The sequence below is a fragment of the Halichondria panicea genome, chromosome 14 (genome assembly GCF_963675165.1).
Source record: "Halichondria panicea chromosome 14, odHalPani1.1, whole genome shotgun sequence".
Lineage (NCBI taxonomy): Eukaryota > Metazoa > Porifera > Demospongiae > Suberitida > Halichondriidae > Halichondria > Halichondria panicea.
The window spans coordinates 1747688-1819776 of record NC_087390.1 but is presented as its reverse complement, the minus strand read 5'-3'; the positions used below and the strand labels follow the sequence as shown (position 1 = coordinate 1819776).

At 39.1% G+C, this 72089-nt stretch overlaps 5 protein-coding genes and 2 long non-coding RNA genes across 7 annotated transcripts in view; 3 read left to right on the top strand and 4 right to left on the bottom strand.

The window, feature by feature from the left end:
* LOC135347428 (ubiquitin carboxyl-terminal hydrolase 40-like) overlaps positions 1–5622 on the bottom strand; it is a 51622-nt gene extending 46000 nt beyond the window's left edge. The window contains exons 1-4 of the mRNA XM_064545430.1: positions 5490–5622; positions 5002–5072; positions 4635–4748; positions 4207–4332 (exon numbers count right to left, since the gene is read on the bottom strand). Coding sequence (XP_064401500.1) covers positions 4207–4332; positions 4635–4748; positions 5002–5072; positions 5490–5571 — 393 coding nt within the window. The 5' untranslated portion in view covers positions 5572–5622. The remainder of the gene's footprint in view (positions 1–4206; positions 4333–4634; positions 4749–5001; positions 5073–5489) is intronic.
* Positions 5623–15461: 9839 nt separating this feature from the next.
* On the bottom strand, positions 15462–18967 carry LOC135347436 (ubiquitin carboxyl-terminal hydrolase 40-like). Its single transcript, XM_064545439.1, has 4 exons — positions 17429–18967; positions 16479–16630; positions 16342–16423; positions 15462–15944 (listed from the first exon to the last, which is right to left on the bottom strand). Exons 1-4 carry the CDS (start codon positions 17551–17553, stop codon positions 15746–15748), a joined length of 558 nt encoding a protein of 185 aa, XP_064401509.1. The 5' UTR covers positions 17554–18967; the 3' UTR covers positions 15462–15745.
* Positions 18968–24273: 5306 nt separating this feature from the next.
* Positions 24274–25811, top strand: LOC135347433 (TNF receptor-associated factor 5-like). Its single transcript, XM_064545435.1, has one exon. The coding sequence runs from the start codon at positions 24424–24426 to the stop codon at positions 25744–25746; it is 1323 nt and encodes a 440-aa protein (XP_064401505.1). The 5' UTR covers positions 24274–24423; the 3' UTR covers positions 25747–25811.
* Positions 25812–31789: 5978 nt separating this feature from the next.
* On the bottom strand, positions 31790–54752 carry LOC135347438 (uncharacterized). The gene is made up of 4 exons (XR_010398378.1): positions 54479–54752; positions 47888–47959; positions 47466–47526; positions 31790–35863 (listed from the first exon to the last, which is right to left on the bottom strand). It is a non-coding gene; the product is annotated as an uncharacterized LOC135347438 (long non-coding RNA).
* LOC135347429 (TNF receptor-associated factor 5-like) lies at positions 52056–53633 on the top strand. The gene has a single exon (XM_064545431.1). The coding sequence runs from the start codon at positions 52060–52062 to the stop codon at positions 53515–53517; it is 1458 nt and encodes a 485-aa protein (XP_064401501.1). The 5' UTR covers positions 52056–52059; the 3' UTR covers positions 53518–53633.
* A 4501-nt stretch (positions 54753–59253) lies between the features above and the next one.
* Positions 59254–61581, bottom strand: LOC135347423 (solute carrier family 15 member 4-like). Its single transcript, XM_064545419.1, has one exon. The coding sequence runs from the start codon at positions 61200–61202 to the stop codon at positions 60099–60101; it is 1104 nt and encodes a 367-aa protein (XP_064401489.1). The 5' UTR covers positions 61203–61581; the 3' UTR covers positions 59254–60098.
* A 1275-nt stretch (positions 61582–62856) lies between these two features.
* Positions 62857–63288, top strand: LOC135347424 (uncharacterized). The gene is made up of 4 exons (XR_010398372.1): positions 62857–62920; positions 62969–63026; positions 63075–63121; positions 63182–63288. It is a non-coding gene; the product is annotated as an uncharacterized LOC135347424 (long non-coding RNA).
* The last annotated feature ends 8801 nt before the right edge of the window (positions 63289–72089 follow it).

Genomic DNA, 72089 nt, shown 5'->3' with positions numbered 1-72089 from the left:
AAGTAGACTCGCAAGCCACTCCCTTTTCTCTGATTGGACGGGGGCGGGAGAAAAGGGACTGGTGACTCTGGGCTACAGCTTATGTAAATCAGGAATGCTATTAAATATTAATGTCACGTGCAAATTATCCAATTTATTCTGATGCGTTAAAAGCTAAAGACACAGAAGACAAGTATACAGATCTATCTAGCCAGCCTTTTGATTTTATAGATCCTTGTACCAGTGTCTGTTGTGCCACAACTTGTGGATTAGCATGGAACAGCTGATGAACGTAGAAATCTTGGCAGTCCTTCTTTAAACCGAGGAGTGGCAGCGATTTAAGACAGCTTGTACAAGTCTGACTACTCTCAATTCAACTGCTGCCGTCTGCCATTATCTGTCTTGTATTGTACAGGTTATTAAAAGCTTTAGGCAACCAATGACTTTCGGCTGCCAGTTCTCATCACGTAAAACTAAAACAAGCTAATCTCTGCTGGTGTCTTAGATGACTATATCCTAGCTGAATGCCTGATGATGTTATTACTCCATCATCTTCTCTTTTCTAGCACTAGCATCCATTCTTAAACTGTAGCTAAGAAGCCCGCGATCACTTTTGCAGGCTACGCAATTCTACTTAACCTCACGCAATTTTTGGATCACGTGGAAAAATCAATGAATAATCTCTACCCAAATTCTGGTAGAGACACAAAATGTGTCCCAGAGTCACCAGTCCCTTTTCTCCCGCCCCCGTCCAATCAGAGAAAAGGGAGTGGCTTGCGAGTCTACATAACAAGAGGGTGGGGCTGGCTACTGCAGCCACATTGATTTGCACTGTGGTCAAGCGATTATTATATCTAGCCATGAATCCTTGACTCCTGGTGTAAGAAGAGGAAAGTTTCAGGTAAGGGAGAGTGCATGACACTGCATACTTACATGTATAATTGCTATAAAATCAATAATATATTGATGGTCAAGTTCTACAAGTCTATATATAGCCAAGTCTCCTCTTCACCAGCCACCACCGGCTGTCTTTCCACTGGGGACCACTACTATCTCTCCTCCAGTCACAACCATCTCTCCTGTGTTTATAAATCATGAGGGAGAACATGAGGGTTAATTAGTGGGCGTGGTACTTTAAAAGGGGCGTGGTCACAAAAATTTCGGCGCTGCGCACCGAGTGAACTTTTTGCGCGGACAAGAATTACTATAAGAACCCCCCTTCCTTAAATCCTGGATCCGCCCCTGGATTCCCTTTCTTTTTCAGTACAGTTTACGTATCATGACATGCATAAAAGTGGAAAGTCAAGAGGCAGTACAGAAGTTCAAGAAGAGAAGACAGGACTAATCAGATATCTTCTCGAATATCTCTGGACTAATAATTAGCTATACTAATTATAGTAATGAGTAATATTGCTTGATATGTTGAATTTGTGAATCAGTATTAAATGACAGCCATTAAGAGCATGATATCTAGCCAGTGCATATAGCATGCCTGTCAGAGAAAGGGAGCTAGAGCTGAACAGTGTGAAGAAAAGCAACACCTCAGGCTCTGGAAAAGCACTGCACTGATTTTAGGCACGGTTTATTAGCCACGCCTATCTATTATTAATTATTGGCCACAACGCAATTGCTGAGTCATTAAAGATGGCGGAATTGTCTAGGTAAGAGAAATAGAGACTGAGAGGTCATCTGCCTTGTGGAAGCAATCGCAAATCTAAAGAAGCGCTTTTTAATCCAGGTTGTAGTCGTTTGGAAATCCTGTGTAGAATGTCCTGGAGATGGCTGTACTTGGAGCAAATGCTGGGCAAGAAACTTACTTACTCACTTACTTACTTGCTTAGTCAGTCAGACAAAGAGCGGTGAAACGTAGAAATAGTACAATTTTTAAAATGACAATATTCATTCATTAAAATGTTCATGGATTATGAAATGAGAGATACAAAGAGAGAAAAGGCTAAATAAACTATCTGTCTAGCAAGTTTCTTGATGTGGCCTTTCCCTGCAGAGATAGAACAGTTTGAACATGAGTCAAAATAATTGAAATATTGCTAAACACGGGTAAACCCACTGCCAATCCTATGTAAAACCTACTGGTTTTACTAATAACTAATCACTGTAATAAGTGTGTAATGGGTGTAATCACTGTAATGGGTGTAATCACCATAATGTATGTAATTACAGTAATGGGTGTAATCATCGTAATGCATGTAATCACCGTAATGCATGTAATCACCGTAATGTATTTTGTTGCATTAATGATCTTTACCAATCACTTGATTCATACCCCACCCCACACCTTGTCTTGTTGGCTCCACCCAGTGACACTAGGTTAGATTCATTGACTGAGAACAAGTCGGGACAGCTACCCAGGAACTGTGCGTGTGTGGGGGAGTAGTTAATAGTTCTATATCACAAAATGGCAATTTGATAACACATTTTAAATCACACATATTTGGCAACCAAATGCACAATAATACTTTGATCAGCTTAGGTATCGAAGTAAGTTAAGTTTACAGTCATACTGTAGCTACCCTGGAGAAGTGACCTCACCTTTGTAATGGGGCCAAACTGCTTCTTGAACCTCTTGTTCCACGTCACTCCAGTCTTGTCCTGTAGAGCCTGCAAACAGATAATTTCCATCAAAACAGTGCATGTGCTATAAAGCTCCCTAACAATTATATACATTACACACTACGATTGTTCAGTAAATTAACCCACCACACACCGTTGTGACCCCCCACACACCTTAGTGAGCTTGGAGATGGTGGCAGACCCTCCACAATGTTTGAGTAGCTCCAACATGAGGTCGGCAGGGTTATCAAAGTCAATGAGGTCCACACTACCAGAGGCCGGGTCCCGTGGCAACTGGACCACTTCCTCGTCCTGGGAGGGGAGGGGGTGGAGTAATATGTGTAGCTACAATTAATGTAACTCTTCCACCACTGAAGAGGGGTCAACTAGCTGTGATATAAAAGCCAGGTATCCAGGTCTCAAATGAGTAAGTACAAAACAACTCTTCAACTCAGTATAATAATGGCCAAAACGTTGTGCCCCTTTATATAGGCATTCCCTGTACAATTATACTCTTACTGTACCAACAGGTACTCCCTAACATTGTCAAGAATATGAAACCACCGAATGAGAATGTAGAAGTACTAAAGGCATAATATAATAAAGTACATGTATGGACAGTCTACAGAGATAAGGTTGACTCACGGGGGAAGCCCAAGTTCCAAGTCCATCAATGTCCCGAATGTAGGCAGTGTAGTGTCCGGAGTGAGTGCTGCCACTGTGAATGACCACCGAGAACAGCTCGTACACACTGCTACCCCCCACAGAGCCATCCTCACAGTAGAGGGCCATTTCCAACTCAAGTGGGAACTTGAATTTGCTAGTGTCCTGGAGGTTATAGTTTGGAATACTTGAAATGTGTCTATTGTACGGTCAGCCAAGTTATAAGCACACGTAAAACGTTTCTTTTCCCATACATAGCAACTACGCAATTTGCGGTCTTAAGTAAGTAGCTCAAACATTGTACTACTACCAGTTTCTTACCTTGTATCTCTCACCCTTCTCGTAGTCATAGAGAAACCTTAGGAGGGCTATCGTGAGGATCTGTGGCAGCTGCCGAATCTTGCAGCCCTGAGGCATATATAGCAATGTTGTAATATTCTTCACAATTTCTTCTAACAGACTACAGTGATGTGCCTACACTGGTCGGTGGTGGTTGGTACTAACCACCTTCTAGGCCTATAGTATATAGTTTACCACAGGTTAGGCAAAAAATGATAATAGCCACCACTTCAAAATTCTGGGCACATCACTATGGCAACAGTGAACGAGTAGTTTGTCATTTAAGAGTGCAACTCTCACCCTCTTAGCGTCGACGAGCTTGCCACACTTCTCACAACGATATTGGTTGGCTCCCTCCAGCAACTCCTGTTCGATGTACGACTCCTGGAGCACCCCCTCCAAAGTGGGGCTAGTGGAGAGGGCTACGGCCAGGTCTAGGTATTCTTGTTCCCTTTCACTCACACGGCCACACACCTGACAGATTATCTGACGGAAGGAGAGGGTAATTGAAGTTAGGAAAATAGATTGCTGTACCTTCAGAAAGGGAGTAGGGGGTAGTGGGGAAGAAAGGGAAAGTGTGGAGGATAGAGGATTCTGTTACTTAGCCAGTTCTAATTGTGTACATTGCAATATCTATAACACTCACTTACTTACCTGTTGCACAAAGACACCATGATAGAGCTTAGAGATGAGCTGCTCTCCTGAGGTGCCCAGTAAAGAGGACTCGATGGCACTGAACAGTATCCGATTCAACTCCTGCACATCGTGCTGCTGGAACTCCTGAGAATGGAGGGAGAGACAGTGGGGAAGCGAGTGGTGAGTGGCTCGATTGAGAGTGGGAGAAATTACTATACATTACCAAAGCTAGGGCATACACCTTCTGTTTATAATACGTACGTTAACAACTAATAATTATAATGCACTAATAATATTATTGTGAAAGCAAGATTTAGAGTGTTATAAGGCTGTACCACTTGTAACCCTCGGTGATGTATAGTTGTACAGTGGATCAGCACTGCTCTACAAACAATGCTCCCTACTTCATATTCAATATTCATGCTGTTATTGCATTAACCACATACCTCACTGTTGCTCCAACCAAAGCTGTTTGTGAGAGCGTCCACACTGCAACTCTGCTGGTTGAGCAGAAGGAGATTGGCAAACAACTTCTGCAGCTGGACAGGAATCACTCGCACCTGAGCACAGACAGACAGAGATGTGCTAAACAGCCAGAGGGCAGCCATGACAATAATCAAACTACAATGGAACCTCTCTTAACGACCACCCTCTGAACAAAAGCCCACAGGTCCCAAATGAATAGTTCGTGTAGAACTTCTCAACAAAGGCCACATCCGTAAAACACTGTATAAAGTGTGTGTTCCACTATATAGGGCGTTAATTTTTCCTAGACAACTGCAAATAGTTAATAATTATAGTGCTCCTGGTTACCGTGGAGTTGTCTGCTCCCTCCTGAGTGGAGAAGATGCCCAACTCTGTCTCAGTCAGTTTGAATAGTTCCTCTGCAGTACAGTGGGTAGATTCATTAATGGTGGTGTTCATTGAGAGCACATTACTTGTTGAGCTAACAGATACTGACACATGAGGTGAGAACCAATAACACTGAAATCTGCCCACTTGCCAACCAACACACACCACCTTGACACAATTTTATAGAGCTGCTGTATGACTAAACACAGTTAACTTTTAGGAATCACAAAACAAGCATCAACTTCCATTCCCCTAGCCGTGGCTCTTCAACCACTCGCCCACTCAGTCACATCATGACCTTCACTTGCATTCAGTCGTGTTCATTCACTCTCAACAGTAAACTGGATACTACCATCCATAGAGTTATGTACACAAGTCACCTAGCTAATTCCCATTGCTTCAGTACTTATAAAACTCAACTTTTATGAACAGGATAAAAACTGGCTCACCTCTCAACTCTGGAGTGAAATGCAGAGTCTGTAACAATGAGTTGAGGTAGCAGGTGGCACCAAGGTTACTGAGACCACACATGCAGCCTCGTGTTGTTCCGGGGGGTGGGTGGGCGGGGCACTCGTGAGCTCTCGTTACCCCCTGCCGTGGCAGACTTTGCATCATACTCGACAGTCTCCTCGTCAAACAGACCCTCAAGCATTGTGTGTGTGTGGGGTGAGATCAGGTGGGTAGTCGACTATCGGTCGGCAATGGACACAACCCTGTAGGAATTGTACAATAGTAGATCAATGATCCACATCAGACTTACTGAGCTGCCCTCTGCTTATATTATATTATACTTGTCTTATGTCTTTATAGTTTCTTTAATATAGCTGGAGCCAATGAATAGCTGGTCAGTTTAATAGTACGGCAGCATGGCTATAGCTAGCTAGCTAGCGGTAGCTAATTTAGAGTCTCTCTCATGCATAATAATGGTGCAGAGGTTAACAAAATTCATCTTTGTGGCTACTGTTTATAGTCAGTCGCCCCCTCATCTCAGATAAGTAACTATGACAACAAGCCATTACACCCACGTACAAAGGTCCGAGAAACGTTGCTAGATAAACTTCAAGTCTTTTCACTAAAAATTATTGCTGACTCTACCTGCTAGCCTGCTAAACTATACAACTGTTTGCACAAAATAAATTGTTCCTTAGACTATTATAAAATCTGTTCTTATAATTATAGAGTAGAGATCCTTCAGACTGCTATAGATCCAGATTGAGAGGGGCAGAAGCAACCTTGAGTGATAGTGGTGGTGATGGAGCCTTGTGGGGAGGGACTGGAGTTGCCTTGGGAGTAGGGGAAGGGCTGGGCTTGCTGCAGCATGGCAGTATAATTATTGGGTAGATAATTTGATCCACATTTGCTTAAATAAATTATGATGAAAAATATACATAATCTATCTAAATTAAAGCCAATGCTGAGCTGTCAAATATCAATCATAAGTGATCACGCAATACCAGAAGTCTTTGCAACTTTTCTATTTGGTGATCCTCACCTGATTCGCATTTTTCGGCAAATATAATAATGCACCACTATAATAATAAATGGTAAAATGTAGGTCTCACAAAGTATGTGTACGCACGCAGTGAATGTCGATATGGACATGTTTGTTGACAGTGGTCTCCTACATAATTTAAAAGTTTAATTTCTATATGCTTCTATTGAGTTGGGACTTGGTTGAGTGTCCTGATTATGCCTCGAGGCTGTTGCAGTCTCTTCAGAATCGTTCGTATAATTATAGCAAGTACCATCTGTTCGCACAAAATGTATGTAATGAGTTTGCCTTGCACTAAAGCGCTACCTATTGGTTTAGCTACCATTAGAGTGAAAAGAGCTGTAAATGTAGCAGTCATTGTAAATTCTGACCTCTATGCAGATCCGTTCCTTTTTATTATTATTCATTGACAGGAAAAGCACTATGTTATCACAATGACATATATATATATACATGTACATGTACAGTACATGTACATGCATAACACTAAAGTTCTATGATCATAGCTATAGCTCTATACTTTTACCTTGAAGATCATCTTTACTTCTTCTCTTATCTACTTTTTGACCAAAGCAAACTTGCCTCGAGGCATTATGCACTGGGGTGCTCGTAAGATTTTTACTAGAGGTGCCTCTATTTAAAGATTCACTTAGGGTTTCCACTGTACAACTACATAATTATATATTTCCGTAACATAACAAACCACACCTACCTCGTCAATTCTCTGCAGTGCTCCGTTGGCCAGCACAAACTCCAGTGAGAAATGAATGATAAGTTGAAGTGTGTTGATGGCGATATCATACTCATATCTGCAAAGTTCAATACATATTACAAAAATTTATGATCACAAACTCTATAGACTAATCACTGAATAATTCGTTTACTTTTTTTTTACATATCCCCTTCAAATACAGGGTACATACGGTAAATATAGACTGAGCACAAACTAGCTTGCATGCACTTAACTGCATTGAGCTTGGCACTACAAAACACCAATTAATCACAGTTACAAATAGGTCTACTATATATAGATACTGTAAATCAATACGTATATACATAAATGTCACAAAAACAATACACTAAAGCGCACTACACATATAATTATACATTGATATTTAAACAGCCAGATGCATGTATGCAATTAAAAACTGAAATCAATGCTGAGCTGACAAGTATCGATCATAGACCTCCTCCACCACTCTGTGTGCATTGTAGTCCTCGTTTCTAACTCTCCTCTTGTATCCGCGAGCCAGGAGGCAGTACAGGATGAATCCAAGCAGACTGATGCCTACTCTAACTCCATATATTGTTGATATGATGTTTGAAGGAATATAGAAGCCAATAATAGCAGATGATAACAACACCAACACCATACACCCTCCAAACCATCCTCTCATGTTGTATGGGGCTTGAGCACAAACTAACTCTAACATGGCGCTAAAAAGCAACATTGTGAGCAAACCTTTAGAAATTGAAATAAAGACAATTGTAACATACTTGATTGCAACTAAATCACCGTATTTGCTAGTAGTTCCAGAATCAGAAACACAATACTAAGAGCCGTGATGAAGAAAGAAATTATCCCAATTCTTCTAAGGATGCTGGGAAGTTTGTTACGTATCACTGGGTATAGCACAAACTCATGGCTACAAATAATTATAGTTACATGCATGGGTACATAATTATAAACCAAAAGAGACAGTCAGTAATAAACTGACAAGTATCGATCATAGATCTCCTACCACTCTGTGTGCATTGTAGTCCTCATTTTAACTCTCCTCTTGTACCAGCGAGCCAGGAGGCAGTACAGGATGAATCCAAGCAGACTGATGCCTACTCTAACTCTGTTAATGTGATGTTAATAAAGTAAGAAATCAACACAAGTGTCATACACCATCCAAACAATTGTCTCATCAACCAATATTGCGAGCAAACGCCGAAAAACTGAACAAGTGGCATCAGGCGTGAACACACGAGAAACTGATATACAGGTAATAAGTATAGTCAACAGCCTAATCCAGACAAGAATGAGAAAGGCTCCCTTGGACTTGCAGCCATTCCTTAATACCAGAGGGCTGCGTAGATTTATTGTCTCATAATTAACAGATATATTATACATACAATTATAGGGATGGTTGTTAAACACTATATATACTGTAACTATTTATAGGCAGTACAAAGCAGAGAGCAATATCTATTGACAACAGTTCCATAATTATAATAATATTGCCGGTATTGCATTCCTGAGTGAAACTATATTAATCTTTGAAGTGGGCGCAGACACATACACACTCGTACAATTAAGTGGTGCATATAATCAGGAATATAAATTAGTGGAGCGTCAACACTTTTCCTAAATGGTCACGAGTCACGTTGCTATTAGAGTGAGAGTGGGTTTCAATTTTTATTCCGTCTATTGTTAATACAAGCTCAAAAATCAATTTGCATGTTCACTGTATGGATGTGGTATATAGGAGGGTTTTTTTTGACAATTAAACAGAGGTTTAATGTACTAACAAATTTTGTTTCCATTATTTGAACATGTAATTATCATTATTCGCTATTGCAAACAGATTTCAATGGACACTTAAAACAGCCGCAGAAAGAATAATTATACCGTATATATATAGCGAGTGTGCTTGACAAGCATCATAATTATGAGGCAATTAACTAACGTACACAATTGTTCTGAAAACATGATAGACAAAAACATACAAACTATGATGAAAAATACGTATCTATAACTGTACAGATCAATTAATGCAGAGCTGACAAGTATCGATCATAAACCTCCTCCACCACTCTGTGTACATTGTATTCCTCATCTCTAACTCTCCTTTTGTACTAGCGAGCCAGGAGGCAGTACAGGATGAATCCAAGCAGACTGATGCCTACTCTAACCCCATATGTTTTTAATGTGATGTTTGATGGGAAAACCTTGCTAATATTATAACATGACACCAACACCAACACCATACACCCTCCAAACAATCCTCTCGTGTTGTATAGAGCTTGAGCACAAAGTAACTCCATCATGGTACTAGCAAGCAACATTGTGAGCACACCTCTAGAAACCGAATTTATGACGATTGAAACAACATGCATGATAGCCACTAAATCACCGTAATTGTTTTGTAGTACTTTCAGAATTAGAAACACAATACTGAGAGTTGTGATAAAGAGAGAAATTATCCCAATTCTTCTAAGGATACTGGGAAACCTGTTACGTATCACTGGGAATAGCACAAACTCATAAAAGATACTCCAAACCATACCACACCACCAAGAGTTGTACGTGAATAAGGCTAGAAGCTTTGAAACATAACAATTCAAATCTTGGGGATATACATTAGCATAAATCAGTGGATGGGATATTGCAAGTGAGCACCCAAGAAGCCATAGCGCTAGGCAGAGGGGTAACAAACGTAGGTAGGATGGTCTTCACATCTTCAACTTGCTCTGTAGTGAATGGACCACCATATCTCGACTTTCCCAGGTCCATTCTTGAAGGTACGTCTTCCTCCCAGTATGTGAGAGCACTGCGATTGAGGGGAGCTTTGTGCTTGGCAGCAAACTTGAGAACACAGTAGATGGTTTTGAGAGCCTGAGGTGACTTTGGTTCAATTATCAGCCATTTTTTAGCTAAGAGTAAGTCAAGAATAAGAACAACACTCATACACAAAGGTGGCAGCAAACTGTACAGTTGGACAACCCAGTACGATAATTGACTACTACAATCAAATCTAATGGGCAAATCAGAAACATAAGGGATCCAAAAACCAGCATAGATACTGAATACAAACCAGGCAATAAAACTAGTGATATTGGAAGATGAAGCATCAGGCATCTGATCCAGGCCTAGTTGTAGTGAGGTAACAAAGCATGCTACCACAACTACTATAAAGAGAATCCCACCTATATGCAATACAAGACACTCACAACATACACGTAATGTCCAATGTCAGGAACTAGGGTGAAAACACTAGAAAGCAAACTTATGAAGAACAACAGTACAAAATTGTATGTCATCACTCTGTAGTTCCCCAGCTTAGCGTCGGCTAGCCATCCTGAGAAAACAGCTCCCAACAAACCAAATACAACTGGGATAGCGAGTAGCCATCTGGAAATTACAAAATTGACAAGTTGTTGATTGAATACATGAAACACTGATGAACAAGCTATAGTTGACAACATAATCCAAACCAGAACGAGAACGGCTCCCTTGGAATAGAACCACCTCACTCTGTACTTGCACTTGCAGCCATTCTTTGATACCAGAGGGCTGCCTCCGTTCGTAGAGCTAGTTTGTCTCATAACATGCACACACATGTATATAGGGATGATTGCTAACACTATACACTGATATTATACATAGGTATACTAGCAGAGAGCAATATGTATTGGCAACAGTGATTGAAATCTTGTCAGTGTGAGACTATTCTTGCACATGCAGACACATGCACACCTGTACAATCTACATGTACCTATATAAAGAACTGGGTGCATGTATTACTGTATAATTATTGTACATACCATCAATTGTTAATACAAGCTCAAAGATAATGAAAGGACTGGTGTCCATTGAGAAATTGCATGTATACAATAATACTGCATGAGAAAGAATAATTGACTGTATACCACACTTACATCACCACTAATTAATCTCATTGGTCAACAGCTGTATATGATACATAGAAAAATAACATACAGTCCCAGGTATGCATAATTTTTCAAGGTGTTTTTTATTTGAAAGCAAAGAGAAAGAAGTCATGATTGACGGTACTAAGACTCCAAAGCGATGGCAGAAACATGGAAGCTGCTCTCTAACAAGATGTCTAAGCCTCGATGGGTCCATGGGCGTAGTTTAGATACATTTTATGCCAAGAAGAGCTGGCAACTCCAGTAAAGGGGACGTCTAATGGTCAATGCTTGTACCAAGGAGGCTCTTAAGCATCTGTAGGAGTCGACGTGTTGCTCAACTAGCTCTTTGACTGTTGAAAAATCCGGCATAATCTTGCTCTTTATGCAGTCTGCATCGTGGATTGAATTTGCTATAGGGGAGGTCCTTTTATAGTTCTTCGGTCACGTGGTATAAGTCAGACATACCACAACTAACCCCATATATTGTTAATGTGATGTTTGACAGAGCAAAATCGCTGATAATAAAAGAAGAGATAACCACGAGTGTCATCCAACCTCCTCATGTTGTATGGAGCTTGAGCACAAACTAACTGCAACATGTTGCTAGTATTATATAAGCAACATTGCGAGCAAACCCTGAGAAACTGAATGTATAATGTCCTGACATAATCGATTGCCACTAAATCACTGTGATAGTAGTATACTAGTTCAGAATCAGAAACACAATATACTGAGAGCCATGATGAGTAGAAATGATTCCGGTTTTTCTAAGGATGCTGGGAAGCTTGTTACGTATCACTGGGTATAGCACAAATTGCGCATTTTTCAAGCGCAGAGCAGTTAACGCGAAAAATAAGACTGGAATGATAGCTGCATGAGCGGTTCGTATATTTAACCAGCAACATATAGTGGACCTTCCCCTAAATGATCATGAGTCAGTCTCAGTATAAAATTATTTGTGCTATCAATAATAATATTAGTTACAGATACAATTATATTGGTGCAAACAAACTTATACAAACTATACAAACTTAAACAATGAGTGTCTATTGACAAACTGTTTGCATAATTATACTGCATACCGAAGAATAATGGAATCAAAAATTATGTGTGTGTGTGTGTGAATAAGGGGAAAAAAGTTACTGGTACATCAGCATGGTAGAAAATATCCCCTTGTCAAAACAAACCCACATCCATACAGTATGGAAAAATGAAACTGAAACGGCCACACAGAAAAAAAGTACAATTTACCGTGTATTTCACTTTGGCAAGTATTATAATTATTAGGCATAAATGACTATATTTCTAGAATACAAATTAATGCATGGTTACATCAACGTATAGCTAAAACATGTATAAAACCAACACATAATTGTTCTGAACATTCATGATCAACAAAAAATGACAGATACAGAAAAATCTATAATTAAACTAAATTTAGTCAGTGCTCACTGACAAGTATCGATCATAGACCTCCTCCACCACTCTGTGTACATTGTAGTCCTCGTCTCTAACTCTCCTCTTGTACCATCGAGCCAGGAGACAGTACAGGATGAATCCAAGAAGACTGATGCCTACTCCAACCCCACACATTGTTAATGTGACGTTTAATGGAGAAATCTCGGCAATACTAAGAGATGATAACAACACCAAAACCATACATCCACCAAACAATCCTCTCATGTTGTATGGAGCTTGAGCACAAACTAATTCTGTCATGGCGCTAAAAAGCAAGATTGTGATCATACCTCTAGAAATTGAATTAAAGACGATTGTAACATAATTGATTTCATCTAAATCACCATATTTGCTTTTTAGTAGTTCCAGAATTAGAAACACAATACTAACAACCGTGATAAGGAGAGAAATTATCCCAATTCTTCTAATAATGCTGGGAAGTTTGTTGCGTATCACTGGGTATAGCACAAACTCATAAAAGACAGTCCAAACCATACCACACCAGTAAGAGTGATATGTGAACAGGGGCAGAAGCCTTGAAACATAACAATTCCAATCAGGAGGATAAACAACAGCATAAGATGGTGGATGGAAAATTGCATGTGAGCACCCAAGAAGCCACAGCGTTAAGCAGAGGGGCAACAAACGTAGGATAGTCTTTGCATTTTCAACTTGCTCAGTAGTGAATGGTCCACCGTATCTCGACTTTCCCAGGTCCATTCTTGAAGGTACGTCTTCCTCCCAGTATGTGAGAGCACTGCAATTGAGGGGAGCTTTGTGCTTAAAAGTAAACTTGAGAACACGGTAGATGGTTTTGAGGGACTGAGGTGACTTTGGCTCAATTATCAGCCATTTTTTAGCAAGGAGGAAGTCAAGAATAAGAACAATACTCATACACAAAGGTGGCAGCAAACTATAAAGTTGGACAACCCAGTTTGGTAATTGACTGCTACACAAAGTATCTGTGGTAATGGGCAAATCGGCAACAGTAGGGATCCAAATACCAACATAGATACTGAATACAAACCAGGCAATAAAACTAGTGATATTGGAAGATGAAGCATCGGGCATCTGATCTAGGCCTAGTTGTAGTGAGGTAACAAAGCATGCTACCAAAGCTACTATAGAGAGACTCTCACCTATGCAAGACAAGACACTAACAACATACACGTAATGTGCAATACCAGGAACTAGGGTGATTGCACTAGAAAGCAAACTTATGAGGAACAACAGTACAAAACTGTATTTCATCACTCTGTAGTTCCCTAGCTTAGCGTCGGCTAGCCATCCTGAGAAAACAGCTGCAAACAAACCAAACACAACTGGGATAGCAAATACCCATTTCGGAATTACAAAATTGACATCAAGTCGTTGACGAAACACATGAAACACATGAGACACTGATAGACAGGCTATAGTCAACAGCATAATCCAAATCAAAACGAGAAAGGCTCCCTTGGAATAGAACCACCTCACTCTGTACTTGCACTTGCAGCCATTCCTTGATACCAAAGAGCTGCCTCCGTTCGTAGAGCTAGTTTGTCTCATTTAAACGCATGCACACATACACACATTGGATGTACAGAAATGGTTGCTACACACTATACTGTAGCTACATGTAGGTGCTAGCTATAAGAGAAAATATCTAGTGCCAACAGTTTCTATTGCATTTCTGAGTGGAACTAGTCTCTTGCACGGACACACACTTACGCAATTATCTAAAATGTTGGTTCATACATGTATAATATAATAGTGAAACTTAACTACTTTCCCTAAATGGTCATGAATCACGTTGCTATTAAAGAGTGAGTGGGGGTTTCGTTATATAACCTCAAAAAACTCATCAAACAATAAGTGTCCTTTGATAACTGTGTACATGGATGCAAATAATGAAAACAAACGTTAGCAGTACATGTCCACCTCACGTTCGTGATACGATTATACAACAAGCATTGTATCGATCTATATAACATTTGCTGTGGATAAAATGCTCAAAATAAAAAGCTCTCCTTGTTAAAACACACCCAGCCCTATGTATAACACATGCATACAGTGAATGTCAGAGGAATAGTAAATTCTGTCCTGTATCCTGGACAGTATATCCAGGGTACAGATAATTATACCTCGAGGCTGTTGCAGTCTCCAGTATAATTATAGCACCATCTGTTCGCACAAGTAATGTGTTAGTCTTGCACTAAACCGCTACCTATTGGTTAGCTACAAGAGTTAGAAAAAAGCTGCAAATGTGAACTGAAGCACAATGTCATATAATTTATATAAACTTCTATGATCATATAGCTCTATACTTCTAACTTGAAGATCATCTATATAGCTATCAGACTTCTTCTCTACTTTTTGACTGAAGTAAACTTGCCTCGAAGCATTAAGCACTGGAGGTGCCCCTATTTAAAGATTTATTTAGGGGTTCCACTGTACAGCTACTAACAAGTGTTGCAAGTGTGCGCTTGCCTCTCGCCATGTTTTTGCTTTCGCTCAAAGGTATTAGAGTGTTATAGAAGAGGCATGCAATATGCTTTGATTGTTTCACAAGAAAGGGGTGTCCACAGTTAATAGGTGCATACTGATCGTCTTAAATGGCCTGTAGCCAAACAGTGGGAGCAACAAGCAGTCTAAAAAGAGTTTAATCACAGAATTCAATCACAGAAAGTAGTATCTATAACAAGGAGCTAAAAACAGAAAAGATTGGTTTGTGGCTTACCAGGACCTCAACAAAGAAGAAAATTGATTCTGCCAGAATCTGGAGTTCAAAATGGATTCTCTTACACGTGATATTGAGCGCGGCGCATGCGCATTACATCCAGGAATAAGGGGTGTGTCTGCAAGTTCCCTAGCTTCTTTAGCAGCTCTTTCTGACTCTTGTAGCCAACAAAAAGCTAGCGCTTTAGTGCAAGGCTAACTTATAAGTTGAAGAAAGTTTATGTGAACAGATGATGCTATGAAAGATTCTAAAGAGACTGCAATAGCCTTCAATGTGAGTCAAACTAGCCATAACTCGAGAAAGAAGCTTTAGTTTGCTAATCCACGAATCAAAATCCAGGTGGCTAGAAGCCTATAAAAGCTGTTAGTTTTCGTTGCATTGCAACCGTTGAGCAGTTACAGTTGGAACAGACACACAGACAGCTTTACCGTATCCCTCGTGCGGCTACGCCTCGAGGCATAATTATGTATTCCCGTAACATAACAAACTACACCCACCTCTTCAATTCTCTGCAGCGCTCCGTTGGCCAGCACAAACTCCAGTGAGAAATGAATGATAAGTTGAAGTGTGTTGATAGCAATGTCATACTCATATCTGCAAAGTTCAATACATAATACAAAAATCAATGGCCACAAGTAATCACTGAATAATTATTTTATTCTATACGATAGAGAGCATAATTATACATACGTGGAAGCACGTACAATTATAAAACCCACTAATTAGTTTGACTATACACTTAAATGATTCCAAGGAGCATGCCTTTAGATGACCCAGTAATACACATACAACTGCAACCATATACAGCTAGATAAATGTCTCTGTCTCTGTCTCTATCTCTATGGCCCGAACAGCAAGTAGACTGGTTACAGCCCATTACACATGTACATGTATAATACGTGACACTCGTAAAGGCACATATGCATGCAGTGTATAATCACTGAGCCAACTCGTGAAGAGGTGTGGTTGGTCACACCCTCACTGCCCTCACCTCTCCTGGTCCAGTATTGTGTTAGCCCGGGTCACCTCCACTTGAAATCTCTCAGGAACACCAAACAATTTGTTGCCTAACGCTGTGAAGTAGTATGAAAGGGAATATAATGATATTCAAACCACAGCAGTCCCCACCTTGAGGTGGTCTCTGCATGTCCTTCTTCCTGTAGAAGAGCATGTAAGCGCTCTGCTTGCCCTGGTACATTTTCTCCATCTGTTTGGCCATGATGGGAGATACGTGGGTGTCGTTGAACTCAAACCAGCACTGCCCTTGGGCTGGAGGGGACCTGTGAGGGGGAGGGGGCGGGCCATTAAGTACATGCATTCATGAGTGAAACTATTATCTTGCACGGACACACATTTGTGCAATTATCTGGTTCTTCATATATGGTTATGTATATAACCAGAAACATTGTGAAACATATACTATACGTACTTTCCCTAAACGGTCGTGAATCCCGGTACTATTAAGAGTGTATTTTTAGCTTGCGTATACATTCTATCTATTGTTGACACAAACTCAAAAATATCAAACAATATAAGTGTATTGACAAAAGTTAGCTGCTAGCTAGTACATACATGTACATCTTGTATAAAAAGTCCACGTTTGTGATACAATTATACAACATGCATTGATAAGTTAAAGTGTGTTGATGGTGTTGTCATACTCATATCTGTACAGTTCAATACATATATTATATTTAATACCAAAATTTATGCATGGCCACAAGTAAAAATTTCTTAGACTAATCACTGAATAAATATAGTAGAGAGCATATATACATACGTGGAAGCACAAGAACAAAACCCGTTCGACCATGCACTTAAATGAATCCAAGGAGCATGCCTTTAGATGACCCAGCTAGTAATACACATACAACTGCAACCATACAGATAAATGTCTCTGTCTCATGTCTCTATCTCTATTATAAATTATGACCTGAACAGCAAGTAGACTGGTTACAGCCAATTACACATGAACTATGATATAATACGTGACACTCGTAAAGGCACATGTATGTAGTGTATATCCACTGAGACAACTCGTGAAGAGGTGTGGTTGGTCACACCCTCACTGCCCTCACCTCTCCTGGTCCAGTATTGTGTTAGCCCGGGCCACCTCCACTTGAAATCTCTCAGGAACACGAAACAATTTGTTGCCTAATGCTGTGAAGTGTGAAAGAGAAAATGGAGCCATAATTATGTACATGCAATTTATTTACAAACACAAGAAGTCAATTAACTGAGCCAAAAATACAATAATACACCTATCCTGTACATGTATAGTCAAATGTAACCACTATTACATATTGATAGGAAAGCACCTCATCAAGCTCTATTACAACAACAACTACACGGGAAAATCACCTTTTCTATACAATCAAAAGTAAGGTATAGTGCTCAACAACATAACTATAGCTACATGTAGGACAACTACTATATAACACATTTATAAGCCAGAAACACTGTATGCACCTAGGGAATAAATTATAATGATATGCAAACCACAGCAGTCCCCACCTTGAGGTGGTCTCTGCATGTCCTTCAGTGCTAATGGATGAATATACCAATTTAGGGTGATTGGGTATGGTTAGCCGTTTGTTTTAAAATTGTTGATCATTTCCAACTGCAAGCGATAATATTAAAATGATTGAGCAATGTATTACAATTGTCTATGCATATGTACTCCGATTAAAGGCTGCGGGATAAAGTAATCTTTAAACCCTATGAACCCTAAACTCGTATTCATCGCTCGATAATGAACTATCATTGCTGGATATAGAGTTACATCCCTGAATAAATATATATGTACATTGATTTATAAATATAGATCAGAGTTACACCACTCAATGACTGTAATACATTGCTCGTTCATTTTAATACATCACCTTGATAATATTAATTATTGTAATACATCACTCAATTAATGATCTACATCGCTCGATAAAATACCGCCTCTGCAGTTGGATTAATGATCAACAATTTTGAAACAAACAGCTAACCATCTTTCTCACTCAAAGACAATGTATATCCAACTAGAAAAATATTTGCAATGTGAAAAATTGCTAGGATTGGCTAGGGGAACCACAAAAAAGCGTGGAAACAAGAAATCAGACGAGAGCATAACTCCAATCCGTTACAACGTCAATCATATGTACTGGTAGTTTTCCATGTTTTCCCGGCCAATATACCACGCAATTTTTACTGGTGGAGTGATGACCATGCAATCCCTATATATTTATTATACATCCATTTTGGAATGTGCGGGTATATAGCTAATCATGATGATTTGTATACTGAATTGATGTTCCTAATACATGCAGTGTTGAGCACAGGTACACACAGTCCATCCATGCGTAGTAACATGCACGGACCATACTGGTGACCTGCATGGAACGATGTGGTGGATGAAAGCTGGTAGATGGATCTGGAACACAGTCTATATATAGCATAGGGGTAGGAAGATGTTTTACCTAAGGGGGGCAAACATACATTGCCTGATACATTGTTATTTTTGCCACATGCTCACAATATTTTTTCAATTAGAGAGCAGTGCTGGCTAAGGGGGGCGAAAAAGCAAAATATTTGGCTGAGGGGGGCAACTTCCCCCCTTGCCCCCCTGGTTCCTACGCCTATGTATAGTGTGTGTTCTTTACATGGCTATACAGTGCATCCAGCTAGCTTAGAGAGTAGATTACCACAAATTTGTGAGTAGCTGTACTTAAATGTAAATATCTTTCGACCCGAACATTTCTAAGAAATGATGTTGATACCAATGTGTAGGTGAATGACCAAGCTACAACATACTCAAACATTTTATAAGGTGGTGGGTTTTTTTTTTGACAAACACTCAGTACCTCAAAGACGACTGTCTCAAGTTCAGACTTTTTATGAAAGTGAAGGCTCTTTAACAATGTTGGTTACTATACCGTGACTGTATCTAAGCAATTAGTGTGAATTTTGACTATTCTTTAAAGTTAATGATTCATGATTGTGAGTGTAAATTAACGTCTGGTCTCGAATAGAGGCCAATATACTTATGAAATAATATTACTGGATATGGTCTTGATTAAAAGCGCTGTAAATATTCTCTACCGTTTTGATGACATCACAAGCTGCTTAACAACAAATCGATGACACTTTTATTAACCACGTAAGTGGGCGTACAATAACTGTACGCCCACTCTTAATTAAGTTTGTGGTTGATTAAAGTGGCATTGATTTGTGGTTTGCAGCTGTGATGTCATCAAAACAGTAGAAAATAGTAGAATATGTAGTTTTTCACAGTGTTATCTCAGCAATGGAATAAGCATATAGGATGTTCTTGGTATCAAAATGTAGCCCATTTATTTTTAAACTTACCAGAGAACTTTTAAAGCTAAGTTATAAAATTTTCAGAAGATATTGCTCTAACCAAAAGTGTACCTAAAAACCAGTAAATCATGAATTATAGACACTGTGAACATAATTATGTAAGACCGGTACCCATAAAGGGATGGTCAGGATAGTTACCTAAACCATTGAACAATTATGTGATGAAAGTCAGGACCTTAGCTGTACAAGATTACTGTTTTATCACTCTAACCGATTACCCACTATAACAATTTGCTGTTGTTCTATTAATCACCATAAACCCACCACCTTATAAAATGTTTGAGTATGTTGTAGCTTGGTCATTCACCTACACATTGGTATCAACATCATTTCTTAGAAATGTTCGGGTCGAAAGATATTTACATTTAAGTACAGCTACTCACAAATGTGTGGTAATCTACTCTCTAAGCTAGCTGGATGCACTGTATAGCCATGTAAAGAACACACACTATAGTTCTGGTATACTTATCTCAGCAATGGCTTCCTTGAGCTCTTCCTCCGGTCTACACTCAGCACACAAGGAGCAGAGCCCTGCAGTATAAGAGAGGTTGGTATACCTTATTATAATGGAATGAATATACATAATTATAGTATAAAAGCAAGGTGTATCCACTGCAGTATATACATAAAGCACTCTATAGACACAGTACGTGTCACATGCATCATAAAAGCAAGGATCTGAGCCCTCAGAAAACAAGGGTCTCAGCTATATAAAAACTGTATTAAAAAAAAAAAGTACGGGTGCATACAGTAAATAATACAGACCGATACGAAACTATACACTATATGACTATGTACTATGTAGCTTGCATGCACTGAACTGCATTGAGCTTGGCACACTACCAAACACCACAGTTCATTCAATATAAACAGGTCTACTATAGATCGATACGTATATAAATGTCACAAAAACTATACACTAAAGCGTACAACACAATTATAGGCATTTAAATAGTCAGATAGAAGATGTAAAAACTATAAACTGAAACTATAGTCACTGCTGAGCTGACAAGTATCGATCATAGACCTCTTCCACCACTCTGTGTGCATTGTAGTCCTCGTCTCTAACTCTCCTCTTGTACCAGCGAGCCAGGAGGCAGTACAGGATGAATCCAAGCAGACTGATGCCTATACTCTAACCCCATATATTGTTAATGTGATGTTCCATGGAAAAATCTCGTCAATAATAAGAGATGATAACAATACCAACACCATACACCCTCCAAACAATCCTCTCATGTTGTATGGAGCTTGAGCACAAACTAACTCTATCATGTTGGTAGCAAGCAACATTGTGAGCACACCAGTAGAAATTGACGATTGTAACATATTTGATTGCATCCAATTTATCACCGTAATTGTTTTGTAGTAGTTCCAGAATTAGAAACACAATACTGAGAACCGTGATGAAGAGAGAAATTATTCCAACTCTTCTAATAATGCTGGGAAGTTTGTTACGTATCACTGGGTAGATCACAAACTCATAAAAGACAGTCCAAACCATTCCACACCACAAATGGTGATATGTGAACAAGGGCACAAGCCTTGAAACATATCAATTCAAATCAGGGGGATAAACACTAGCATATACCTCAAGGCAGCATTCTCGGTCCTCTGTTGTTTTTAGTATATGTCAATGATATCACCACTCCAATCGTTAATTCGTCCATATATATCTATGCAGATGACACTAAACTAGTGAAGCGAATAGCCAATGCAGAAGACCAAGCAGACCTGCAATCTGATCTAGACCATCTTGTCACATGGTGCAAGGACTGGAACTTATCACTCAATTTAGACAAATGTGTCTACCTCCACTTTGGTAAAACCATTCATGACTCGCTATACAATTTGGACTCAAAGCTAATCTTAACAAGAGACTCTCACAAAGACCTGGGAGTGACCATCCAGAATAGTCTCTCCTGGGACCAACATATCAACAACCTATATGTTCGAAGGCCTACAGCTGTTTGTACCTTATTAAAAGAAACACTCAATGCTCTCATGATCTCCACACAAAAAGAACACTTTATACTACGCTTGTTAGATCTAATTTAACATTTTGTTCGCAACTGTGGAGACCACAGACACACAAGGCCATCACAAAAGTGGAACAAATCCAGAGAAGATCTTCAAAGTTTATTATGAACCTTACATGTAGATCTGATAGTCTCGACTACAAAAGTCGCCTCATTAAACTGGACCTTTTACCACTAATGAACTGGCTAGAGTTGCAAGATGTCATATTCGCCGTCAGGTGTCTCCAAAAACCAGTAGACAACTTCAACATTACTGAGTTCATATCATTCTCTACCAGCAACACAAGACTATCGTCTAATCACAAGCTAGTTCATAAAGGTCATCATCGCTCAAACACAACAAGACACTTTTACTTCAAAAGATTGGTCAGACTCTGGAACACCCTCCCTTTTATAGATCTCTCTCACTCGATGTCAACTATCAAGAATCAACTCTACAAACATTTCTGGGACAGTTTTCTAGAACGCTTTGATCAATCAAGAATTTGCACTTATCACCTAGTCTGTCCCTGTTGCTCTGTATAACTGTATAATTATGTATACATTTTATGTAGATTTAGTCAGGTGTTCCTTCTAGGAACTTCCTGTCAGTATGTTTAATTTCTGACGCACAACAATCTATTCACCTTGTGTAAATGTAAAGTCATACTGTAAAGCATCGATTATTATTATTTTATTATATATATAATTTAGTGGATGGAAGATTGCAAGTAAGCACCCAAGAAGCCATAGCGTTAAGCAAAGCTAGGGGTAACAAACGTAGGATGGTCTTCACATTTTCAAAGTGATATTGGAAGATAAAGCATCAGGCATCTGATCCAGGCCTAGTTGTAGTGAGGTAACAAACAATGGCATTAGTACTACCCCCCACAAAAAGCAGTTTAAAGGACTATATATACATGTATACTGCAAACGTTTATGAACATACTTGTATAGTACAGTACAGCTTATCCATATAGCATGAAGCCATTCTATGTAGCACTTAGATACATAATAACCAAGTCAAGCAATGTCTTTTGCTGTTTTGACTTCACAGCAGGGAAAGAGAAAAGTTGACATAGAGTAATTCAAGCTAAACTCTGAAACAAGAGTAAAGAAAACGAACTTAGAGCTTGTCAGTGCAGGTACCGGTATAAGCTTACTTCTCTCAGACTTGAGTATACCTATACCAGCCCCTGAATGATCACTAGTGGATAGGAGAGCTAGAAACCAGGGATACAAAACCATATAGCGCAGTTCTCCATGTAATTATTTGCGAGCGCGATTAATTACACGGAGTGCTTTACCAGATGTCAGTCCTTTTACACAGGTGTGGGCAGTAGTTTCCAATCCCTCTTTCTTTTGTATTCCTCACTTTATGAAAGTCGAACTCAACACAAATATACTATGTAACTACAGACACGTACATGTACACAACAACAAATAAAATAGACTCTAACTAGTGTTAATAGTACATTGTTTCTGCATGCATGTGCAAGCCTTAATTGTTATGGTACCATCCAATAGTTTATTGTAGTATGCATGAGGGCATTTAGAACAGAGATGGTGGGGAAATTGTTAGCCTCGATTCCCGGCCGCTTGAACAAGGCGGCCTGGTATACCTTGTATGCGCATGCGCAAAATAATTGACAACAATTTCATCATACAAATTGTAAAAAAACGGACAAAGTTACAAAAGGGAATAATACGTATGCAGCTTTCAGAGACACTAATCAAAGTAGAATAATTATGCTGCAGCAGTGTTGCTTCTTCTAGCTCTGTTTATCAAAGAGACAGTTCAAGAAAGCCTCCCAGACAGCTAGAGCTGCCAGCTAGGAAGAGTGGTGGACTCTTTAATACATCAGTAGATCTTGAGTGAATAACTTCCTGAGTGTCGAGTTAAAGCTTATTAAAAGCTTTTAGGAGTAATCATTAGCTTCTTTATCTTCAGCAATGACTTCTTGTCGAACATAAAGGCAAGATTTAGTAGCAGAACACTTGCCTGATCTATATTACCACAGCCTCATCAGGGGACCCACAGGAACACATCATGCCTTTCCTATAACATCTGTAGCCTTACAGTGTAGGGTGTCGTTAAGTAGAGACTTGGCTTGATACAATAAAGGGCGTAAGAACTCAGTCATCTTTACACAATACTTCTATGTAACGGACTGTAAAATCAGAATACAAATAGTATACGGTTTATTTTACTGACAGTATCCACAAATACACGGATTACCCCCTTTTTGGGGTAATGTACACGCATGCGCATACAAGGTATACCAGGCCGCCTTGTTCAAGCGGCCGGGAATCGAGGCTAGGAAATTGTTAGCAAAAAGTGTAAACTAGAGTTGCATGCATGTATACATGCATATTAAGGTGATTTTGAAAGTCACCGATTTAAAATCACCTTAATTAGCATCACCTTAACTTTCTAATGATATACAATTAACTTGTTGCCACAGTGGGACAGATGTTCTATACACACAAGGACAGTAGTACTGTATTGTTAATGATTATCTTTACCATATACACTAGATCTACAGATAATAGAGGAAGTGGCTTCCTGCTAACACTAATCCAGCCTAAATATGGCTAGATCTATCACTGTCCAGTAACAGTGACTCTACTAACTCTGTGAGTGAGGAACCAAGAACCAGCTGCTACCCACCCCCCCAGAACAAATCATGACCCAGCCAGTTGAAACAGACTACAACTTTGTTGAACAACTTGACAAGGATTTGTACTGTCCAGTTACCTTTGAGATTCTGGTGGAGCCACATCAAACCGACTGCTGTGGACAGCACATCTCAGAGAAAGCTGCTCAAAGGATCATCAGAGATGGCAAGCCTTGTCCTATGTGTAACAACGCTCCCTTTAAAACACTGAAAGACAAGTTTTTCAAACGTAACACCATCAACAAATTGAATGTTCGCTGCCCCCACAAGAAGAGTGGGTGTGAGTGGACGGGGGAACTGGGAGATCTGAACCACCATACCACCTCCTGTCCAAAACGTCTCTGGAAATGCCAATATTGTGACTTTGAGTCCACCCACGATATCGGAACAAATGACCACATCGCTTGCTGTGACAACTATCCCCTGCCTTGTCCCAATCAATGTGAGATCGGTACCGTCCCTCGCTGCCAAGCTGATAGCCACCTGCTGGAGTGCCCCCTACAACTTGTGGAGTGCGAGTTTGCTGGAGCTGGATGTGACGTGAAGGTTCCTCGAAGAGATCTGGGTGGTCACATGACTAAGAGTGTTCAACACCACCTCCTGCCCGCCACCCTCCTCAACCTGCAACTAACGAGAGAGCTACACCAGAAAATGAAGGAGAAAGACCAACAAATAGTTGACTTGCAGAAACAAGTGAAGGAACAAGGCGATATTATTGACACCAAGATTCAACAATTAGATGCAAAAGTTGATACCAAATTCCAACAACAAGACCAAAAAATGAATACCAAGTTTTATGATCTACAAGCAATAGTCAATACCATGTTCCAGGATCTCGATATGAAGGTTGAGCGACAAACTAAAAACCTTGACACAAAGGTCAGTGATCTAAAGGTCACGATGGAAGCCAACACAGTGAAGATACAGAATGATTTGTTATTGTTAAATGAGTTTTCTTGCCACGAGTTCACTCTCACCGAGTTTACGAAACAACAAACCAGTGGACACTGGCGTGGTGGAGAGTTTGCAGCACAGAAGTGGAGGTTCTCATTCGGTGTGTTTACCGGAACACGTTTGTCAGTCTACGTCAGTAAAGAGCATGATGCTGGCAAAACAGAAGTTGTAGCTATCCTACAGATGCTCAACCAGCGAGGTGACCATGGACACTACATAGAAACGGAAAACATTTCGAAGAAGCAATTAACATATTTTGGCGACTCAGGCAAATTCTTCCCCCTGGATCGCCTAGGTTACTGTGCTGACGTAAACACTCAGTACCTCAAAGACGACTGTCTCAAGTTCAGACTGTTTATGAAAGTGAAGGCTCTTTAACAATGTTGGTTACTATACCGTGACTGTATCTTAGCAATTAGTGTGAAGTTTGACTATTCTTGAAATGTAATTTAATTGTTAAAAGCGTGCTGTACCGTATAGCGGGAATTTTGGTAGGAATGCAACAGTAATTATGCCTCGGTGCGCATGCGCAAGCGAGGTATACGGTAGTGTGTTTGTGTGTGTGTGTGTGTGTGTGTGTGTGTGTGTGTGTGTGTGTGTGTAGACTGTTTCAGCTGCTCAAGGATCAATGAAGTGCAAGTAAGAGTTTCTATAGGCTTCTAGTCATGTTTTCTTGGCTTGGTATTTGTGGATTTGCAAAATAAAGCTTCGTTCTCGAGTTATGCCTAGTTTTGCTTACTTGGAATGCCATTGCAGCCTTTTCAGAAAAGTCCGTAGCAAAACTTGTTCACCGAGTGTTGTTACTCTACTTAGTAGTTAGCTCTGAACTAGAACGCTAGCTACTGATAGCTGCAAGAGTGAGAAGAGAGCTGCAAGGCTCTGCTGACTTGATTGCAGCCATTAGACTTGAACTTTTGGCGTCGATCCATCGTCGATCATTACCCACTCTTTGAGTTTCCCTGTGATTCTGGATTCTGCATGCAGCAAAATTCATCATGATAATTATATAATTTATATAATTATCATGATGAATATTAATCAATGTGTGTATAAAAGCTAGCTATAGTAGCTTTATGTTATGTAGCTTTGGCACCTCCACCGAGGCATCAGCACCCGCGGTGCTTTCATTATACTATGCTCTCTATGACATTTCTGGTGGACACAGCAACCGTCACCAAAAGTATATAATAGAGGAGAGAGTATCAAACGTAGGCATACTGTACATCAGATGTATGCGGAGTGTAACGTGACTTCCTATATGATCTGTCATGGGCTTGGAAGTTGCACACTGACCAATCCAAGTGATGTAATCTACTTTCTTGATAGATAATCCACAAACACATCTATATATAACCCTAACTTCTACATCATTGTGCTGTTTACCAACTATACACTACAATAACCACACACATACCACAGATTGGCTGCTTACAAACTAGCCTAGCCTATGGCTACCAGTAACAGTGACTGTTCTAACTCTGTGAGGAACCAAGAACCAGTTGCTACCCACCCCCAGAACAGATCACCCAGCCAACTAAACCTGACTACGACCTTGTTGAACAACCTGACAAGGACTTGTACTGTCCAGTTATATATTACTCTTAATTGAGATTCTGGTGGAGCCACATCAAACCGACTGCTGTGGACAGCACATTTCAGAGAAATGGAGGAGAAAGACCAGCAAATATAGTCGACTTGCAGAGACAAGGCATTACCATCGATACTAAAATTCAACAATTGGACGCACATTTTGCTACCAAATTGGAAAATCTTGATGCTAAAGTCGATACCATACTTAAGTTCCAAGATCTAGAGCAACAACCTAGAAACCACCTTGACACACTGAAGGTCAATGATCTAAAGGTCACGATGGAAGCCAACACAGTGAAGATACAGAATGATTTGTTATTGCTAAATGGGTTTTCTTGCCAAGAGTTTCCTCTCACCGAATTACGAAACAACAAACAAAGCCCATCAATTGACACTGGAGTGGTGGAGGGTTTACTGCACAAGGGTGGGGGTTCTCATTCAAAATTTTTACAAGGATCTGCTGCTGGAACATTTGTATGAACACCATGATGATAGCAAAACAGACTGTGTATATAGCTATCCTACAGAATGATGCTTGGTGACCATGCATGGACACTACACAGGAACGGAAACAAACATTTTGAAAGAGAAAACAACCTATTTTTGGCGACTCACACAAATTCTATCCCCTGGATCGCCTAGGTTACTGTGTTGACACAAACACCCAGTACCTCAAAGACGACCGTCTCAAGTTCAGACTGTTTATGAAAGTGAAGGCTCTCTAAATAGTACACAATGTTGCATGGTCACTATACCTGACTGTATCTTAGCAGATTTTGTTAATTATCAGAAATAATTTGTGAGTGTAATTAACGTCTGGTCTCGAATAGATGCCTGGTTAGTAAATAGACGTAGCCTATATAATTATGAATAAATGAACGTATGGGAACATTAATTGGCAGGGATTTTAGCAACTGTCTGCTCTCTGTGACATTTCTGGTGGACGCAGTACAGGGCACCCGCCACTTGTCTCATTCGCCAAATAATTTATGTATAATGCTCACCACATTGCTTATGAGTAAACCTATGACTACATTTATGTACATACATTTTTAGTTTAGGTGCTGAGCACGTCTGTTGCCAATGCTCAGTTATAATTTCCAACTATACAGTAAGTGGAAAACCTGGTAATAATTATAACGGTACACAAATAATTATGATTTTGTATATACGCTCCACTAATACTAATTACACATGTCTGTCATGTTGATTAAATGTGTTACGTCTCTAGATAACACAAACATATAAAACTAATACATATACGTTATCGGAACTCAATGCTTAGTAGAGTAGTTCCAGAATTACAAACACAGTCATACACATACATTCTTGAATGCCGCACCCACACACATGCAAAGACAAAAAAAAAGTTGTACAGTCCAACATTCATCTTTCTTAAACATGATGGTCAACGAATCATTTTGTTATTAGAGGTATATAATTATAGGCCATCGATCATAATTATAAGGTGTGCATTGACAATTAACCTCTGTGTATAAATACTAGGTGTGTATATAAGCACTAGAACCTATACACAGTATAATGTTGTGAACATGCAATATCAACAAAAACACAGATAATAACAATGATATCGAAAAAAAATCGTGTAACGGGAGTCAATTAATGCTTAGCTGACAAGTATCGATCGTAGACCTCCTCCACCACTCTGTGTGCATTGTAGTCCTCGTCTCTAACTCTCCTCTTGTACCAGCGAGCCAGGAGGCAGTACAGGATTAATCCAAGCAGACTGATGCCAACTCTAACCCCATATATTGTTAACGTACTGTTTGAAGGAATATAGAAGCCAATAATAAGAGATGATAATAGCACCAACATCATACACCCTCCAAACAATCCTCTCATGTTGTATGGAGCTTGAGCACAAACTAACTCCAGCATGGCGCTAGCAAGCAACATTGTGAGCAAACCCCGAGAAATTGAATTTATAATGATTGTAACATACTTGATTGCAACTATAAATCACTGTAATTGTTTTGTAGTAGTTCCAGAATTAGAAACACAATACTGAGAGCTGTGATGAAGAGAAAAATTATCCCAATTCTTCTAAGAATGCTGGGAAATTTGTTACGTATCACTGGGTATAGCACAAACTCATAAAAGACAGTCCAAACCATACCACACCACAAAATTAATGGTGATATGTGAATAAAGGCAGAAGCCTTGAAATATAACGCTTCCAATCTTGGGGATAAACACTAGCATTATTTAGTGGATGGAATATTGCAAGTGAGCACCCAAGAAGCCATAGTGTTAAGCAGAGGGGTAACAAACATGGTCTTCACATCTTCAACTTGCTCTGTAGTGAATGGTCCACCGTATCTCGACTTTCCCAGGTCCATTCTTGAAGGTACGTCTTCCTCCCAGTATGTGAGAGTACTGCGATTGAGGGGAGCTTTGTGCTTGGCAGCAAACTTGAGAACACGGTAGATGGTTTTGAGGGACTGAGGTGACTTTGGCTCAATTATCAGCCATTTCTTAGCTAGGAGGAAGTCAAGAATAAGAACAACACTCGTACACAAAGGTGGCAGCAAACTGTAAAATTGGGTAACCCAGTATGATAATCGACTACTACATGTAGTAATGGGTAAATTGGAAACATTAGGGATCCAAAAGCCAGCATAGATACTGAATACAAACCAGGCAATAAAACTAGTTATATTGGAAGATGAAGCATCAGGCATCTGATCCAGGCCTAGTTGTAGTGAGGTAACGAAGCATGCTGCCACAGCTACTAGAAAGAGACTCACACCTATGCAATACAAGATACTCACAACATACACGTAATGAGTAATTCCAGGAACTAGGGTGAAGGCACTAGAAAGCGAACATAAAAGGAACAACAGCACAAAACTGTTTTTCATCACTCTGTAGTTCCCTAGCTTAGCGTCGGCTAGCCATCCTGAGAAAACAGCTCCGAACAGACCAAATACAATTGGGATAGCAAAGAGCCATTTCGAAATTACAAAATTGACATGTTGATGGAACTCATAAAACACATGAGACATTGATACACAGGATATAGTCAACAGCATAATCCAGACCAGAACGAGAAAGGCTCCCTTGGAATAGAACCACCTCACTCTGTACTTGCACTTGCAGCCATTCCTTGATACCAGAGAGCTGCCTCCGTTTGTAGAGTTCGTTTGTCTCATAAGAGACACAGACATACATAGACACACATGTATAGGGATGATTGCTAACACTATACTGTAACTAGGTACTATAGCTAAGAGCAATATCAGTATTTCTTATTAATTCTTGCACAGATACAACTAAATGCTGGTTCATATAATCAGCAACAACTACTTAGTACCCTAAATGGTCATGAGTCATGCTCTTATTAAAAGTGAGAGTGGGTTTCAGTTTTCATAAATACAAGTCAAAAAGCATCAAACTGTTTGCATAGCAAAGATGATGAATATGTGCATGTGCAAATAATACAGTATGTACATTATCCTATAAAAGCTCCCTTTGTCAAAACAATGAATGTACCGTCAATAATAGTTACATCATGCATGATATCCCTCGGAGTTTTTATGTCTCACAACCAAAAGTGTTGCGAAAATGAATAGTATGACTATATTAATTATGAATGGAAACCTAGCCACAGCAACTAACAGAGAGCAATGAAACGAAACTATACAGATGACAATGCTGTGACAAGAACACAGTGCAAAGAAGATAAAAGTAAGCTGTTGACGTTTGTAGGGTTAATAATAGCCATAAAAGTCAAAGTGCACTTTTTGACAATTGTAGGAACTACACTTTTGTTGTGATGATTCTAAGAAATGCAGAAAAGTTTCCTACACTATTAATTTGTATCAGTGTGTGAAAAACTAAGAATGTGCATGCACATGTGTGGAAAGTTTCCGGCATTTTTCTTCCATCCAAAAGTGCATCCAATTTCTACAAATTTTTTTTTCTACACTTGGGACTTATTATTAACACAGCTTGATCTTATCTTCTCTGGACTGTGTTCAAGGCTTTAAGAAATGGCAGTGATGCATGGTCAGACATGTGTCCCATTAGAATGTTAACATGCACTGGGAGCCCCGGACTAGATCACAGAAGAGCCAGCAATTGAAGAGGCCTGGATTGTTACATTAAGACACCAAGGTAACATGAAGTGGAACTGGAGTGAGGTTCACAGTATCATCTTTAGGAGGGTTATAGGGTGCACTTTGGGCTCAAAGATGGTTTGAATAGTAATCCAGACATCACACATGTGAAACTTGTGGGCCACGCGCTCCAGAGGAGACCAGGATGCTCCAAGGCTGTCGTTGTCTTGGCCATAGAGTTGGTGAGGATCTTATCCAATTAATATAGAGCCAGCATAATTATAAGCCTGGAGTCTCTTCCCATGATAACAAAATAGGTATCCATGTGGGGTAATAGCGTATGTGTAGTAAAGTGCCTCGAATCAAAGCTGCACACTATCTAGCTACCGCTTTATAATAGTAGCCAATTAAAAAGTAAATTTCTTAGCTTTTGTCACTTTTATGAACTTTAAAAACTAATGTGTTAACATTCTGTAAACGCACGCTATATGGTATCCAGGTGAGCAGACTCATGCAGAATTGAATATGCGGACAAACAGATACACAACTACCCCACTGCATGTAACGTAAAAAAACCACACCCATATGATGTACGAATACTCTCACAACATACACGTAATGAGCAATGCCTGCAGGATCTCCAACGACTTTCCACTAAATCTTTAATGGTCATGTAATTTTGTTGCTATTATTGATTTAAATACATGCCACATTAATACAAGCCCAAACTGTACAGGTGTGCATAGACAAACTGAATGTATAAATACTATAGGTGTGTAAGGACTGTTGAAATAACAGTTATTGTTACGTCTATAACCAATACACAGTGTTCTGAACATGCAAGATCAACAAAAATAAAGATAATAACAATGATATCGCAAAAAATCGTATAACGGAATAAATGTAGTCAATCAATGCTGAGCTGACAAGTATCGATCATAGACTTCCTCCACCACTCCGTGTACATTGTAGTACTCGTCTCTAACTCTCCTCTTGTACCAGCGAGCCAGGAGGCAGTACAAGATGAATCCAAGCAGACTGATGCCTACTCTAACCCCATATAATATTGTTAATGTGTTAGCGTTATGTGAAGGAATATAACTGCCAATAAGAAGAGCTGATAACACCACCAACACCATACACCCTCCAAACAATCCTCTCATGTTGTATGGAGCTTGAGCACAAACTAACTCCATCATGGTACTAGCAAGCAACATTGTGAGCAAACCCTGAGAAATTGAATTTAAAACGATTGTAACATACTTGATTGCAACTAAATCACCCTCATTATTTTGTAATAGTTCCAGAATTAGAAACACAATACTGAGAGCCGTGATAAAGAGAGAAATTATCCCAATTCTTCTAAGGATGCTGGGAAGCCTGTTACGTATCACTGAGTATAGCAAAAACTCATAAAAGACAGTCCAAACCATTCCACACCAGTAATGGTGATATGTGAACAAGGACAAAAACTTTGAAACATAACAATTCCAATCAGGAGGATAAACATTACCATAAGATCGTGGATGGAATATTTCATGTGAGCACCCAAGAAGCCATAGCGCTAGGCAGAGGGGTAACAAACGTAGGATGGTCTTCACATCTTCAACTTGCTCTGTAGTGAATGGTCCACCGTATCTCGACTTTCCCAGGTCCATTCTTGAAGGGACATCTTCCTCCCAGTATGTGAGAGCACTGCGATTGAGGGGAGCTGTGTGCTTAGCTGCAAACTTGAGAACACGGTATATGGTTTTGAGGGACTGAGGTGACTTTGGCTCAATTATCAGCCATTTCTTAGCTAGAAGAAAGTCAAGAATAAGAACAACACTCATACACAAAGGTGGCAGCAAACTGTAAAGTTGGGTAACCCAGTGTGGTAATCGACTACTAAACATGGTAATGGGCCAATCGAAAGCATCAGGGATCCAAACACCAGCATAGATACTGAATAAAAACCAGGCAATAAAACTAGTGATATTGGAAGATGAAGCATCAGGCATCTGATCCAGGCCTAATTGTAGTGAGGTAACAACGCATGCTACCACAGCTATTATAAAGAGACTCCCACCTATGCACACCAAAAAACTCACAACATACACGTACTGTGCAATGTCAGGAACTAAGGTGAAGGTACTAGACAACAAACAAAGGAAGAATAATAGCACAAAACTGTATTTCATCACTCTGTAGTTCCCCAGCTTAGCGTCGGCTAGCCATCCTGAGAAAACAGCTCCAAACAAACCAAATACAATTGGGATAGCAAGTAGCCATTTCAAAATTACAAAATTTACATGTTGATGGAACTCATTAAACACATGAGACATTGATACACAGGATATAGTCATCAGCATAACCCAGACCAGAACAAGAAAGGCTCCCTTGGAATAGAACCATCTCAGTCTGTATTTGCACTTGCAGCCATTCCTTGATACCAGAGGACTGTCTCCGTTTGCAGAGTTAGTTTGTCTCATAACGGACACAGACACACATAGACACACATGTAGGGATGATTGCTAACACTATACTGTAACTATAGGTACTATACCTAAGAGCAATATTATTGCCTACAGTATTTCTTATTAATTCTTGCACAGATACAAGCTGGTACTAAAATATGCTGGTTCACATAATCAGCAACAACTACTTTCCCTAAAATAATAGTCATGAGTCATACAAATGAGAGTGGAGTTTCAGTTTTCGTAAATTCCATGTATACAAGCTCAAAAAGCATCAAACAATCCAAACTGTTTGCATAGCAAAGATGAGGAATATATGCATATGCAAATAATACAGTATGTACATATTGTAAAAGTTCCCGTTGTTAAAACAATGAATGTACCGTCAATAATAGTTACATCATGCATATATCCCTCGGAGTTTTTATGTCTCACAACCAGAGTGTTGCGAAAATGAAAGCCTGACTATAATAATTATGAATGGAAACCTAGCCACAGCAACTAACAGAGAGCAATGAAACGAAACTATACAGACGACAATGCTATGACAAGAACACAGTCCAAAGAAGATATAAGAAAACTGTATTCATTTAACGTTTGTAGGGTTAATAATAGCCATAAAAGAAAATGCAATATTAATTGACAATTGTATACGAAAGTTTAACTGTCTCCCAAATGGTTATGAACTGTTAAGAGTTTAGTTTCAGTATTTTTAAATCAATTTATAGTGATTAACTAAACAGTCATGCATATGTATAACTGTGAGTGAGTTTCGTACATGCCAAGCTCAAACAATAGTGTTCATTGACAAACTGCTTTCATAATTATAATTATACTGCAATAGTGAATGAAAAAATTCATTGATTTGGTACATCTGGTACAAAACATCCCCTTGTCAAACAAAAGAGTGATGATGGCATATAGGGTAATTTGCAAACATTGAATTAACAATTATTGTTACGTTGATTAAATGTTATTATAGTTACGTCTAAAACTACATATACGTTATCGGAAGTCAATACTGAGCTTAGTAGAGTAGTTGCCCAAAGGGAATCAAACTTTATAAGATGTGCATTGACAAACTCGTGTATAAACACTAGGTGTGCAAGCACTGTTGACATAACAGCTATTGAACCAACACAGAAAATATTAATGTTCTGAACATGCAAGATCGACAAAAACACAGATAATAAATCTAAAAAAAATCGTATAATGGAATAATTAATGCTGAGCTGACAAGTATCGATCATAGACCTCCTCCACCACTCTGTGTGCATTGTAGTCCTCGTCTCTAACTCTCCTCTTGTACCAGCGAGCCAGGGGCAGTACAGGATGAATCCAAGCAGACTGATGCCTACTACAACCCCATGCACACATTGTTAGGGTAATGTTCAATGGAGAAATTGTGACAATAGTAAAAGATGATAACAACACCAACACCATACACCCTCCAAACAATCCTCTCATGTTGTATAGAGCTTGAGCACAAACTAATTCTATCATGGCGCTAAAAAGCAAGATTGTAGCAATCCTCTAAAAGTTGAATTAAAGACGATTGTAAGATTTTGACTAAATCACCGTATTTGCTTTTTAGTAGTTCCAGAATTAGAAACACAATACTGAAAACCGTGATAAGGAGAAAAATTATTCCAATTCTTCTAATAATGCTGGGAAGTTTGTTACGTATCACTGGGTATAGTACGAACTCATAAAAGACAGTCCAAACCATTCCACACCAGTAATGATGATATGTAAACAAGGGCAGAAGCTTTGAAACTTTGAAAATGCAGGACGACCCCTTACCAAATCATGCCTCAAGGTTACGCGACCGTGTAATAAAAATAATATATTACACCGTTGTTACCTTGACAACGTGATATAAATTATCCTTATACCAAATCCATAATACTAACAGTGAATGTACAGTCTAGTACATACACAACATCATGTAAACGAGCCGCAGATCGAGAATAAATCAACCGTATCAGGGGTGTATTTGGCAAGTATTACGTTTATATAATTATGGGGCAATTGAAGTATTAATTTGATGATCATGCTGCATGACGACATTACTAATCACGCATTACTAGTTCAACTTGGCCATCCTTTGCCTGATTTGCCAAATACAATATGTCATACCCAGTATACGGTACAATGTATGTCACAAAGTATGAGTACAGAGAAACATCGATGTCCTATGGTAATTTTAGCAAGCTATAATATAGCTTGCTAAATATAACTATTATTATTCATGTAGCCATGCAAAGAACACACACACGATAGTTCTGGTGTACTTATCTTAGCAATGGCTTCCTTGAGCTCACCAATGCTCTTCCTCTGGTCTACACTCAGCATACAAGGATCAGAGCCCTGCAGTAGAGAAGTGGTATATATAGCGTATCAGATTGGCCTTATTGTATACATGCAAATAGGAGTGAACATGACACGTCTATACTGTATAATTATGCATGCAATATTAAGGATAAATAATTTTACAAGCATGAATCTAAGCAAAGCAGAATTCATTTAGAAAACAGTCTGGTCATAGAACAGATATAGAGCTTGCATACGCAAGCTCAAACTTGAAAGATAGATTTCTATTGACTAATTAGATGACTGAATAACAAGATGCTAATAATTTATAGAGCATGCATTCACCCTTTGCGTTAAGCTTCATTGCATGCGCACAGCAAAAACAGATACAATAACTTTTTACCGTAACAACCTTATTAAAATAATTTATTATATGATTGTGTATAAAGCAACGTTTAGTCGATTAGAAATTTTAATTAACTTTTTTGTCGCCTTCAAAGATTACCTATAAGGTTCAACTATAACTAGCCTTCTTTTCAACTACTGTCTCGTTAGCAGTTAAAATAGTCCACGAAAGTGTCTAGTTCGCTCAAACAGCTCATTCTGTGTCCACACACACATGCACATATACGCACACACAAACCGACACACACCAATCACTCTACCTAATTATGATGATTATATAACTCATTATGATTGTGTGCAAATAAATTAATCAACATACATACACAGTATAGTTAGTATAGTTAACACAAAACAAATACAAACTTACTAACAATTGTTCTGTTCGACAAAAAAAGAAACATGATGAAAAAATGTATCCATACTGTACATAACTCAATGCTGAGCTGACAAGTATCGATCATAGACCTCCTCCACCACTCTGTGTGCATTGTAGTCCTCGTCTCTAACTCTCCTCTTGTAACAGCGAGCCAGGAGGCAGTACAGGATGAATCCAAGCAGACTGATGCCTACTCTAATCCCATACATTGTTAATGTGTTGTTTGAAGGAATATAGAAGCCAAAAATAAGAGATGAGAACAACACCAACACCATACACCCTCCAAACAATCCTCTCATGTTGTATGGGGCTTGAGCACAAACTAACTCTAGCATGGTGGTAGCGAGTAGTATTGCGAGCAAACCCCGAGAAATTGAATTTATAACGATTGTAACATACTGGATTGCAACTAAATCACCGTAATTATTTTGTAATAGTTCTAGAATTAGAAACATAATACTTACAACCGTGATGAAAAGAGAAATTACACCAATTCTTCTCAAGATGCTGGGAATCCTGTTACTTATCACTGGGTATAGCACAAACTCAAAAAAGACAGTCCAAAACATACCACACCACAAATGTTGATATGTGAACAAGGCCAAAAGCCTTGAAACATAATGCTTCCAATCAGGAGGATAAACACTACCATAATTTAGTGGATGGAAAATTGCAAGTGAGCACCCAAGAAGCCATAGTGTTAAACAAAGGGGTAACAAACGTAGGATAGTCTTCACATCTTCAACTTGCTCTGTAGTGAATGGTCCACCATATCTCGACTTTCCCAGGTCCATTCTTGAAGGTATGTCTTCCTCCCAGTACGTGAGAGCACTGCGATTGAGGGGAGCTTTGTGCTTGGCAGCAAACTTGAGAACACGGTAGATGGTTTCGAAGGACTGAGGTGACTTTGGCTCAATTATCAGCCATTTTTTAGCTAGGAGAAAGTCAAGAATAAGAACAACACTCATACACAAATATGGCAGCAAACTGTAAAGTTGGACAACCCAGTGCGATAATTCACTACTATACAAAGAACCCATTATAATGGGCAAATTGGAAACATTTGGAATCCAAGCACCAGCATAGATACTGAATGCAAACCAGGCAATAAAACTACTGATATTGGAAGATGAAGCATGAGGCATCTGATCCAGGCCTAGTTGTAGTGAGGTAACAAAGCATGCTACCACAGCTACTATAAAGAGACTCCCACCAATGCAATACAAGACACTCACAACATACACGTAATGTGCAATGCCAGGAACTAGGGTGACGACACTAGAAAGCAAACAAAAGAGAAACAACAATACAAAACTGTATTTCATCACTCTGTAGTTCCCCAGCTTAGCGTCGGCTAGCCATCCTGAGAAAATACATCCCATCAAACCAAACACAATTGGGATAGCAGGTAGCCATTTAGAAATTACAAAATGGACATCAGGCCGTTGATGAAATACATGAAACACTGATACACAGGCTATATTCAACAGCATAACCCAGACCAGAACAAGAAAGGCTCCCTTGGAATAGAACCACCTCACTCTGTACTTGCACTTGCAGCCATTCCTTGATACCGGAGGACTGCCTCCGTTCGTAGAGTTAGTTTGTCTCATAACAGTCACACACATGTATGTAGGGACAGTGGCTAAACACTGTAACTTGGTAAATGCTGATATCTATTGGCAAAAGTTTCTTGAAGTTCAATTCCAACATAAATTATATAATTATACATGCAGTGCCCACATAGACACACCTGCACAAATCTATAAAGACTGTGAGTGCATGGTTGGTATAATCTGTCAACATGATTATAGTGAAAGTTGAACTTTCTCCCAAAATAATGATTATGAACTCAGGGTGAGAATTTAGTTTCATTGTTTCTACAAAATCAATGTATAGTGGAACTGAACTTAAACAGTCATGTGTTCCTACAGGTGTAACTGTAAGGAAGGGAGTGAGTTTCGTACATGCCAAGCAAAGCGAATGTAATGAAAATGTGTGCGTAACTAATGGAAAAAGGTTATTCATTAATTTGGTAATAAATGGTATACAAACAATTCCCTTGCCAAAACATACCTTCTGTATTGACTAGTGCATATACCATATAGCGGGTAATTTTCGGGGTCAAAATATTCGTGGTTCAGCAATAATTAGCCATTCATGGTTTATATTTTCGGGTTGCTGCTTGCACTGCAGGTAAAGGTAGGTAAGGTCACTTCATTCGTGGTTAAAAGATTTGTGGTCCAGTGATAAACCACGAAACAACGAATATTTTTCCCCACGAAAATTACCTGCTCTACGGTACAATGTAAATGGCCAGAGAAAAATCATAAGTATAATTATATACCTGATGTATAACAGGTTTATATTTGGCAAACATTACAATTGAAATAACTTGACGATCATGCTGCATGATACTACTGATCAGGAAAATTCTTTACTAGGCTATCTTCACCTGGTTACCCTGCTAGATGGTATACATTGTACTCTCACAAAGTATGTGTACAGTAAAATCTCTAAATTTGGACACTTTTTATCATGAACCTGTCTATCGAGGATGTCCTAATTTGAGGGGTTAAAGTTTTAATTGCGTTGGGACTTAATTGGTTGAGTGCCGATTAAAAGAGGTGCCTCTATTTAAGGGGTTCCACAATACAACTACCCCCCTACTCGTAACGTAACAAACCACACCCACGGTATAATCATTCAACATAAATCTATAATAGATCTAATTAGTGAAACAGATTATTTCCAAATGGTTGTCGCTATTAGAGTATGTGTACTTCAGTATTTGTACATGCCAACAATGTTTACAAGCTCATTGCAGGTCCATTGACAAATATTATGAGTGCAAATACTGTTTACAAATAATGTATCAAAATTATAATTCACATGCATGCAGGATGTTCTGAATACGCATGATCAACAAAACGATAAACGTATGTATAACATATAACTAAAATTAGTTGGTGCTCTGACAAATCGATCATAGATCTCATCCACCACTCTGTGTGCATTGTAGTCCTCGTCTCTAACTCTCCTTTTGTAACAGCGAGCCAGGAGGCAGTACAGGATGAATCCAAACTGACTAATGCCTACTCTAATCGCTAATGTGATTGATGGAGAAAACTGGCCAATAATAGGAGCTAATACCAACACCATACACCCTCCAAACAATCATCTCATGTTGTATGGAGCTTGAGCACAAACTAACTCTATTATGGTACTAGCAAACAACGTACATTGATTGTGAGTATACCTCTTGAAACTGACGATTGTAACGAATTAGCTTGTTACGTATCACTGGGTATACGTAAAGCACAATAGAAGACAGTCTAAACCATACCACACCAGTAATAGTGATAATTATGTGAACAAGGACAAAAACTTCGATTCCAATCTGGAGGATAAACATTAGCATAAGTTACTGGATGCAAGTGAGTACCCAAGAAGCCATAGCGATAAGCAGGGGGGGGGGGGTAACAAACGTAGGATATTCTTCACATTTTCAACTTGCTCTGTTGTGAATGGTCCACCGTATCTTGAGAGACTGAGGTGACTTTGGCTCAATTATCAGCCATTTTTTAGCAAGGAGGAAGTCAAGAATAAGAATAATACTCATACATTAATTAAGTCGGGTGGCAGCAAGCAGTAAAGTTGGACAACCCAATATGACGAATGACTGATATACAAAGCATCAGATATAATGGGTAAATCAACAACATAAGGAAACCAAGCACCAGCATAGATGTTTTGTGTATCAGTCGTTCATCATACTGGGTTGCCCAACTATATATATGATGTATACGGCCCAGTAGTGACGTGGTTAACTGTGGCCAGGGATTCCAACACAGCTACATACTCTTTATTCATCTTGGAGAGGGAGGGAGGGGAGAGTGTTTTAAAAAAACATCTGATATAATGGGCAAATGGGCAAATCGACAACAAAAGGGATCCAAACACCAGCATAGATACTGAATACAAACCAGGCAATAAAACTAGTGATATTGGAAGATGAAGCATGAGGCATTTGATCCAGGTCTAGTTGTAGTGAAGTAACAAAGCATGCTATCACATGTACAGCTACTAGAAACAGACTCCCGCCAATGCAATATATACAAGACACTCACAACATACACGTAATGAGTGATGCCAGGAACTACTACAAAGCAAACAAAGGATAATAACAGTACAAAACTGTATTTCATCACTCTGTAGTTTCCCAGCTTAATTAGCGTCGACAAGCCATCCTGAGAAAACAGCTCCCAACAGACCAGACACAAGTGGGATAGCAATAAACCATTTTGGAATTACAAAATTGACATCAGATTGATGATGGAAAACATGAAACACCGAAATACAGGCCATATAGTCGACTGCATAATCCAGACCAGAACAAGAAAGGCTCCCTTGGAATAGAACCACCTCACTCTGTACTTGCACTTGCAGCTATTCCTTAATTGATACCAGAGGGCTGCCTCCATTCGTAGAGTTAGTTTGTCTCATAACAGACACACACTAGGCTGAATTCTATTATACCGTCTAAGCAGTACATAGCAGAGAAAAATCTATTGGCAACAGTTATCATTTCTGAGTGAAACTATTATTCTTGTAGTCAACATACACACTTGTACAATTATACATGTATCTAAATGCTGCATGAGTGGTTCATATTGGAACATCAGCAACTTCTCTAAATGGTCACGAGTCACGTTGCTATAATAGAGTGAGAGTGGGTTTCAGTTTTCGTACATTCCATCTATAAAAATCATCAAACAATCAATTTCATTTTGCCATTTGCATGTTTGTACTAGACTGTACATTCACTGTATGGATGTGGAGAGCTTTCATGCATGTACCAACAACTTTTGTTTCATACACCTAATCATCATTATTATATATGCCTCGGTGCGCATGCGCAAGCGAGGTATACAGTAGTGTGTTTGTGTGTGTAGACTGCTCAAGGATCAATGAAGTGCAAGTAAGAGTTTCTATAATATTATAGGCTTTTAGTCATGTTTTCTTGGATTTGCAAAATAATGCTGCTTCGTTCTCGAGCTCATATCTAACTTGAAATGCCATTGCAGCCTTTTCAGAAGAGCACGTAGTCTAGCCAAACTTGTTTACCGAATGCTGCTACTCTACTTAGTAGTTAGCTCTGCACTAGAACACTAGCTATTGGTAGCTGCAAGAGTGAGAAGAGAGCTGCAAGGCTCTGTTGATGGCACCCGTTAATTTTAGACCTAAACTTTTGGCATCATTAACAATAATCATGGTCGATCATTACCCACTCTTTTGCATGAGTTTGCATGTTCATCATGTGTATAAAATTAACTATTAGTAGCTTTGTTATGTAGCTTTGGCATCTCCACCGAGGCATCAGCACCTGCGGTGCTTTCATTTGCTATTGCAAACAGATTTTCAATGGACATTTGAAACGGCTACGATAGTGTAATTATACCGTACATATAGCTGTGTTTGACAAGCATCATATGAGGCAATTAACTAACTTATGAAAATGATCGACAAAAACATAAACTATAATTATGATGAAAATTAATTATACGTAAACTGTACGGAATTTAAGTCAATACTGAGCTGTCAAATATCGATCATAGACCTCTTCCACCACTCTGTGTGCATCGTAGTCCTCGTCTCTAACTCTTCTCTTGTAACAGCGAGCGAGGAGGCAGTACAGGATGAATGCAAGCAGACTGATAGCTATTCTAACCCCATATATTGTTAATGCACTGTGTGAAGGAATGCATTTGCCAATAATAATACATGAGAACAACACCAACACCATACATCCTCCAAACAATCCTCTCATGTTGTATGGGGCTTGAGCACAAACTAACTCTAGCATGGTACTAGCGAGCAGTATTGCGAGCAAACCCAAAGAAATTGAATTTATAATGATTGTAACATACTTGATTGCAGCTAAATCACCGTAATTATTTTTTGATATTTCCAGAATTAGAAAAACAATACTGAGAGCCGTGATAAAGAGAGAAATTATCCCAATTCTTCTAAGGATGCTGGGAAGCCTGTTACGTATCACTGGCCATGGGTATAGCACAAACTCATAAAAGACAGTCCAAACCATTCCACACCAGTAACGGTTATATGTGAATAGGGCCAAAAGCATTGAAACATAACGCTTCCAATCTGGGAGATAAACAATAGCAGAAGTTACTGGATGGTAGATTGCAAGTGAGCACCCAAGAAGCCATAGTGCTAGGCAGAGGGGTAACAAACGTAGGATGGTCTTCACATCTTCAACTTGCTCTGTAGTGAATGGTCCACCATATCTCGACTTTCTCAAGTCCATTCTTGAAGGTATGTCTTCCTCCCAGTATGTGAGAGTACTGCGATTGAGGGGAGCCTTGTGCTTGACAGCAAACTTGAGAATACAGTATATGGTTTTGAGGGACTGAGGTGACTTTGGCTCAATTATCAGCCATTTTTTAGCTAGGAGAAAGTCAAGAATAAGAACAACACTCATACACAAAGGTGGCAGCAAACTGTAAAGTTGGACAACCCAGTGCGATAATTCACTACTATACAAAGAACCCATTATAATGGGCAAATTGGAAACATTTGGAATCCAAGCACCAGCATAGATACTGAATACAAACCAGGCAATAAAACTACTAATATTGGAAGATGAAGCATGAGGCATCTGATCCAGGCCTAGTTGTAGTGAGGTAACAGAGTATGCTACCACAGCTACTACAAAGAGACTCCCACCTATGCAATAAAAGACACTCACAATATACACGTATAATGTGCAATGTCAGGAACTAGGGTGAAGGCACTATAAAGTAAACTTATGAGGAACGATAGCACAAAACTGTATTTCATCACTCTGTAGTTCCCCAGCTTAGCGTCAGCTAGCCATCTTGAGAAAACAGCTCCCAACAAACCAAACACAACTGGGATAGCAAAGAGCGATTTCGGAATTACAAAGTCAACATAAGGTTGTTCATTAAACATTTGGTATGCTGATGTACAGGCCATAGTCAACAGCATATTCCAGACCAGAACGAGAAAAGCTCCCTTGCAATTGGAATAGAACCACCTCACTCTGTACTTGCACTTGCAGCCATTCCTTGATACCAGAGGACTGCCTCTATTCGTAGAGTTAGTTTGTCTCATAACAGACACACACATATACACAAACGTAGGGGCCGTTGTTAAAACATGCACTATAATTATACTGTAATTATATACGTAGCAGAGCAAGCAATATCGATTGGCAATAATTATCGATTGGCAATAGGAATAGCTTAAAATGTTACATAATAGCTGTGTTTGGTTATGTAATAACATGAGTTCTGGACTTTAAGAGTGATTGATGAATCCTATGTGACCTAGTCAATCTAGAGCATGTTACAAACAATAATTTTTGCAAAACTATAAATTCTAGCAGTGCATGGGCCTATAATATTATATGCACAGATGCACACTTGTACAATCTAACATAAAAATAATTATTGCATGAGTGATTCAGAAACTTCAACACTTTCCCTAAAATAATAGTCACGTTGCTATTAAGAGTGAGAGTGGGTTTCAGTTTTTGTACATGCCATCAATTGTTATTACAAGCTCAAACTATAAGTGTCAATAATAATAATTCTTATTGACAAACTGTTTATCGAAACAATTAAGTAATAGATATAGTGAGACTGAGTGTTTTACACAATATACAGGCACAAGTACGAGGGCAAGTTGCCTGTATATTTACGGGGATTCTCATGCTATAATTATGTGTTTTATAATTTATATCACAACAACCCCTTACCAAATCATGCCTCAAGGCTACGCGACCGCGTAACAAAAATAATATAACACTAGATAAAGGGAATGTATGACTTTTATTACACCGTTGTTACCTTGACAACGTGATATAAACTCTCTTTATATTCCGTTGCTACGTTGTTGCTAAGTGCAATATGCAGCATAACACACTGCTGAAAGTCATAATGCACTAACCGCAAAATGCCCCTCTGGCATTAGACAAATAAAATTATTATGAGAAATAACAAGTAGCGAAGTAAGTCCAGCCATGCATGCAGGAATGTTCAGTACTGCTGGAGTTTCTTCTTTGCAACCATGCAGGTTTTAAAATTGTCCATGCAAGGTTCATTTTGTGGATGTTCCTAGACCTAGTCCTCGTGATGCATGTCAATTCTGTTTCACCATAGTACTAGAAGCGGCTCTTTTGCTGGGGGCTTGAGTTGTTTTGCAGCAGTGTAGAGGCGAGCTTCTTTGGCTTGGTTGTGAGGCCGAGGATAGACCACCGTGGAGGGCTGTTTGAGCAGCATTTACACTGAGTAGGAGGGTGGGGCTGCTGTTTCTTTGCAGCAGTAGTGGGGTGGGTTAGGGTTAGAAACTTCAACTAAAATAATGATCATTATAATAATAGTCACGTTGCTATTAAGAGTGAGAGTGGGTTTCAGTTTTCGTACATGCCATCAATTGTTATTACAAGCTCAAACTATAAGTGTCAATAATTATTGACAAACTGTTTTTCGAAACAATAGATATAGCGAGACCGAGTGTTTTACACAATATACAGGCACAAGTACGAGGGCAAGTTGCCTGTATATTTACGGAATAGAACCATCTCACTCTGTACTTGCACTTGCAGCCATTCCTTGATACCAAAGGGCTGCCTCTGTTCGTAGAGTTAGTTTGTCTCATAACATACACACACATTATACACATGTATGTTGCTACTTATACACACATGCATGTATATAATTATGTTGCTACTTATACTATAACTATAGTAGCAGAGAGCAAGTAATATCTACTGCAACAGTGTATAGTATAATGGTTATTGTAATAGCTTACAATGTTACATAATAGCTGTGTTTGGTTATGTAATAACATGAGTTCTGGACTTTAAGAGTGATGATTGATGAATCCTATGTGACCTAGTCAATCTTGAGCATGTTACAAACAATAATTATTGCAAAACTATAAATTCTAGCAGTGCATGGGCCTATGCACAGATGCACACTTGTACAATCTACTATATCTAAATAATTATTGCATTGAGTGATTCATGTAATAGTTGTGACACATGCACGAGTTAGGCCAAGGCCAATATATCCAATGTGCGCATGAGTGAGCTGTGTAACAACTGATTTGTTGCATTCCTTTCCGTGTACACATCACTCCTTTTATAAGACAACTAGTTTGCAACTACTTGTGGCGGCTGTGGAATGCACCAGACGCATGAAAAACGTTTCCTGCCTACCACTGAGTACTGCAACAGTGTTATACTATAAAACTATAATTATTAATAGAAGGGGATCGTTTCGATCAGGTTACTGGGTGGAGGGTGGGCTTTAGGTAACTTCAGCAGTTAACCATCTGAACTGTGCCATATGGCAGATATTGGCACAGTGTTTCTTTTGATCTCAGAGATCAAAATGCAACACTTTCCCTAAATGCTCATTATAATAATAGTCACGTTGCTATTAAAAGTGAGAGTGGGTTTCAGTTTTCGTATCTGCCATCGATTGTTAATACAAGCCCAAAAAGCATTGAACTATAAGTGTCAATAATTGTTGACAAACTGTTTAGAAACAATTAATAGTGATATATAATACAATAGATATAGTGAGACCGAGTGTTTTACACAATATACAGGCACAAGTACGAGGGCAAGTTGCCTGTATATTTACGGGGATTCTCATGCTATAATTATGTGTTTTATAATTTATATCACGACAACCTCTTATCAAATCATGCCTCAAGGCTACGCGACTGTGTAACAAAAATAATATAACACTAGCTAAAGGGAATGTATGACTTTTATTACACCGTTGTTACCTGACAACATGATATAAACTCTCTTTATATCCCGTTGCTACGTTGTTGCTAAGTGCAATATGCAGCATAACGCACTGCTGAAAGTCATAATGCACTAACCGCAAAACGCCCCTCTGGCATTAGACAAATAATTATAATAATTATCATGAGAAATAACAAGTAGCGAAGTAAGAACCATGCAGGTTTTAAAATTGTCCATGCAAGGTTCATTTTGTGGATGTTCCTAGACCTAGTCCTCGATGCATGTCAATTCTGTTTCACCATAGCACTAGAAGCGGCTCTTTTGATGGGGGCTTGAGTTGTTTTGCAGCAGTGTAGAGGCGAGCTTCTTTGGCTTGGTTGTGAGGCCAAGGATAGACCACCGTGGAGGGCTGTTCAAGCAGCAGTTACACTGAGTAGGGGGGTGGGGCTGTTTCTTTGCAGCAGTAGTGGGGTGGGGCTGTTTTGCAGTAGACTGTCAGCGTTGGAACTCCAACAATTTTGTGTCAAGCAATTCATCGGTCATGCCAATCTTATACGCTGCAGATACTGGCGTCTAGAAGAAAGAAGAGATGGAGCTGTGTCTGGAGTTGTCTTTGTCATCTTTTTGTGCAGTTTTATACTAAGACAGTGTTATGTTGCTATGCCCTTGGGATATAAACTAGTTATAACTTATACCACATCCATATACTAACAGTGAATGTACAGTCTAGTACATAATAAATATTATACAATCATGTAATAGCCGCAAATCGAGAATAAATCAAACACCGTATAAAGTATTTGGCAAGTATTATTTCTATATGGAGCAATTGAAGTACTAATTTGACGATCATGCTGATGACATTATTTAATCACGCATTATACCAATTTCAACTTCACCTAATAATTATATTATACTCATGCACTATATATATATATATACGGTACAATAAATGTATGTCAGTCACAAAGTATGAGTACAGAGAAACCTCTGGTCCTATGGTAATTATAGCAAGCTGATTATTCATGCAGCCATGCAAAGAACACACACTATAGCTCTGGTGTACTTACCTCAGCAATGGCTTCCTTGGGCTCACCAATGCTCTTCCTCCGGTCTACACTCAGTTTTTTGCTGTCCGATAAATTAGAAGATATACGGTACTAACAGTAAATGTACAGTCTAGTACATACACAATCAAATTAATAGCCGCATATCGAGAATAAATCAAACTGTATATAAAGGGTGTATTTGGCAAGTATTACGTCTACATGGGGCAACTGAAGTATTAATTTGATGATCATGCATTACCAATTACAACTTGGTCATCCTTTACCTGATTTGCCAAATATATACCCACTATACAGTACAATGTATGTCACAAAGCAGAGAAACCTCTGGTCCTATGATAATTTAATTTTAGTAAGCTATAATTGTATTGATTATTTATGTAGCCATGTAAAGAACACACACTATAGAGCTCTGGTGTACTTACCTCAGCAATGGCTTCCTTGAGCTCACCAATGCTCTTCCTCCAGTCTACACTCAGCACACAAGGATCAGAGCCCTGCAGTAGAGAGGTTGGATATATATATAGCGTATCAGATTGGCCTTATTGTATACATGCAAATAGGAGTAAACATGACACGTCTATACTGTATAATTATGCATGCAATATTAAAATGATAAATGGATATACAATTAAGCATGAATCTAAGCAAAGGAGAATTTAGAACATGCATTTAGAAAACAGTCTGGCCATAGAACAGATATAAATATACTATAGCTTGCATATAATATATGCAAGCTCAAACTTGAAAGATAAATTTTTTTGACAAATTGCATGACTGAATAATTATAACAAGATGCTCATGCATTCACCCCTTGCGTTAAGCTTCATTGCATGCGCACAGCGGCAAAACGGATATAATAACTTTTTACCGTAACAACCATTATCATTATGGGGAAGAATGCACGATTGTGAATTTATTAGTTGATTAGAAAACAGTATTTTTGTTAATTTAACTTTTTTGTTGCCTTCGAAGATTGCCTATAAGTTTTAGCCTTTTCAACTAATGTCTCATTAAGCAGTTAAAATAGTCCACGAAGTGTCTAGTTCGGTCAAAAACAGCTCATTCTATGTCCACACATACATGCACACATACACACAAACCGACAAACATGTACACAAACACACACCGATAACTCTACCCCTGCTGCACGCACATGCACTCATTATGTGTGCAAATAAATGAATCAATACAATATTATTGTTACTTCTATACCACAATATATAGTTAGTAGTTAACACAATCAAATACAATACAATTGTTCTGTTCAACAAAAAGAAACAAATTATAATGAAAAAACGTATCCATCCAAAAAGTGGCCCCGGACTATAGATCACAGAAGAGCAAGCAATTGAAGAAGGCCTGGATTGTTACATTAAGACACCAAGGTAACATGAAGTGGAACTGGAGTGAGGCTCACAGTATCATCTTTAGGAGGGTTATAGGGTGCACTTTGGGCTCAAAGATGGTTTGAATAGTAATCCAGACATCACACATGTGAAACTTGTGGGCCACGCGCTTCAGAGGAGACCAGGATGCTCCAAGGCCGTCGTTGTCTTGGCCATAGAGTTGGTGAGGATCTTATCTAGAGCCAGCATATAAGCCTGGAGCTAGTCTCTTCCCATGATAACAAAATAGGTATCCATGTGGGGTAATAGCGTATGTGTAGTAAAGTGCCTCGAATCAAAGCTGCATGCACACTATCTAGCTATACTGCTTTATAATAGTAGCCAATTAAAAAGTAAATTTCTTAGCTTTTGTCGCTTTTATGAACTTTAATAAAACTAATGTGTTAACATTCTGTAAACGCACGCTATATTGTATCCAGGTGAGCAGACTCATGCAGAATCGAATATGCGGACAAACAGACATACAACTACCCCACTGCATGTAACGTAAAAAAACCACACCCATATGATGTACGAATACTCTCACAACATACACGTAATGAGAAATGCCCAAACTGTACAGGTGTGCATTGACAAACATAGGTGTGTAAGCACTGTTGAAATAACAGTTATTGTTACGTCTATAACCAACACACAGTGTTCTGAACATGCAAGATCAACAAAAACAAAGATAATAACAATGATATCGCAAAAAATCGTATAACGAAATAAATGTAGTTGACAACAAAGCTCTAACATCGAAATCTACTATTGTTAAAACTAATAACTTGTTGTGTGAAGGCTATCCATGCTATAAACGCAGTGCTGTGGCAGCCAGGTGAGCAGACCCTGAAATTACAAACAGGCAAACACTGAAAAGACAAACCAAATGACTACTATACCCGTGGCCGCCCACGCGCGCCTCGGGTAATGACACAGAGGACACAGTCATAATTGCGCATGCACGGAATTAACATACACACCCACTACATGCACTAATTATAGCCATTATACACGCACACCCACACACACACACACCTTAATTACTATTTGATACACTTTACTCCTGCCACCTACAAACACACAAACAAACAAACACACTAACTGACTATATACTATAAGCTGTGGCAGCGCCTTATAGGTTAAAAATGACTTTAACGTGTACCTTTATTTGCTGGTTTTGTTACTCTTGACTAGTCTCACACCAGCCCCGATTAAAAATTGGGTCTGGAGAACTTCCTATCAACGAGTTGTGCAAGGCCTTAAGTGGGTGATAGTAAATAGTGGTCACAAATAATATTATTTATGGTTGATGACCACAGTGTGGTTACAATAAGCTTAATGTGAAAACCACAGTTCTGCAAATAATTTATGTAGTTGAGAGTAGGCCTTGCCCAATTATGCTCAAAATTTTGCCTATTAGTGTCTAGTCTCCAAGTCTCATCAATTGTACCTATTAGTCTTTACTATTAGTCTCAAAATCATCAATGAGAATTATACTGCAACTCATCACAGACGCTTAGAAGTATATTATTGGTGAAAGCCTGGAAATCTTAGAAAAAAGTCAACTGATCTAGTAGTACTAGGCTAATATTTTGTGCCTATTAGGCTGGCATAATGCTCAATGCTCCACTGCACCTATTAGTCTCAAAATTATGCTAGCATAATTGGGCAAGGCCTAGTTGAGAGTCCTCGTGCTCAGTGCTCAAATCATGATGGATCATCATCTACACCTGCAAGAAGGAGAGAAGCTATAGCAACTCCTCAGAGTCACTAGAAAGATCCAGACTGAGCTTAAACCAGGCATGTTATGTTTCAAGGTTCTCAATGGCATGGTTCAGTTCTCAGAGCAAAAGATGCAAATCAAATCTTATTTGCAGTACTACCACTTGAATATGGAGTGCTGATTTTCAGGTATAGATACTATAGTCTAGTAGGAGACGTCCTTGAAGCTAAATATCTACAACTCAGCTCTTGCTTCTGTACAACTACCCATGGAACTTCTCTCTCTTTCTGTGATCTTATGGGATAGTCAGTACAGCATAAATAAGCCATTATTGTCAGCTGGAAACTGTAGCAAGTTGGCATTGGCAAGAAGAGGCTGCTTTGCATAACTATCTTTTCTTTCTTTTTACCTCCAATTGACTGCAGCAGTTAACACGCCAAGAAATCTTCAGCGTGTCGACACAACTTCTACATAGGAAGTTCCCCAGACCCATGTTATCGACCTAGCGTTCAAATAGAAAACATCCGGGGATGGCTGTGCAAGACTACTATTGACTCAGGGGCGTACACAGGGTGGTGCTTAGGGTGCTCCAGCACCCCCATCCAGGCTCTGGTGCTCCAGCACCCTATCCAGACTCAGAGAAGCTCAAGTAGATAGTTCAACCATCACTGGCTGGCTAGAAGGAAGCTACACTTACTGCAGCTATCTACAGCTTAATAGTGATAGTTACAATAACTTAATCTAGCTAGCTAGCCTAAAAAACTTACTTTTCTTCGATCGTTACTGGGATATCCATGGGAACTAATAAAGAGTGGGGAGGGGCTCAATAATAAGGCTAGGCAGCAGGAAGTGGTTTGCTGTATCAAACACTTGAGCTTGCCTCACAACAAGCACAACAAGGTTCTTGGATCCAGGTACATGAATGTATAGTATAATTATATAATTAAGCCTACATGTATGTACAATAAATTATAATAATAATCAATGTTTGCAATGTAAACTACAAAGTCTCTTTTCCTCAACATCAAGGTACGTACTGGTGGTCATACTTTGTACGCTGCCTGTCACCTCCTGGTAAGCTGATCAATCTTTTAGTGGCCTGAAAAGAAAAGAATCAAGACTGTCGTCAGATCAAGCAAAGGAACAAACGTTTATCATCACTTAACTTCTACATTTACACAGAGACTAGACATGATTGCATTGACATTTGACATACCTTAAGAAGAGTTGGCTAGAGTTTGCCATCCCAGGCGAATTGAGCTTCTGGTCGTAAACATTCTTGACTTGCTGATGGCACTGTAAAATACTGTCAGTACTGTGGCTGTGCACCATCTAGAAAACAGTGGGCGTTGCCGACAAAAGGGGCGTGACCCCAGAAGTGGGCGTGGTCTAAATTTTGCGGCGCGCTTCGCGCAATGAGCACCCCCACTTACTGAATCCTAGGATCGCCCCTGTGACTTGTGGCATTAAATAACCACCAACTATGCACTATAACGACACTTTTACCAAACACACCACAGATAACTCAGGGAGTGGCTGCTTGCTAACACTAACCCAGCTAAATATGGCTACCAGTTATTGCTCTAAATCCGGTTCTAAATCTGTGAGGAACCAAGAACCAGCTGCTACCCACCCCCCAGAACAGATCACCCAGCCAGCTGAACCTGACTATGACCTTGTTGAACAACCTGACAAGGACTTGTACTGTCCTATTATCCTTGAGATTCTGGTAGAGCCACATCAAACCGACTGCTGCGGACAGCACATCTCAGAGAAAGCTGCTCAGAGGATCATCAGAGATGGCAAGCCTTGTCCTATGTGTAACAACACTCCCTTTAAAACGCTGAAAGACAAGTTCTTCAAACGCAACACAATCAACAAATTAAATGTTCGCTGTCCCCACAAGAAGAGTGGGTGTGAGTGGACGGGGGAACTGGGGGACCTGAATTATCACACCACCTCCTGTCCAAAACGTCCCTGGAAGTGCCAATATTGCGACTTTGAATCAACTCACGATATCGGAAATGACCATACCCTTTGCTGTGACAACTACCCACTGCCTTGTCCCAACCAATGTGAGATCGGTACCGTCCCTCGCTACCAAGCTGATAGCCACCTGCTGGAGTGCCCCCTACAACTTGTGGAGTGTGAGTTTGCTGGAGCTGGATGTGACGTGAAGGTTCCTCAAAGAGATATGATGGGTCACATGACAGAGAGTGTCCAACACCACCTCCTGACAGCCACCCTCGTCAACCTGCAACTAACGAGAGAGCTACACCAGAAAATGGAGGAGAAAGACCAGCAAATAGTCGACTTGCAGAAACAGATGAAACAGGTAAAAGAACAAGGCAATAACATTCATTTCAAGATTCAACAATTAGACGCAAAAGTTGATACCAAGTTTCATGATCTCGATGCAAAGGTTGAGCAACAAGCTAGAAACCTTGACACAAAGGTCAGTGATCTAAAGGTCACGATGGAAGCCAACACAGTGAAGATACAGAATGATTTGTTATTGCTGAATGGGTTCTCTTGCCACGAGTTTACTCTCACTGAGTTTACAAAACAACAAACAAAACCCAGCCATGGACTCTGGAGTGGTGGAGAGTTTACTGCACAAGGGTGGAAGTTTATATACGGTGTTTTTACAAATGGTACTGGATTTGCTAATGGAACACATTTGACTCCTTACATCATCAAAAAGCACGAGGTTGACAAAACAGAAGGTGTAGCTATCCTACAGATACTCAACCAGCTAGGTGACCATGGACACTACATAGGAACGGAAACAAGAATTTTGATGGAGAAGACAACATATTTTGGCGACTCATTCACGTTCTTCCCCCTAGATCGCCTAGGTTATTGTGCTGACACAAATACTCAGTGCCTCAAAAACGACTGTCTCAAGTTCAGACTGTTTATGAAAGTGAAGGTTCTCTAAATAGTACACAATGTTAGTTACTATACCGTGACTGTATCTTAGCAATTAGAGAGTAACATCTGGTCTTGAATAGAGGCCTCTATATACATAGCCTATATGTGAAATAATGTCACTGGTCTCGATTAAAAGTGCGCTCAGCTGTTACTGTATATAGCGAGGAAATTTGATAGCGATTTCAATTGTGTGCTCTCTATGACATTTCTGGTGGACGCAGTGCAGGCACCCGTCACTTGTCTCATTCATAAAATACATAATCATGCTCACCACATTTTCCAACTACACACAGTAAATAGAAAACCTGTATAATTAACAGTACAGTAGAACCTCGATTATCCGGCCCTCCATTATCCGGAACCTCGATTATCCGGCTTGGCAATTTTCTTCAGATAATGGGCGTGTCCCATAAATGTACATGCGCGTTGCAGCTGTTACTATGGAGACAGGCCTGCTTATCCATGTGGCACTGCTATTTATCAATAAAGTGGGTGGATCAAAGCGTGGTTATCTATTCAGTTATCCGGCCTGCTTCTGGAACCAAGATCACGGTCCGGATAATTGAGGTTGTACTGTACACAAAATATAATTCTATGATTTTATTTTGACATAGTTGTACCAAGGGCGTATAAAAGAAGAGAGGGCATGCAATTCCCATATGAGCAGAGTTCAAACGTGGGCGGATGAATGTGCATGATTGTGCATGAAATGCTAAAAATTGAAATTTCTATTTTTAGCACTTCATACAAATGCATACATTCCTTCATTATCATACGCTCTGCCAATCCTAATTACATATAGCAATTATGGTGTATATAATAATAATACGAACACTATATCGCTAGTAAATACATTGAACTAGTGTCTAATAAATACTTTAAACACACGGTATTCCCCTAATAGATTCCATGCAAACACTACGCACAATTACTGGCATCAATAAACACGGTATACCCTCGTACTGTACCTCAAAGTGTGGTTGTGTAGTTTGATTATCTTGGCTGGTCTGCCATTCACCACTTTCCTCACTCTCAGCAACGGCACCGTCATATTCTCCATCTGTGGAGGGAGGTAACTTTGAGGACCATGCAAACACCTGCATGAGTCTATAGCACATTCATTATTATTATGTAGCCCTAAAGGATAGTGCTTTCAATGGTAAATCTATATTGTGTAAATCAATAAGTAGTCCTCACATTATGTTACGTCGCAGCCATAAAATCAATGCCGGGGAAAAGACATAATAATAATAATAATTATGTATACTAAAGGCTAGAGATTTGCTTTTTTCCCCGTTAAAATTACCACTATAATGCAGAGGGCTTTGACTGTTTATTATTTAGCTTAATACTTATAGATATAGAAGCGCTTTTTCATTAATTAAGTACCGGTATGACAACATCGTTACTCAACACATAGACTCTACTTATAATCTGATACACAAAAAATATACACTACACCACACACTAGTACGTACATAGTCACATATAGAAGATGCACGGAACTAATTATAGTCAATGCCGAGCTGACAAGTATCGATTATAGACCTCCTCCACCACTCTGTGTGCATTGTATAGTCCTCGTATTTAACTCTCTTCTTGTACCAGTGGCCAGGAGGCAGTACAGGATGAATCCAAGCAGACTGCATGGTGCCTACTCTAACCCCATATATAATGTGCTGTTTGACGGAGCAAAATCGCTGATAATAAAAGAAGAGATTGTCACAAATGTCATCCAACCTCCAAACAATCCTCTCATGTTGTATGGAGCTTGCACAAACTAACTCTAGGATGTTGGTAACAAGCAACGTTACGAGTAAACCCTGAGAAACTGAATGTATAATTTCAATGACATAATCGACTGCCACTAAATCACTATGATAGTAGTGTACTAGTTCCAGAATTACAAACACAATACTAAGAGCCGTTATGAAGAAAGAAACAATTACAATTTTCCTAAGGATGCTGGGAAGAAGGATACATGCCACAGAATAGATCACAAATTCATACAAGACAGTCCAAACCATACCACACCACAAAGAATTGTATGTGAAAAAGACCAGAAGCCTTGAAACGTAACAATTCAAAACAACGTTTCATATTCGCAACGAACTTGTGAACACAGTAGATGGTTTTGAGGGACTGAGGTAAGCTTGGCTCAAGTATCAGCCATTTTTTAGCTAGAAGGAAGTCAAGAATAAGTACAACACTCATACATAAAGGCCTCATACATAAAAGATGAAGCATGAGGCGGCCAAGTTGTAGTAAGGTAACAAAGCACGCTACCACAGCTATTAGAAAGAGACTCCCACCTATGCAATACAAGACACTCACAACATACACGTAATGTGCAATGTTAGGAACTAGGGTGAAGGCACTAGAAAGCAAACAAAGGAGGAACAACAGTGTATTTCATCACTTTGTAGTTCCCCAGATTAATAACGTCGGCTAGCCATGCATCCTGAGAAAACAGCTCCCAACAATAAACCAAACACAAGTGGGATAGCAAGTAGCCATTTTGAAAATACAAAATGGACACCAATCGTTGATGGAACACATGAAACACTGATATATAAGATATAGTCAACAGCATAACTCAAACCAAAACGAGAAAGGCTCCCTTGGAATAGAACCACCTCACTCTGTACTTGCACTTGCAGCCATTCCTTGATACTATATACAGAGAGCTGCCTCCGCTCATAGAGTTAGTTTGTATCATAACAGACACACAGTTGCTAAGACACGTACTCCACTGTGCATGCATACTGAATCTCCTGCAGTGCCCAGGAGAGACACTTGTAAAGGCTGAGCAGTTATAGTGCAATCAGTCAAGAATTTTAACATCTACATCTCCCAAAATTAATGGTTATAAATCCATTATTATGTTAATTACTTTTAACGGTGTAATTTCAGAATTCTTATAATTATGATGAATCCATAATACAAGTACAAAGATGATCAAAGGTGTCATTAACAAATTGCCTGACAACATTTAATTATGATAATTATATTATGATACTGATTAGCTAATTATGTGTGCAAACAAACACTGCATTTACAAAATGACACCTCTACATATAGCTTAGTTAACAGTAAACACACGTATGTGTATATATGAATTGTATAATTATTATATATAAACTAACATGGCTCTGAACATACATGATCGACACAATTTAATTTGTAAAAAAGTATCAATATATAATATTGCTATGCATTCACACTTTCTATTGGATTACAATGTAGTCCTCATGCATGGAGATACACCTTTAAATGCTGAGTATAGTTGTTATAGTGTAATCAGTCATTATAAAAAGGAGACTAGATTTCTCCCAAATAGTTATGAATCATTATCATGTTGCTGCTATTAATCGCGTACTTTCAGTATATTCTTACATGGCATCAATCCGTAATACAAGCACGAAGATTATCAAAGGTGTCCATACAAATTGCATGACTGTATATAATTATGATAATTAATATCATAATATTGATTATGTATACAAAATTATAACAGTTAACACGTTGTACATATAAACTAACATGCATACAATTTTTCTGAACATACATTATCGACAAAAAAACATAAACACATATCAATAACAGTAGTCAATGCTGAGCTGACAAGTATCGATCATAGACTTCCTCCACCACTCTGTGTGCATTGTAGTCCTCGTCTCTAACTCTCCTCTTGTACCAGCGAGCCAGGAGGCAGTACAGGATGAATCCAAGCAGACTGATGCCTACTCTAACCCCATATAGTGTCAATGTGTTGTTCGGTGGAAAAATCTCCCTAATAGTAAGAGATGATAACAACACCAACACCATACACCCTCCAAACAATCCTCTCATGTTATATGGAGCTTGAGCACAAACTAACTCTGTTATGTTGGTAGCAAGCAACATTGTGAGCACACCAGTAGAAATTGAATTTAAAACATATTTGATTTCAACTAAGTCACTGTAATTGTTTTTAGTAATTCCAGAATTAGAAACACAATACTGAGAGTTGTGATGAAAAGAGAAATTATCCCAATTCTTCTAATAATGCTGGGAAGTTTGTTACGTATAACTGGGTATAGCACAAACTCATAAAAGACAGTCCAAACCATTCCACATCACAAATGGTGATATGCTAATAAAGCCAGAAGCCTTGAAACGTATCGCTTCCAATCAGAGGGATAAACACTAGAATAAGTTACTGGGTGGAAGAGTGCAAGTGAGCACCCAAGAAGCCATAGCGTTAAAAAGAGGGGTAACAAACGTAGGATAGTCTTCACATCTTCAACTTGCTCTGTAGTGAATGGTCCACCAAATCTCGACTTTCCCAGGTCCATTCTTGAAGGTACGTCTTCCTCCCAGTAAGTGAGAGCACTACGATTGAGGGGAGCTTTGTGCTTGACTGCAAACTTGAGAACACGGTAGATGGTTTTGAGGGACTGAGGTGACTTTGGCTCAATTATCAGCCATTTTTTAGATAAGAGAAAGTCAAGAATAAGAACAACACTCATACACAAAGGTGGCAGCAAACTGTACAGTTGGACAACCCAGTATGATGAACGATTGATACACAAAACATCGATCTGATATAATGGGCAAATCGACAACAAAAGGGACCCAAACACCAGCATAGATACTGAATACAAACCAGGCAATAAAACTAGTGATATTGGAAGATGAAGCATCAGGCATCTGATCCAGGCCTAGTTGTAGTGAGGTAACAAAGCATGCTATTACAGCTACTGTAAAGAGACTCACACCAATAAGACAAGACACTCACAACATACACGTAATGTTCAATGCCAGGAACTAGGGTGAAGGCACTAGAAAGCAAACAAAGGAAGAATAACAGCACAAAACTGTATTTCATTACTCTGTAGTTCCCCAGCTTAGCGTCGGCTAACCATCCTGAGAAAACAGCTCCCAACAAACCAAACACAACTGGGATAGCAAGTAGCCATTTTGAAATTACAAAATTTACATAAGATCGTTGATGGATAACCTGAAACACTGAAGTGCCTGCTATTGCTAACAGCATAACCCAGACCAGAACGAGAAAGGATCCCTTGGAATAGAACCACCTCACTCTGTACTTGCACTTGCAGCCATTCCTTGATACCAGAGGACTGCCTCCATTCGTAGACTTAGTTTGTCTCATAACAGTCACACAAATGTACGTAGGGACAGTGGCTAAATGCTGTAACTTGGTAAATGCAGCAATATCTAAATTCTATTGGAATTCAATTCTGAGTGAAACTATTCTTATACATAATTATACATACATGCAGTGCCCACATAAACACACCTGCACAATCTAGCTGTGTGTATGCGCATGCATGGTTGGTATGATCTGTCAATAGTGAAAGTTTAACTTTCTCCCAAAATTAATGGTTATGAACTGCTAAGAGTTTAGTTTCAGTATTTCTACAATTATAGTGGAAACAGTCATGTATAGACGTGAGTGAGTTTCGTACATGCCAAGCTCAAAAAAGTGTTCATTGACAAAACTGTTATCAAAATTATGATTATACTGCAATAGCGAATGGTACATTCGGTACAAAACATCCCCTTGTCAAACCATACCTTCCGATACCACATCCATATACCGTGAAAGTATATGTATTGACTAATGCATATACATGTAAATGTACTAAAACAGTCAGTTACTTTGTATATAGTAGGTGTATTTGGCAAGTAATTTGACGATCATGCTGCATGATACTCTGATCACACATTACCAGGAAAATTCTTCACTAAGCTATACATATCTTAACCTGATTAGCCAAATATACCTCATAGATGGTACAATGCACTCTTACAAAGTATATGTGTACAGTGAACTATTTAGGTACTTTTAGGGCTTCCTATGAACCTGTTTATTGAATTTCAAGGCTTAAAGTTATGTGCTTTGATTGCGCTGGGCGCTGGAATTAAAAGAAATGCCTCTATTTAAGGGGGACCACTATACACCTACCCCCTTACTAGTAATGTAACAAACCACACCCATGGTATAATTTCCAAATGGTTGTCGCTATTAACAGCACTACATGTAGTTTCAGTTTCTACATGCCAACTTAATTATAATAATATTTATACAAGCTCAAAGACTGGTATCCACTGATAAACTAATTATGTGTGCAATAAAAATAATACATCAAAATTATATATATCAAGGGCGTATAGATGAAGAGAGGGCATGCAACTCACTATCTAGTACACGTAGCTAGCAGGATTCAAACGTGGGCAGAGGAATGTGTGAATTTGCATGAAGTGCTAAAAATAGAAATTCTCGGCTCTTTTGCTGTTGCATGCCCTCTCTTCTTTTATACGCCGTTGGTTATAATTATTAGTTAACATGCGCACGTATAAAACCAATTTGTTCTGAAGATGCATGATCAACAAAACGACAAAACGTATCAGAACTAAATTTAGTCAGTGCTCACCGACAAGTATCGATATCATAGACCTCCTCCACCACTCTGTGTGCATTGTAGTCCTCGTCTCTAACTCTCCTCTTGTACCAGCGAGCCAGGAGGCAGTACAGGATGAATCCAAGCAGACTGATGCCTACTCTAACCCCATATATTGTTAATGTGATCGATGGAGGAAACTTGCCAATAATATAAGAGCTGATAACAACACCAACACCATACACCCTCCAAACAATCCTCTCATGTTGTATGGAGCTTGAGCACAAACTAACTCCATCATGGTACTAGCAAGCAACATTGTGAGCAAACCCTGAGAAATTGAATTTAAAATGATTGTAACATACTTGATTGCAACTAAATCACCTTCATTATTTTGTAATAGTTTCAGAATTAGAAACACAATACTGAGAGCCGTGATGAAGAGAGAAATTATCCCAATTCTTCTAAGAATGCTGGGAAGCCTGTTACGTATCACTGGGTATAGCACAAACTCATAAAAGACAGTCCAAACCATACCACACCAGTATTGGTGATATATGAACAAGGACAAAAACTTTGAAACATAACAATCCCAATCAAGAGGATTAACAACAGCATAAGATGGTGGATGGAATATTGCAAGTGAGCACCCAAAAAGCCATAGCGTTAAGCAGAGGGGTAACAAACGTAGGATGGTCTTCACATCTTCAACTTGCTCTGTAGTGAATGGTCCACCATATCTCGACTTTCCCAGGTCCATTCTTGAAGGTATGTCTTCCTCCCAGTATGTGAGAGCACTGCGATTGAGGGGAGCTTTGTGCTTGGCAGCAAACTTGAGAACACGGTAGATGTTTTTGAGGGACTGAGGTGACTTTGGCTCAATTATCAGCCATTTTTTAGCTAGGAAAAAGTCAAGAATAAAAACAACACTCATACACAAAGATGGCAGCAAACTGTAAAGTTGGGTAACCCAGTACGATAATCGACTACTACATGTAGTAATGGGCAAATCGGCAACAGTAGGGATCCAAACACCAGCATAGATACTGAATACAAACCAGGCAATAAAACTAGTGATATTGGAAGATGAAGCATCAGGCATCTGATCCAGGCCTAGTTGTAGTGAGGTAACAGAGCATGCTACCACAGCTACTATAAAGAGACTCCCACCTATGCAATACAAGACACTCACAACATACACGTAATGAGTAATGTCAGGAACTATAGTGAAGGCACTAGAAAGCAAGTATACGAGGAACAACAGCACAAAACTGTATTTCATCACTCTGTAGTTCCCCAGCTTAGCGTCGGCTAGCCATTCTGAGAAAACAGCTCCAAACAAACCAAACACAATTGGGATAGCAAGTAGCCATTTCGAAATTACAAAATTGACATCATATTGTTGATGGAACTCATAAAATACATGAGAGACTGATACACAGGCTATAGAGTCAACAGCATAATCCAGACCAGAATAAGAAAGGCTCCCTTGGAATAGAACTACCTCACTCTGTACTTGCACTTGCAGCCATTCCTTGATATCAGAGGGCTGCCTTCATTCGTAGATTATATAGTTTGTCTCATGACAGACACAGACACACATATACACACATGTAGGGATGATTGCTAACACTATACTGTAACTAGGTACTATGTATAGGATACACAGCCAAAAATCCACGGGTCCGTTTCAGGCCGTTAGTTGAAAACGGGCCGTTACGGGCCCGTGAACGGCCTGTATACAGGATGTAGCCCACCCACGTCCTGTATACAGGCCGTTCTCACGGGCTGTAAACAGGACGTTAGCCCACGTCCTGTTTACAGCCCGTGGATACAGGCCTGTATCAGGGCGTAGCACCCACGTCCTGTATACAGGCTGTTGCAGCTGTAGCTTATGCGCATGCGCTAGCTTGGGGCAGGATGACGTCACCTGACTACAAAAAGAGAATGAGACAGACAGAGCTCTAAGAAAAAATTCTGCTGCTTGTCACAAGAGGAGCTGCTGGTCCAAAAAGACAACTTGAAGAGGACTATACAGTCCATTACTATTAGTCTACCTGTGAACAGAAAAAGGTGAAGCTGTAGCAGCATGTTATTATAACAGTTATATTATTTTTATTGAACTTTCTCATAGCAGTTTGTGTTCCTCTAGTTCCACAGCTATTTCAAATCTGTAGTGAATTTGACCTCTAGTGTAGTTGGCAGCAAAGGTCTGTAAATTTCACCTCTACTGTATGTTTATAAATTCAGGTTTGCACGTTGTTATGGACTTTTGAAGCTGGAACACCGGCCAATTTTACAAGGTAAACGTTTCGTTTTGCTTTCTTTTTGAAATAATCCTCCTCATCGTAGGCTCCCATCTGAAGTTTTTTCACTTTTGATAAAGAGGTGTTGAAGAATGCTCCCAGGTTTGTTATTCTCTTTCACTAGCATTCACATATTAAACATGCGATCAAATTGACTTTAGATAATGCTGCCGAGTTGAAGTCTGGACTAATTACGTAAGTGCCACTGTTCTATTGTGTTTTGTGATACGTTATTGCTTCTGTAGACACTAGATGTTGTCAGAAGAATGAACTAAAAATAAAGCAACAGTTTCCTGGTAAGAAAATTCAGCAACTATGTAATCTGTGTGAATAGCGTATTGGTGTACAGTTGCGAGATATCTTCGAGATGAAAAAGAGCCCTTGTAATGTGTACAGCACACTGTAAGCTGTTGACTGACTTCATAGTACGCCGGTAAGATTATTCACAGTGGTGTGTTCTTCTTTTAATCTCCTAACTCTTATTCAGATGTTGCAAAACTCAAGGTTTGTTTATTGTTTTCATCTTTAGCACTCGTTACACATGTTATTTAATAGATTTCTTTATTGGCATGCCGAGTTGGAGTCTGGATGTGTTAGGTAAGTGCCATTATTTTGTATGTGTTTGGTGATGCATTATATGCCTCATAGATTGAAGTTTTTAGACGAATGATAAAGAGAATGCAACAATTGCCTGGTAAGCAACTTAGTTTAATCTATGTGAATAAGTATTATTAGTGTACAGCTGGCGAGCTATCTCGGAGATGAAGAACGGCCCTTCAAGCTGACTTCATAGTACGCCGGTAAGCAGTGGTGTATTTTTTGTACAATTCCCAGCCTCTTCTCCTCAGAGTCTATCTTTGTGTATCTGCACAAAAACAAGACGAATATAAATACAGTAAGTTAGTATACTTATGTGGCGTTAACGTACGGTTCAACTGGTTGTTTTTATCTGCAGTGCCACCGTGGGATGTGAAGACACGGACATGATAATGAGAGACATAATTATATAATGTAGCTGAACAGAAATTAATATATCTTGTTTTTGTCTTCTTTGTCTTTGAATTGTGACCTTTTGAAGCATGATATACTAGCTTATTAAATTGTGCATGAGAACAGTATGATACAGGCTGAATACAGGCCGTTTGTACGGGCTGTTTACAGGCTGTATGTGAACGGCCGGTTTAGTAGTGTCTACCCAACGGTCCCGTATCAGGATGTGGTAAACGTCCTGTAACGGACATGTAACGGACCTGACACGCCCTGTGGATTTTTGGCTGTGTAGACTACACCTAAGAGTAGAATATGCGTCTATGTAACCTCCGCGGTTGCGGTTAGCCCGAGGCGCAAAGCCGAGGGAATCTAACCGTAATCAAGGCGGTTACTAAGACGCATATTCTACGAGTGGGTGTGGTCTATCTAACTTGGACTTCATTGCGCATGCGCGAGGCGTGGTTATAAAAAGCCAGGTTTGGTGCGTAGCAACAGAAATTGAATTTGTGCGAGCTGGAGAGCTGTGAGAGACACCAGTTGACAGAAAAAGACAAGAAGACGGCTTCAAAACAATGAAAACTACAGTAAAACTTAGTAAAGCTTGTGAAACGATTCTTGAAGATACTGGAAAGAACAGACAAGTAAAAAGAACCTAGAACTATGCTAGAACTGACTGCAACACTACAAGAAGAATGAAGCTCTGTGGTGGAGTGGAGGGGGGTATAGAGCAGACTGGACCGGCATGGAATCTTAAAAAACTCAATAGAAAGTGTCAAGCGACTGCTAAAGTGTTTTTGATGCTTCCTGGCCCCCCTTGCCCATGCCCAACTGGAAAAAGCAATACAAAGCAACAGTGGACATGGAAAAAATGGATATTGACTGAACAAACTATTGCATTCTGTGTTTTTTATAATGTTTTTGTCATCTTCTTGTCACTTTCACTAAAAATTTCATTCCAACTTTTGAGAACTTCCTGCAAATTATTTGTCACTTCCTGTAGAATATGCGTCCATTTCCTGTAGAATATGTGTCCACTTCCTGTAGAATATGCGCCCATTTCCTGTAGAATAAGTACCTTCTTGTAGATTATGCTTCCATGTAATCTACTGTTTTTAGCCAATCAGATCAATTACAGATGATGTAATGTAGTCTAAATAGCTATAGCAATATTATTGCCAACGGTATTTCTTATTATTTCTTGCACAGATATAAGCTGGTACTAAAATGCTGGTTCACATAATCAGTAACATTATTATGTTATGGTTAGAACATGGGCATGAGGTATCTATGTGTTATAGTGTCCCAAAGCTCGAGGGCTTTAGCCCGAGGGATGAGGGACACTATAACCATAGATACCGAATGCACATGTTCTAACTGATTTAGATCCCAAAACCTATTGGCTACTAGAAATGCACTAGCTTAGCAACAGTCAACCTATATCAGCCAACATAGCAACTGCATCATTATTCTTTTAAAAACTAATATCTGAAGTTGGCATCTCTGTGTCTCTACTAAATCTGTGGTCTCTATTCAAGTCAACCCTGTTCCTCCACCTCAGTTTGATGGACAAAATTATAGTCCTAGCTCCACCCACAAAACGGAAACATCCAGCTCCTCCCCCAGTTTTGCAGCAAACAAGCCCAGCACACTTCCCAATTAAGAAACCAGCGGCTCTTACTACTCTCACAAAGCGAAAGGAAGACACCTATAAGCTATAATTTGCAGCAAACAAGCCCAGCAAATGAGCGGCTCCTATACTACTCTTGAACAAAGCGAAAGGAACTTTATGAAGAAGCCAAAGCTAGAATCCCAGCACTTCCATACATCCAGCTCCTCCCCCATGCAGCCTTGCAGCAAAAAAGAACAGCACACTGCCCAAAAAAGGAGCGTCTCCTACTACATTCGAACAAAGCCAAAAAAAGAAACTAGAGCTTCTCTCTTTCATTCTAGTTCTGTTATTATATTACTAGACAAAGTATCTAGCTACAATATGTTATTACATGTGTATCTTCTTGTAAATCACAATACAATGTACAATGTTGTAGTTTGTAGCCCAGAGCAATCTATAGTACCGGTACTATAGCTCATAGTTCCCTGCTAAATACACTCAAATGGGATCTAAAGTGGAACATCAACTACTTTCCCTAAATCAATGGCCAAAGTGTCATGCAATGATAGTCGGTTTCAGTTTTCGTAATGTATACATGTACAAGCTCAAAAGCATCAAACAATCCAAACTGTTTGCATAGCAATTAAGATGATGAATGTGAAATAATACAGTACTGTAATAAAAGTTCCCTTTGTCAAAACAATCAGTCTACCGTCAATAATAGTTACATCATGCATGTATATCCCTCGGAGTTTTATGTCTCACAACCAGAGTGTTGCAAAAATAAATAGTATGACTATAATATGTATAATTATAATTATGAATGGAAACCTAGCCACAGCAACTAACAGAAAGCAATATGAAACGAAACTATACAGACAACAATGCTATGACAAGAACACAGTGCAAAGAAGACAATAGCAAGTGTAAATTTGAAGAAAATGGGAAGGAAAGTTTCCAGCATTTTTCTTAAATTTCCCAACATCCAATTTCTACAAAAAAAGCTGCACACTATCTAGCTATACCGCTTTATAATAATTTAATTATAGTAGCCAATTAAAAGTAAATTTCTTAGCTTTCGTCGCTTTTACGAATTTTAATGAAACTAATGTGTTCACATTCTGTAAACGCAGCACTATATGGTACCCAGGTGAGCAGACTCATGCAGAATAAAAAATTATGCAGACAAACAGACACACAACTACCCCACTGCATGTAACGTAAAAAACCACACCCATATGATGTGCGATTACTCTCACAACATACACGTAATGAGCAATGCCTGCAGGATCTCCAACGACTTTCTCCTAAATCTTTAATGGTCATGTTGCTATTATTGATTTAAATACATGCCACATTAATACAAGCCCAAAGACAATCAAACTATATTATATATATATATATACTTTTTTTAAGTAGTATAATTTATAGCAGAGAGAAATATCTATTGGCAACAGTTAGCATTCCTGAGTGAAACTGCATGTAGTCAACATACACACTTGTACAATTATACATGTATCTAAATGCTGCATGCATGAGTGGTTTATATTGGAACATCAGCAACTTCCCTAAATGGTCACGAGTCACGTTGCTATTAGAGTGAGAGTGGGTTTCAGTTTTCGTACATTCCATCTATTGTTAATACAAGCTCAAACAAGCAGCCATTTGCATGTTAGACTGTACATTCACTGTATGGATGTGGTGTAAGAGGGTTTGTTACAGACTTTTATGTTTCTGCACAATCATCACTATTAATTTTGCTATTTATAGCTAAGAGCAATAATTATTATTGCCCACAGCATGGATTAATTGCATTCCTGAGTGAAACTTAATTCTTGCACAGGTACTAAAATGCTGGTTCATATAATCAACAACGTTACATTATAGTGGAACATCAACTACTTTCCCTAAATGGTCATGAGTCATACTCATATATAATTATTAAAAGTGAGAGTGGGTTTCAGTTTTCGTAAATTCTATGTATACAAGCTCAAACAATCCAAATTGTTTGCATAGAAAAGAATAATGATGATAAATATGTGCATGTGCAAATAATGCAGTACATACATATTGCATGAAAGATCCCTTTGTAAAACAAACCCATGCACATCCATATACAGTTTTACAGTTTTACAGTTTTACACTTGGACTTATTAGGCAATTCTTAACACTTATCTTCTCTGGACTGTGTTCAAGGCTTTAAAAAAATGGTAGTCACTGTGGTGCATGGTGATCAGACATACACTACAAGTGTAATCACAGCAGAGAGTCCCATTAGAATGTAGCATGCATGCACTTGGGAGCTCCGGACCTGATCACAGAAGAGCCAGCAATTGAAGAGGCCTGGATTGTTAATTAAGACACCAAGGTATCATGAAGTGGAACTGGAGTGAGGCTCACAGTATCATCTTTAGGAGGGTTATAGGGACTTTGGACTCAAAGCGGTTTGAATAGTAATCCAGACATCACACATGTGAAACTTGTGGGCCACACACTCCAGAGGAGACCAGAATGATCCAAGGCCGTCGTTGTCTTGGCCATAGAGTTGGTAAGGATCTTATCCAATTAATATAGAGCCAGCAAATAAGCCTGGAGTCTCTTCCCATGATAACAAAATAGGTATCCATGTGGGGTAATACCATATGTGTAGTAAAGTGCCTCGAATCAAAGCTGCACACTATCTAGCTACCGCTTTATAATAGTATCGAATGTGCAAATTAAACTTCTTAGCTTTTGCTCGCTTTTATTCAAACAAAGCTTATAAAACTAACATTCTGTAAATGCAGCGCTATAATTATATGGTATCCAGGTGAGCTGCAGACTCAGAGTATGCAGACAAACAGACACACAACTCCCCCACTGCATGTAACACAACAAACCACCCCCATAATTATGATAATCAGTAAACAGTCAACATAATTATAATTATACAGATTTCTCCCAAAATCTATTGCTATTAATTTTAAGTATATTAACAGTGTATAGTTTCAGTATTCGTACATCACATCAATTCTTTATACAAAGCTCAAAGAACGGGTGGACTGTCAATCTGACAAATAAAGAATGATTGTATGCAAACATCGTTTATGAATTACAAATTCCCATGTGCACATACAAAACCAACATACAATATTATTGTTCTGAACATGCATGATCAACAAAACGACAGATACGTTCAAAAACTGAGTCAGTGCTGAGCTGACAAGTATCGATCATAAACCTCCTCCACCACTCTGTGTGCATTGTAGTCCTCGTCTCTAACTCTCCTCTTGTAACAGCGAGCCAGGAGGCAGTACAGGATGAATCCAAGCAGACTGATGCCTACTCTAACCCCATATGTTGTTAATGTACTGTTTGAAGGAATATAGAAACCAATAATAAGAGATGAAAATAACACCAACACCATACACCCTCCAAACAATCCTCTCATGTTGTATGGAGCTTGAGCACAAACTAACTCTAACATGGTGCTAAAAAGCAACATTGTGAGCAATCCTCTCGAAATTGAATTTAAGACGATTATAACATACTTGATTGCAACTAATTTATCACTGTAGTTGTTTTGTAGTAGTTCCAGAATTAGAAACACAATACTGAGAGTTGTGATAAAGAGAGAAATTATCCCAATTCTTCTAATAATGCTGGGAAGCCTGTTACGTATCACTGGGAATAGCACAAACTCATAAAAGACAGTCCAAACCACACCACACCAGTATTGGTGATACGTAAACAAGGACAGGAGCCTTGAAACAGAAAGATTCCAATCAGGGGGATAAACACCAGAAAAAGTTACTGGATGGAATGTTGCAAGTGAGCACCCAAGAAGCCATAGCGTTAAGCAGAGGGGTAACAAACGTAGGATAGTCTTTACATCTTCAACTTGCTCTGTAGTGAATGGTCCACCGTATCTCGACTTTCCCAGATCCATTCTTGAAGGTACGTCTTCTTCCCAGTATGTGAGAGCACTACGATTGAGGGGAGCTTTGTGCTTGGCTGCAAACTTGAGAACACGGTAGATGGTTTTGAGGGACTGAGGTGACTTTGGCTCAATTATCAGCCATTTCTTAGATAGAAGGAAGTCAAGAATTAGAACAACACTCATACATAAAGGCGGCAGTAAACTATACAGTTGGACAACCCAGTATGGTAATTGACTGCTAGCAGATCTAATAGGTAAATCGGCAACAGTAGGGATCCAAACACCAGCATACATACTGAATACAAACCAGGCAATAAAGCTAGTGATATTGGAAGATGACGCATGAGGCATCTGATCCAGGCCTAGTTGTAGTGAGGTAACAAAGCATGCTATCACAGCTATTAGAAAGAGACTCCCGCCTATGCAATAGAAGACATTCACGACATACATGTAATGTGCAATGCCAGGAAATAGGGTGATGGCACTAAAAAGTAAACAAAAGAAAAATAACAGTACAAAACTGTATTTCATCACTCTGTAGTTCCCCAACTTAGCGTCGGCTAGCCATCCTGAGAAAACAGCTCCCAACAAACCAAAAACAACTGGAATAACAAAAAGCCATTTCGGAATTTCAAATTTGACATCAGATCGTCGATGGAACACATGAAACACCGAAATACAAGATATAGTCAACAGCATGATCCAGACCAGAACAAGAAAAGCTCCCTTGGAATAGAACCACCTCACTCTGTACTTGCACTTGCAGCCATTCCTTGATACCAGAGGGCTGTCTTCGTTCGTAGAGTTAGTTTGTCTCATAACAGACACACACTAGGCTGAACTCTATTTATACTGTTTCTAAGCAGTACATAGCAGAGAGCAATGTCTATTGGCAACAGTTTACAATTTTAAGTGAAACTATTCTTGCGAGCGTAGGCACATAACTTCACACTATGTACTAAATGCTGCATGAGTGGTTCATACTCGAACATCAGCAACTTCCCTAAATGGTCACGAGTCACGTTGCTATTAGAGTGAGAGTGGGTTTTAGTTTTCATTCCAGCTCAAATATCATCAAACAATTAATTTCATTTTGCCATTTGCGTGTTTGTACTACTAGACTGTACATGTACATTCACTGTATGGATGTGGTGTAACAGAGTTTGTTACAGAGCTTTGTGTACCAACAACTTTTGTTTCTATTTTGCACATACACATATTCGATTCTCTGAAACAACAGCAGAGAAAAAAGAGTGAAATTAAATTGTAAACCGTATATATAGCGGGTGTGTTTGACAAGCATCATAATTATGAGGCAATTAACTAACTTATGAAAAAATGATCAACAAAAACATACAAACTATGATCCACGAGGCAGATGACCTCTCAGTCTCTATTTCTCTTATACCTAGACAATTCCGCCATCTTTAATGACTCAGCAATTGCTTTGTGGCCAATTAATAATATAGATAGGCGTACGTGGCTAATAAACCGTGTGCCTAAAATCAGCAGCAGCAGCAGCAGTAGCCTCGAGACCACCCGTTCTTTTCAGATAACGAACGGCTGGTCTCGAGGCTACAGCAGCAGTGCTTTTCCAGAGCCTGCATGAGGTGTTGCTTTTCTTCACACTCTTCAGCTCTAGCTCCCTTTCTCTGACAGGCATGCTATATGCACTGGCTAGATATCATGCTCTTAAAATGGCTGTCATTTAATACTGATTCGCAAATTCAACATATCAAGCACTCATTACTATAATTATTAGTCCACCAGAGATATTCGAGAAGATATCTGATCAGTCCTGTCTTCTCTTCTTGAACTTCTGTACTGCCTCTTGACGTTCCACTTATGCATGTCATGATACGTAAACTGTACTGAAAAAGAAAGGGAATCCGACTAGAAAAACATTTGCAATGTGAAAAATTGCTAGGATTGGCCAGGGGAACCACAAAAAAACGTGGAAACAAGAAATCAGACGAGAGCATAACTCCAATCCGTTACAACGTCATGAACATGTACAATAGATAGTATATTAAATAATAGACTGTGTTCCAGATCCATCTATCCATCAGCTTCCATCCACCACATCATTCCATGCATGTCACCAGTACGGTCCGTGCATGTCACCAGTACGGTCCGTGCATGTTACTACGCATGGATGGACTGTGTGTATACCTGTGCTCAACACTGCATGTATTAGGAACATCAATTCATCACAAATCATCATGATTATGTGCCCGCACATTCCAAAATGGATGTATAATAAATATATAGGGATTGGTCATCACTAAATTGCGTGGCATATTGGCTGGGAAAACATGGGAAAACTACCAGTACATGTGATTGACGTTGTAACGGATTGGAGTTATGCTCTCGTCTGATTTCTTGTTCCCACGTTTTTTTGTGGTTCCCCTGGCCAATCCTAGCAATTTTTCACATTGCAAATGTTTTTCTAGTCGGATCTAGTCAGAATTTAAAGTCAATGCTGAGCTGACAAGTATCGATCATAGACCTCCTCCACCACTCTTTGTGCATTGTAGTCCTCGTCTCTAACTCTTCTCTTGTACCAGCGAGCCAGGAGGCTGTACAGGATGAATCCAAACAAACTGAAAGCGGCTTTAATCTCATAAAAATTATGATAATTGTTAATGTGATGTTCAATGAATAAAATCGGATGAAAAAACGCAAGTGCCATACACCCACCAAACAATCCTCTCATGTTGTATGGAGCTTGAGCACAAACTAACTCTAACATGGTACTAGCGAGTAGTGTTAATATTGCGAACAAACCCTAAGAAATTGAATTTTGATTGCAACTATATCACCAATATTTTGTAATAGTTCCAGAATTAGAAACACAATGCTAACAACCGTAAAAGACAGTCCAAACCACACTACACCATGCATGCAGTAATGGTGATACGTGAACAAGGACAAAATCATTGAAATAAAACGCTTCCAATCAGGAGCTAGGATAATGTGCAATGTGCAATGCCAGGAACTAGGGTGATAGCACTAGAAAACGAACATTGGAGGAACAACAGTACAAAACCGTATTTCATAATTCTATAGTTTCCCAGCGGCGTCGGCTAGCCATCTTGAGAAAACAGCTGTAAACAAACCAAATACAACTGGGATAGCAATGAACCATTTTGGAATTACCAAATGAAGTCTTTGATGGAATACATTGGCAACAGTTTCTATCTATAGGTTTTTGCAGTGGGCCTATGCACATGCAGATACACATTTGCACAATGTAACATAAATAATTATGTACATAATTATGTTATGTAAGTATTGCAATCCCTAAACGGTCATTATAATAATTATAATTATGTTGCTATTAAG

What these genes read in the sequence shown, in the direction of transcription:
- LOC135347436 (XM_064545439.1), bottom strand. Translation starts at nt 17,553, where the DNA reads ATGTACATAATTATGGCTCCATTTTCTCTTTCACACTTCACAGCATTA. An exon ending in CATGCAGAGACCACCTCAAG is followed by an intron (nt 16,424 to 16,478) that starts GTGGGGACTGCT and finishes ACTACTTCACAG; the next exon opens with CGTTAGGCAACAAATTGTTT. An exon ending in ACAATACTGGACCAGGAGAG is followed by an intron (nt 15,945 to 16,341) that starts GTGAGGGCAGTG and finishes TGAACTTTGCAG; the next exon opens with ATATGAGTATGACATTGCTA.
- LOC135347429 (XM_064545431.1), top strand. Translation starts at nt 52,060, where the DNA reads ATGCACTATAACGACACTTTTACCAAACACACCACAGATAACTCAGGG.
- LOC135347423 (XM_064545419.1), bottom strand. Translation starts at nt 61,202, where the DNA reads ATGAAATACAGTTTTGTGCTGTTGTTCCTCGTATACTTGCTTTCTAGT.
- LOC135347433 (XM_064545435.1), top strand. Translation starts at nt 24,424, where the DNA reads ATGACCCAGCCAGTTGAAACAGACTACAACTTTGTTGAACAACTTGAC.